Source organism: Ambystoma mexicanum, chromosome 4p, assembly GCF_040938575.1.
Source record: "Ambystoma mexicanum isolate Mex_15411 chromosome 4p, UKY_AmexF1_1, whole genome shotgun sequence".
In the NCBI taxonomy this organism is placed as follows: domain Eukaryota; kingdom Metazoa; phylum Chordata; class Amphibia; order Caudata; family Ambystomatidae; genus Ambystoma; species Ambystoma mexicanum.
In genome coordinates, this window is record NC_090927.1 from 708,559,885 (window position 1) to 708,631,973 (window position 72,089).

The following is a 72,089-nucleotide window of genomic DNA, read 5'->3' on the forward strand; positions in this document are numbered from 1 at the left end:
GCAGGACGGAGAGCCAACCTCACCAAACTCAAAAGTGAGCAGGAGAGGAGTCGGGCATCAGGAGGTTGCAGGAAGTGGGACCAATCCAACCCACTCATTAGCTAACATCTTTTTTCAACATTGCAGGCTAACGCCTCCTGGGAAGATAACAGGGGAGAGGACACTATCATACCATCATTACTACGCCAGTACAGATATAGGTCATACGACTACATGCTACGCCCCCGTGGAGAACAGGTGAGCGTGACAGAACGCAAAGCCTTCTACAAATTCTCTACATGGGCGTCATGGAAACCTCAGAGACAGACCAACTAGCCCAGCTTTTGGGGGAACTCAGGGCCGAGGTACATTCGGCCCGGCAGGAGACCAATGCTTTAAGGAGGGAATTGATCGTGGCTAAAGATCGTACCGATGAGCTTGCTAAACAATTGCTTCAATCCCAGGCAGGGCAAACACCGTTACCTGGATTGGGGTCAACCGTTCTGACTACACCCAGCAATCCAGTTCAAGTGGTCCTTCCAGGAGCCGTACCTTTGGCACCTCCAGAACGCTTTGCAGGAGACCCAAAAAGGTATGCGGTTTTCATGTACCAGTGCCGACTACATTTCCTATGCAGGCCAGGGGCCTTTCCAAACGACCAATGGCCGGGATGGGAATGACACCGCTGAAGATGCCCGCAGAACAGAAGGAGCAATGAATGATGGGCAGAAGTGCCGCAAGGTAAGGCTGTTCCTAACGGTGTTCTTGTTCTTGCAGGAGCTGAGCGCAGAAGAAAGATGCAGGCCTACTTGAGACCGATCCGAACACGGTGAGTGTCACGCCGCAGGTGCAGAAAACACAAAGCATGTTTCTCAGCCTGGGCATGGCTTAAATAGTCTCTGGGTATCCCAGGTGTCTCTGGGCTGAACCACACCCAAAAGACTAGACTGCACATGCAGTTCTGGGAAGCAAAATATGTGGGGGCATCCATCTTGTCCCCATCAATGCACTACAAGTCCAATCCCCAATGTTCTCCTATGGGAGTGAGTGAGTCTTGTGCCACAAGCGCCAAGTCTGACTCCAAGTGGGTCTTTGAAGGGATGGAGAGGCCCTTGAGGGCCATGTAGGCGATCGTGGTCTGGCTCCTGCCTGACATCTTGGAGGGCTGGGGACATGAGGGGCAGGAATCATGACACTTAGGTATATGTTGTCACACCATGTCTGTCCTGTTGCAGAGCACTCTGGGCAGGCCTCATGCATAACAGAAGAGTGTTGGTGGGGACCCAGGATTGGTTCATTAAGGTGGGTTTAACCTGCACCAATCACTGAGGCTGAACCCCTCACTTAGCAGATTACTTGAAGATGTCAAAAGGAGTAAGAAGAAGGACTCATTTGGACCCAAGCTGAAGGTACAGTCTACCTTACATCTTCCACCAGTGAAAGAACGCCAGGAGTTACAAGAGGGAAGCAAGATCCCTCCCCTAAACATCTCCTAGGGAACAGAGTCTTTATGGGCTATTCCAGCTATAACACACTGGGCATGAGCTTTTGTTAGTTTCGAATTCTGTGATTTTCTATATGGGAATTAATGTATTTACTTTAATCAAATGTGCTAAGGATCTACACAGTTTCCCCCCTCCCCACACCTTAATGGAAAGGTTTAAGAATGGCTGTTCCCAACACAATGCAATTTCAACAAAGGGTGGTTTTCTATGGGGGAATATATTTGAGTGAGATTTAATAAATTGTGCGAATGGCCTATCCAGTTTCGTCCCCTCCTTGACCCACCAATGGAAAGGGAGAAGGGCAGGTGACTCTCCACCCAATTGATGGCTTTGGGATATCTACTTACATGGGAGGCTTTGGTCAGGGAAAACAGCAAGGCTCCTCTGAAGACAGCACAGGTCTAGTCAAGGGGATTCAGTCAAGGATGTTCTCCTGCACCCAGACTGCTGTGCCTCTGGTTTGGGTCCCAGCTAGCTTCTCTATGGCCCAACCACTATCTCCAATGCAAGGATTGATGCCTCTCTGCTAGTTGTTCCTCGCAAGAGTCCAGCAGCAGCTCTCTCCCTGAATAATTAACAAAAAGCCTAGTCCTGATGCATGCCTGACCTTTTCTAGAGCTAGAGACATAGCAACCTTGTCATTCCTGTGGTCAGTATTGGCTAGCAAAAACACTAGGAGATATTTTGCCACAGCGGGTAAGAAGAAAAGGGGGATAGCCCTGCTGTTAAGCCCAGAAGTCCCTCTCACACGGATCACAGTTAAAAGAGACCCAGCGGAGAGATACCTCCTGGTTAAGGGACTCCTGGTGGAACAACCAATCCATAGCATCCATATACTGTCCAAACAACGCGCAAGACTGCTTCCATTGTAACATCATCCCAAGTATAACCAGATTCGCAGAAGGACACTTGCTAATTGGGGGTGACTTCAACCTAACCCCTGACCCATATAACGACAGTATGCTACTGCCCACCAGGGAAGACTTTGCCCGGGCAATACACATTCTACTCACACATACACAAGGGGTTCTCCAGGTTAGATCTACTCCTAATGTCTAGTATCCTCTTCCCATGCATTGAGGACATACAGATTGGCCATAGAGCATTATTGGACCACGCCCCAGTAATAGTCCGTCTACGAGTGCAGGGCCTTCCGGATCCTCTACAAAAATTGTGGAATCTACAAGACCATATCTTATTAGATACTACAATCAGCAGGGAACTATCCGAATCACTCACTTATTATTTCAGGGAAAATTCAGCCAGGGATACCTCGTAGGCTATGGTCTGGGACGCAATGAAACCAGTTGTGAGAGGGGCTCAATAAATTGCACTGCCACGTATAGAAGAAGGAAGCAATTACAACAGACCAGACTGGAGGAAAGAGTCACAATGCTGGAGGAAAGCTTTAAAATACACTAATCCACCAAACTAGGCAGAGAGCTTCAAAAAGCAAAAGCTTCCCTAGAAATGCATCTGGCAGATATATCAGCGCGAACACTAGCATACACTAGACAGAATTACTACATAAGGAGCAATAAGGCAAATCATCTACTAGTGTACAAATTAAGAAAGCTACACACCCGAAACAACATCCACCTTCTTTGCAGAGAAAGACAAACTAGAGGCCATGATAGAGCACCACAGGGAAATTATGTCTGGTACCCCACCAGATAAGGCAGCACAGACCAAGTATCTGTGAAACACTCCTAGGGTTACCCCTCAACCCCACCTAGATCCCCTGGAGATTCCAATCACCACAGACAAGATAACAGAGATAATAAAGTCTCTAAAAAACGCAGCCCCAGACCCTGACGGGCTCACAGCAGCATTATATAAGAAATTTGCTCACATTTTAGTCCCCCAACTGGCAGCACTATTCAAAACATTTCTCTCCACAAGCAGCATCACCCCCTCAATGGAGGAATCTCTAACAGTCCTCATCCAAAAGCCAGGAAAGGACCCTGAACAATGTGAGTCATACAGACCCATTACACTAATTAATAATGACGCCAAAATATTCTTAAAGGTGTTAGCATGCAGATTGGCAAAAATCCTCCCAGACTTAATCCACCCAGACCAAACAGGATTTATCCCAGTGCGAAATATGCAGGACAACATTAGACGTACCCTAAACATAATAGAAAATGCAAATAGGATCGGGGAGGAATTGGCGATACTGTCACTCGACGCAAATAAGGCGTTCGATTTACTAGACTGGGGATATATAAAGGTAACACTAGTCCACTTTGGATTTGGCCCGAATTTCAGGAATGGTCTCTGGCAAACTACCAACACCTAACACATCCCTAAGAATTAACGGCACCAGATCACCCAAAATTGTCATCACCAGAGGTGCACAGCAGTGATGCCCCCTTTCACCGCTAATATTTGCACTCTCTATGGAGCGATTTGCCAGTAGAATGTGTGAATTCGTAACAACCCATGAATACACAGGGTGGAGGTTAAGGGTAGTGTGTACAAAGCAGCCTTGTATGTGGATGACGTCTTTATCACCACAACCCAGGTCAACAAATCCATGAAAGCCCTCTGGCAAGAGATTGAAGCATTCGGCAAAGCATCAGGATTCAGGGTGAACTACGTCAAGTCTATAGTTATAGGTGTAAACACCTCACTAAAGCACAGGTAAGCACTGGCAAATAGACACCCTGTCCCATGGGCGAAATCTCAGATCAGCTACCTGGGAGTCAAGATTCCAAACAGAACAGATAAGACATACTGAATAAACTCCCCACCATTATTTAGAGAACTGAGCAAAGACCTGGATCGCTGACTCAAGCAAGAAGTCTCATGGCTGGGGAGATTAGGAACTCTGAAAATGAACTTGGTTCTGCAAGTAATCTATCACTGCCTAGCCCTCCCAAACCCTATCACCAAGAGGGATCTACAGAAGCTACACATGAAAATGCTGAAGTTTGTCTGAGGCGGGAACAAACTGCAAATAACTAAGAGAGTCATGCTTCAAGGAAAGGGTTTTGGCGGCCTAAGGGCCCCGGACATCGCTAGATATTCCCTCACAGCGCAGCTCTCGCAGGACTTCACATGGCAGTCCGCCACCAATCAACCATGCTGGAAAAAACCTGAGGAGGACTGGAGCCACGCTCCACTATCATCGCTCCCACACATCACAATGCCCCAGGGCTCCCCTGACTCTGGACCATTAGCTACCACCAGAACTACAGTTGAATGTTGGAGAAGGATGGCCCGCAGATGGGGTTGCAGGAGCACTGTGGGACCCCTAGCCCCAATCTGGAACAATCTGGACTTCTCCTTGGGGCTGCCTCTGAACGGATTCGATAAGTGGAAGGAGGGCGGACTGAACCAAGTAGCAGACTTTCTTGTCAACGGAACCCAACTAACATTCGAAGAGTGTAAAAGGAACTTCCTGGTACCAGAAACTGAAAGATTCCGTTACTCATAACTAAGGCACTGGCTGCCCCACAGCAGCATAAAACACATGGGGGCAGGGCTTTAACAGCATTAGAATGCACCTTAACAGCAAATGCCCCTCAAGGCTAGGTATCAACCCTATATAGACTATTAGACAAAACAGACCTTAAAAAAAAAAAGGAAAAATATATGCAAAAATGGGAAAAAGATGTAGAAAAGGAACTGAATCCAGGGAACAGGGGCTGAATCTGGACACGAACGCACAAGAGCTCAAAATGTATCACAAAGAGGGAGCAATTAAAGTGTGCTATAGATGGTATTTAACCTCAGAAATCCTTAACAAGAGCAATCCAGCAATCCCAGCACAGTGTTGGCGAGGCTGCCTGGATACAGGTACCCTATTTCAGCTTCTATGGTCATGTCTGAAATCTACACGATTCTGGAAAGAGATACTTGATCAGATCCGGCTAATCACAGGGCTAAACATTCCATAGGACCCGGGGATAGTACTGTTGGGGGACACAGGCGAGGGATAATTCCCGCTGTCTGGTCGATTGGCGGAACTATGTACTCAGCTAATCACAGCGGCGAAGATCTCGATAGCTAGGCGGTGGAAGCACCCTGAAGGCCCAGCAATCCCCATGTCATGGACAAAGTGCTGGGGCACAGTGATCGAGGAAAAAATCACAGCCTTCCACACCGGAAACACAAGCAGGTTCCACAGCGTTTGGGTGCCCGTCCTGCATTATGCGGAACAATTTTCGGGTGTGGCTCGGCGGCCCACCTCCCTCCGAACTGATGGCAAAGCACGACTTAAGGGAGACCCTGCAACCAATGTGCTGTGAAGCAGCCAACTAAATAAAGAATCCAGAATAGAGAAGAACCCGGACCCAGCACACTTCATTTCGGCTAGAGCCTTGAAGAGACTATTAATCTACAACTGCCCCAATATTGACTACCCATGTTTATTCACAACGATGCCGTTCCCCGACCTTCCCGATCTTACTTTAATTACGTTATTACATTTTATTAGTTTGTTTTCTTTTTGTTTTTGTTTTTTTATTTGCTCTTTCTTGTTTGTTTTTACCACATGTTGCTGAAAACCTAATAAAAAGTTATGTTGGGAAATAATAAACGCTGGCCTGGTCTTTTATTTCTGACATTCAGGTGCTATATTTTACTCCACATCAGCTCAGTAGAATCCTTTTTTGTATCTCTATTGTTTCTTGGACTGCAGGCCTCAGCAAACACCAAATGGCTGCAGATCGTGCCCTGGGTGCTGGTCCATCTTGCGAATGACCAAGAGAACGGGTTCAACGTGATCAAGGTTGAGTTGCAGGCATGAAGACTTATGACGATGCAAAACCGCTAGGTGCTGGATATGTTAACAGCAATGGAAGGCATGGTTTGCAAAATGTTTGACAATTTCTGCGGCACATTTCTGTCTTCAGAAGATGCAGAGAATGCGTCATTATCCCACAACATTGCAGCCGTCCATGACCTGGGTGTTCGCATAAAGAAGGAGGGAGGAGTACAGGAGAGTGACTGGTTCACCTTAACATTGAACTGGGCCCGTCTTGGCTCCGAGCGATCATGAAGATGTTGATGCCAATCATCGTGTTCACCCTGGCTATCTTCTGCACCTGCAAACTGGGCAAATGCTGCACCCGATAATAGCGTAAGAATGATGGCATTAATTGGGGCTTTAAAAGCACCCAGCGAGACAAAAGATAGTACAGATTGATATCCCAAAGAGTGACCCTAAGTATGAACTGTCGCCATCCCATATGGAAATAAAGTTGACCACCTATACCACACTATCATTACTCCACTCCCTGATCTAGAGAACTACAAAGGGGTGTGGTGGACCTGGCGGGAGATGCATCTATATGACTTGCTCACTTGAGGAATATGCGCATAGGGGGGAGATTTTGTGGTCAGTGTGCAGGGCTTGGATACCAATAAAGGGAGCACAGCCATATGTGGAAGCATAGAGGAGACAGCAGGAGCAAAGGGGTATCAAGGAGTTTGTAGAAGTAATGAAAGGGAGGAATGTTGGGAAGGGGGGGACCTGTCCCACCCCCCTAAGCGCTTTAGAGTAAGGCGAGCTGCATTTGAAGCACTATGATGGGCCAGGGGGGACAGTGGTAGGACCCCAGCCCAATATAATCAACCCACATAGTGTAGCGCAGGGTGCGAGCAAAGACTGCCATTTTGCGTAGATGTTAGTAACCATAGTTAAGAAACAAGGCATATACGACGAATGCAGCATTTCATGCACTAAGCATTAATTGCGAGTCAAGGAAAACTTCCAGCCATACCCGAGATCCCATGAGGACAACCCACACTCCCAACCTCCATAAAGCTCATTCATTGTTATAACAGTGTTGCGAAGCTGTTTTTCTACCTGAAAGGAATGTGCCCTACAAGGCTGCGATCATATATGGGTGCTTGATGTGCATGTTATCTCACACTGGTCAAAGCCTGACCCGGCCCACCACCAGGCGACCACGAGTTATAACCCATGTAACTGACTAAGCCCCATGATCTTTGAATTCCATGGCACCAGGTGACCTTTGAACACTAACCCTAAAGTAACTAGTCCTGAATGTTCAAAGAGAACGGACATTGCATGGCTTTGAGCTACAATCATATGATTTGTATTGCGAGGGGCTGAGAGGGATACATTATAGTTCTAAACAATGGTGGAGAACCTGGAGCCGGATGGTGTGGAAGGGAGTGAGTGAAATGTGTGTGTGTGGGGGTTACAGTGCCCCAGAACCTCCTTTGTGCCAGTCTTAAAGCCTGCCAGGTGCACAGTATAATGATGAAGTAGCATTGTGTTAGGAGAGTAGTTAATTTGTTCTTTGTCTTTCATTAGTGAGAAGAAGATGATCTCCACAGCATTCACGTGATGGAAGACAGACGGACTGGGCTGGAACTAATAACCTGGCATCCCTTATGCAGCAGGCAGATCCTTTATAGGCGCACATCAACCAGCCGCGTGGGTCTTTACTGAATGGTAGTGCATCACAATGACGATTTGTCTCCTCTTAAGCCTCTGCTTGTACCCTTTTTTGGCAGAAAGTTCTTGGCAATGGAGTTCTTTGCTGTTACTCTCATCTTTGTGTGAGATTAAAACTTGTTATCCTTATGAGATCGAGTTGGGCCTTTCTTCCCGAGCGGGTTGTATTCTCCCTGGTTTGAGTGTTCAGGACATGCCTTCAATTGGTGACCCCAATGTGATCTCATCACCCCCCGTATTTGCGGAGGCTTCATGGCCAGCACTCCAGAATGAGGCGCGCACACCTAAATCAACCAATCCCAAAAAAACAGGTTTTCCGAGTGGTTTAGAAGGAGCCATTTTGAGAGAAGTCCTCTCTGCTCTTTGAAGCAGGGCGCCGCTCTGAGGAGAGAGCAGGCCAGTGTTGGAACCCCTTGACGGAGGAGTTTGGGTGAGCACGCACATGTGACTAGACTCTTATAAGCGATAACAAATAGGGGACAGATGCACGGGGAAGTGTCAGAGATGTGAACATGTGGAAATCGAGGTTGTTCATGTGATGTGGGTGTGATTTGTGTTATTTCTTGTTGGTGTTTGTATTGTAAAGAGATTATTTTGGTGAGGCATTATAAGGTAAGGCAGGTAGCCCCTCCTTGGATGGGGAGGGAAGGTGGTACCATGATAAAATATATTATTTAAAGGAGGAATACAGAAATAAAAGTAATGGTCTTGTATAAGTAGTAGGCCTGGAATAAGTAGTGGTTGTTATTTTAGCTTATTATTTGAGTTCATTGTATTTGTGTTTTATTAGATGAAGAGCAGAACCATTGTGTGTGTCGTGGCATGGTGTGGCATTGGATGGTTGTGTGAAGTAGTGTGTGTGCATATGGGAGGGGGACAGAAGAGGGTGGGGTTGATTTTCCTTTTTTGTTACAAGCAGCAGCAGCAGCATGTGCGGTGCATTAGCAGGGCTTTGCAGGGTCAGTAAGACATAGACAGCACCATCATGGGGAGAGGAACACGAATAGAGTATACGTACTGTATGGTGACAGGGTGGAGGAATACCATAAGCAGTGGATCGAGGAGGGGGGAGGCCCTGTTGGTGGCCAGAGCAGGGCTCCCACAATAACAGTGTCCTGGAACATATGTCCACATGTTTAGTAGATAAGTATAAGGGGAAACAGCTACAGAAAATAAAATAAATTTTAGACCTCTGGTGAATGTTTGAGGACACAGAGGAGCAAGGGGATGGAGCGGGGGCACAGATACAGAAAGATAGAAAGTGCAGGAGTGGAGAAGGAAAGGGCAAGGCGCCAACACAGTGCAGGGGATGGTATCCCTTGACAGCATGTCCCGCAGACGGGTACCCAGATCCAACCTATGTGCCCACTGTGATAGGAACCCCTTTAGCATTAGTAAAACCCAGACTACCGCTCCCTCACCCCCACATGCATACCCGCCTGAAGTATCGGCATCCACGGGTGTCAGGTTGAGAGAGTTTAAAGAAAGGTTGGCAGAGTTGACAAGATACAGGCATCCTCAAGAGACGTGAGGGATGTAAGGGTGTCAGAACAAGAATCAGGAGAATGGAAATCAGGGTATTTCTTGCTCAGGATGGATAATGAAGGAATAAGAAGTGTATGTGTTGAGAAGGCGGGAAGAAAGGGTGAGGGGATACTCTTGGGACAGGAGAATACTGTGGTGCGAAACCATGAGAAGGAGAACGACAATGGCACGTTTGATGAGCGACAGGGTAAAGAAGAAGGAAGGGGGATAGAGGCAGCTGAGAGTACCCCCCAAGTAGAAGGATTGTAGGTGGGGGGCAGTTTGAGGAATACGGTCGGCCAGATGGTGTTAGTAAAGAGAAGGGGAATTATGGAGAAGGGTGTGGGAAGTGGGGTGCAGATGCCCCTCATACATAAAGGGGTAGGGAGGACAACGTATGTGCCCTGGCCCCAGATGGATAAAAACAACTTGATTAAGGCTCTCCCACAGCTCACAGCATGGGCGAGTAAGTGGATATATGAGTTTGAGAAACAAACAGCAGGGTTGCCCCTGGCAGTGGGTGATATCACGAGTTTGATGGTTGCTATAATTGGGAACCAGGCCAGGGATGTGTGGGTGAAAGCTGGTTATCTGGGAATAACCCTGTGGGACTATGTACACGATGGAGGGTCGTTCAACAGACTTGGAGCACAGGTGTAGGATGCGCTACAAAGGGCTTTCCCAGATACCCCTCATTTACAGTCCCTGATGCAGTGTACAATGGGCAATGATGAGGGCCCAGCTAAACTCATTCGGAAATTGCAAGAGATGTGGAGAGCTGAAACGTGAGGACCTTGGGACCGTTCAATACCATTTTTATATTTTATTGTAAAAAGGGGCTTGCCAAAGGAAGTGCAGAAGGTGTTAGATAAGAATGTGGGTATCGAAGCAAAGGGGTGGCCGGAGATACAGAGTATAATATTGCACCATTGTAAAAGAATCAAGGAGCGGGGCAGGGAAACAGCCCAAAGGCATCAAATGAAGGAAGAGAAATTGGTAGAAAAGAAATTGGCAAAAATTGTTGTGCAGGTACCGGTGTCGACGCTAGTACAGGCGGAGGGGACAGATAGCACCCAGTGGGCCGTGAGCGCCACTATTTCTGCGCTCTGGGCTGAAGGAGGACAAGGACAGTGGGGTGGGGACAACAGTATCCCGGCCCACAGGGGCAACAAGGAGGTCCGCAGCGAGGAAAAGGGGGTATCTGAGTAGCAAGAGGGGGGATTTCGACCCAGAGGGGGTGGGTTTGGACCATTACAATGTGGGATTTGTTTGAGGTGAGGGCATTTTGCAAGGGAATGCAAGAGCAGGTCTGCAATGGGGTAAAGTTACGAATCAATGCAGCCGGGCCAAGGGCCCCAAGGGCCAGGGTATCCACATCAGGGTCAAGGATATCAGAATCAAGGGTATATACAAGAGCAACACCAAACATATAACCAGCGGCCTCAAGCATTTTACACACAAGTGCAGCACCTGCCACAGCAGCAGCAGGACGGTGTTGCCCCAGTCAATAGGGTAACCGCGGGACCACCACCCCGTTTGGACGAGCGACAGTGATGACGGGGTAACCCCTTCTCGTTCCCCGGAATGAATACATCTCCTGATTAGGACAGCCCACAGATAGCACTCGCGTGTCTGGTTTTATCAATGACCATCCACCCTGAAGAGGAACCCTTGGTCGGGGCAGAGATAGGAAACAAGCAGTTCATATTTATGGTGGACTCAGGTGCAACAAAATCATGCATCATGGAGGAGAATTTCCCATTATCAGGCAAATATCTTGACACACAGGGATTCTCTGGGGCTATTTGCATGGTTCCATACACTGAGGGGCTTGACGTAGAGGTGGGAGGGAAGGTGGTGTGGGCTCCCTTACTATATTCTGAAAGTTCCCCTGTCAATTTGCTGGATAGGGATCTGCTCAACAAATTAAACATGACAATATAATTTACAGATCGTGGTATCATTTGCTCCACACCTGGGATTTGTGCAATAAGGGCAATGCCGATAATACACGCAGTGACAATGGAGGTGGTGGTAAGCGGGGCTCCCGTGGACCCAGACATGTTCATTTATAGTATAACTGTGCTCGTGGAGGCGGTGTCTCAGATCGCTAAACAGTGTTGGCGAGTGCCCACAGATTTCATCTTTCATCCAGTCGTGTCACCTGAGGTGGTGGCGGGAGCAATATTGTCACTGGATTTACAGGGATTGTTGGTCTCTGACAAGAGGTTGTCATGCTCGTAATAGACAAGGCCAGGTGTGAGTGGCGTACAGTGCTCTGTATAGATCCAACAGTACAGTTAAAGGAAGTGACGGATGAGGAGCTGTTCGAGAACAATGACAAAAATTGAGATAATATTAGAGATTTGTATCATCTGCAACATAATGGTACAGTACCGAAGGGTTCAGTGCCCCCTGATGGCAGTACTAACTCCACCTCTATTTCTTGACGAAGACTTACAACAAGTGCCTCTGCTTTTGTGGACTGCAAATACACACGATGTGGGACTACTGAAAGACATGACCCTCTGTGTATAAAACTGAAGCCAGATGCGGTGCTACCCAGGGTAAAACAATATCTGTTATCAAGGGAGACGGAGGAGGGTATCAGAAACACACTACAGGCCCTACTGGACCAGGAGATCATTCTGCTGTCTACGTCGCTGTGTAACACAGCGATATACCCTGTCAAAAAATCAACAGAATGGGCCTCATTACGACCATGGTGCTAATGTGTTAACGGCGCCGTAAAAGGCTGCAGCGCCATTAACCCATTAGCGCCTAATTACGAGTTCCCTATGCGGGACCCGACCTTAACGGCTGGTTTAGACCAGCCGTTAAAGTAGGGACCCGCAAAGGGACATTTGCAGTAAGTATGGTACCACAATTTGCGGTACCATACTTAGCGCCTTCGCCATTCCCATTATGCCCTATGGGGCAAAAATGGGAATGGGGAAGGGCCATTGGGAAATACCGCCCCGCCAACCTTGGAATGGGGGGTATGTCCCCATTTCACCATGGCGGACACATTACGATACCGGCACCAACCATGGTGCTAATAGCGCCATGGTTTAGCGCCGGTATCGTAATGAGGGCCAATGATTCAGGACTTCCGCCCCCTTAATGATGTGGTACAGAAAGAATTTCCGTTCGTTCCAAATCCTACGACAATTCTATGCAGTATCCCCAAAGAATGTTGAAAATAAGGGTCGACCCCTAGTTTATTTGTTATAGGAGGACTGATACTCAAATGGGGTTTTGGAAAGTATAAACAAGAAATAGAGTGTACAGCTACCCCTCCCTCTTATGTGCAGGGTTTGTGGTAACTCTCAAAAAGACACTACAGATGTTGAAATCAGTGCTGCACTGTGGAACGTTTACCCTTCTCATTTTAAATACTTACTAGTTTATTAAACAATTTCTCATCAATAGCTCAGAAAACAAGTACAAAATACATTCAAACATAGGAACACTTAAAATAGTGTGGGGTTAGTAGAGATGTGATTTTATCATCTGAGGAACACAGTTAAATCATTGATACATAGTAGATCTGGATAGACATGCTTTTGGGTAAATGTAGTGGTAGATAATCTGATGTACCAGTTTACTTAGTGTAACTAGGTGAGATTTGTTGCACACAAGGGATTCGTCCAAGGCAATAATCTGCAAGTAGTACAAAAAATGAATCTATTTCCCGCTTATGGATGTTATCATAGGGTAAATGTTGCGCAGGGCAGCACTGATTTCAACATCTGCAGTGTCTTTTTGATAGGTACCACGAAGCCTGCACAGAAGAGGGAGGGGTAGCTGTACACTCTATTTCTTGTTTATAGTATCCCCAAAGAAGCCACATACTTCACTGTAGTGGACTTGAAGAATGCATTCTTCTCGATTCCACTCCATCCTGCGTCAAGGTATCTCAAAGCATTTACACAGGGCCAAATGCGTTTCAAACATACTAGGTTACTTCAGGGGTACTGTGAGAGCCTAAGCATCTTTAACAGAATACTGCACGCTGATTTAGGGAATATTCAAGTACCCAACACAATTATCCCATCTGCTAGTGTGTAGTGACAGTGAGCAGCACTGCTGAAGGGTTTACATTATAGTCCTATAATTGCTGGCCCATAAGGGATGCAAGGTTGGCAAGGCTAAGTTGCAATACTGCCAACAGGGGGGGCTCTATCTGGGGTAGTTCATATCAGCAAATGGTAAAAGAATACTACCAAATAAGGCATGGTTGTCATGAACTACAGAACACGTCCCTTTTGGACTTCCTGGTCCTTGTCACAACGGGGCTTGCACTCCATAATACTCCCAACATGGTCGTCCAGCGTGAAACCCCTTTCTCGCTCCACGCGCTGGACCTAACGTATTCTATTAATAGACCACGCCTTCCGCGGCTCCGTGCGTCTCAATGCTATTGCAAAGTAGCGATCTGACGTGTGTCCCGTAGCTCGCGGTATTGTTTCCTTGTACCTGTCTATCTACCTGTTCCTTGCCCCTTCCTTTCCTCCTATTTCCTGGACTTGTGTGCTAGTTGCACCTTTCCTAGTTTCCCAGATTCCTGGACCTGCGTCCCGGAAACTGAACGCACTCTGGAGTCGGAAGAGACTCGGGCAGCCTTGTTCAAAACCAGGTCCGTCCGCAAGAAGGCAGCGACCAAGGACTCCAGCAAAGAACGGACCCAGGTGAGAAGGGGGGAACTCCTTGACAATGGTTAGTACACGCCACCCCAGATCCACCTCAGTTAAAAAAATGCAGATGTTTTTGGGGCTGTGCAACTACTTTAGGGCATGGATCTTAGATTACACAGCATACATGAGACCACATCTGCAGGCCATTAAGGAAGCACAAAAACGAAGGATCATACGCTACAGTGGACTGTAGATATGACCAAACAGTTCAAGGATCTAAAAGAAGTGATTAGTTCAGCACCCGTACTGCCCACCCCAGAATACACACAGGAATTGTACTTGTTCTCACATTCATATGGCCAGCTCATGACTACAGTGCTCACACAGAAGAGAACTATGTGCCGTAAGCCATTGGCCTAATACAGCAGCACTCTGGATTCAGTGATGCAAGGGCAGTTCGCGTGTGAACAAGCATTAGCAGCTGCTACATTTGCAATAGAAAAACATTCTACTATTTTAATGGGGTGCTCAGTTAAGTTGTATGTGGAACACTCTTTACTTTAATACTGCAACACGTTTATAATGCCCAAGATTAAGTGCAACATGTACACCAGTGTTAGGCCAACATTATGTGGTAACGCTACAGACTTACAAAAACGTCTTCGGTCTCGGTCCTGATATGTACTGGGCATTTATTGTACTGCGGCCCACTGCTATCTCACTTTGTCTGTATAATTGTTGTTAGGATGCCTGCACCAGTCCTGACAAATTTGAAATTACATCTAGACCCTTGTATAATGTTGAGAGCCTTACCTCACTTGTGTGCTACTATAGCATAGCTGAACGAGCCTACTGTGTGTGTTATATTCAATCTCAACTTGTCTTTTGTAATTGGAACAGCCTTTGCAAATTGGAACAAAAACGAAGAATCTCCTACCTGAAAGACAAATGGGCGGTAGAATCCTGGTCAGCTTGATATTCGAAGTGAAGATCAAAAAATGGAACGTGTGTATAAAGTTGTTTCCCAGCTGAGTTAAGGAATCCCCCTGGAAACCCCTCCGGAGCCCAGCTCAAATGCTTGGCCGCCGGAGGGATCACAGGGAAACCCTCACGGGGGAGAAAACCCTGCAAGTGCTGCTGGGGAGCGTTCACTCCGCGAGATGGGCAGGAAGGGAATGAAGATCCGTCTCTACTCTCTGGTATTATTTATACTGATCCGGTACTGGATGGGATATTAGAGAGAAAGCATAAGGTTCAGTATAAGGAGGTAGTGTTAACTTAATAAAGATCAAATAGTAAAAGGTCTTGAAATTACCATATCAAGGAGTAGGTCAGAGAAGTCTAGTTGTTAGGGGGAAGAGTCCATGCGTGCTCAAGACAGCTGAGGAAATATCAGAACTGATTAAAGAACAAGAACAATGTATGAAAGGATTAAGGAAAAAAATGCTTAGAGTGAACCAAGACCAGATGCTACATGACAGTACTCAGCTGTTTAGTATAAAGAGACGGCTTGACGCCTGGAGCTTCCTTTCCGTACGCGAGGATCTGCTCTGCAATTGAGAATACAATGCTTCCTATTATAATGATCATACGACCAGTAAAGATTGGGTATGCAATGCGCAGGTTTACAAAGGGAAGCCGACCTGGATGGTAAACACGGGACGAAGCTGAATGCAGTTGTGGACTAAAGAGGCGTGGCTTGTTACTTTTGGTTTCGGATACCTCGTTCTGTTCTAATGCCGAGCTCTGTCAGCAAGTTGAAAAATAGGAATGAGGAGTAAGGAGGTGAGTAAGAGGCAACAAATGGAAATGTTAGAAAATAGAGAGATAGAAGGGTAGCAATGGCTATACTCACGTAGCGTTTGTTTATGTTACGCTCACCTGGCTCCCACAGGGGCGTTGATCGGACCCGGACAGCTGCGACCTCCTCCAACGTGAAGTGTAGTGCATAGATGACAGACTGGATTGGACCGCCTAATCTCGTCTGCTTGACCCGTAGAAGTATTCTCCTGCAAGTGGAGAAAGGGATTTAGCCACCCGTGGATCTTTGTAATGGCACCCGACTGTTCTCCCCACTAATCACCACCGATATTCACTCTCAGTAAGCTCACCTTATGTTTGTAAATGATGAGCTCTCCATCCTGCGTGGAATGCAGGGGCACTAGATACCAGGTTTGAAGGCGTTGGAAGAGTTATGGATGAATATTGACTCCGAGGTTCCAGGCGAGAACCCGTAAGTATAAAGTTCAAAGAGTTCAATATGTCCGATGTTCACTCTTGTACCTTCTTTTCTTGTGTTGCATTTGGGTCCAAGGGAAGATTGTCTTGTGGCAGCTGATGGTGTTCAGGTAAGAGTCTATATTACCCAACACTGTCCGGAAAAAGATGCGTGTGTTTAAATTGCTGGTTTCACTCTCCTTACAGGTGCGGCGTAAGAAGTTGCGGTTTGTTACGGAATAATGCCTCCGGTTGTTAATCAGGTAAGTCTATGGTGGAGAGGTTGTATTTGTTGGCTCTCTCGGCTCACCTTATGTTTCTTTTTTCCCCTAGATGGTGTAATTCGGCAGAGAAAATGATGGAGGCTGCGCCGGATCGAAAAATACTGTGAGGACTGGTGAGTATGGCACGGTGCTGCAGCTGGCGATGCAGCGCGTGTAGAATAATGTCCTTTTCAAGTTGGAAGACGTGATGGATCCGGAATTCAGGTAAGTATTGAAATAATATCTTTTTTCTAACCTTCCTTCTTCTTTCTTCTATTGCTAGGAGTTCTGGATTCGAGACGGGCATGGCTGAAGGCTGGATGCTGACTGCAGGCACGGTGAGCATTACGCTGCTGGATGCAGAATAACGTGAAGCATGTGCTGCTGTTCGGGCGTGGTTTAAATAGCCTTCAAAGTAGTTCCAAGTAAGAAGTCCCTAGAACCACACCCGAGTAAAAAATAGTCCCTGTAGTAAAATAGTCCCATCCAGGCCTCACGTTGGCTTGGATTCATTTGCAGCATGGTCTGCATGAGGTAAGTAAAGTCTATGAGCCTGGCGCCTATGGCGCTAGGACTGATTTCTATTATGAGCCTGGTGTCTAAGGCGCCAGGACTGAACCCAGACAGCCCCCAGCCGGGGCTGCTGAGGTTTTATTAAATATCTGGATGCCTGCTCCCGGGGCTGATGGGCTTGATCCGGATGCCCGGGGGTAGGCATCATGACAGTTTACTCCTATGAGAGTAGCAACGCATCGATCTTCTGGGATTCCCGGCTGATATACAGGTAAGGAAGTGACCTCAGCGTCCTGCATTGCTCTATGGAAAAAAATGACTAGGCTGCTGCTAGTGATATGGTCACAACCGGGCGCGGCCATGATGGAGTAATTACAATGTGGGTAATTCGTCTTTATGATCATTACAGTATGCCCCCTCTTAGGTCCCGATCCTCCCGGCTTGACCGGGTGTCTGTGATGGAATTTCTGCACAAGTCAAGATGCGTATTTCAGGCTCCCAGGTTCGATCTGCAGGGGAATACCCCTTCCAGTCTACCAAATACTGTAGACGACCACGGTGGAAACGGGAGTCACATATATCCTTTACCTCGAGCTCGGGACCAGATGCAACTAAAATTGGTGGGGGACGAGTAGTTACAGTTGGATGAAATGAATTACGATTGTCCGGCTTCAGTTGGGATATGTGGAACACTGGGTGGATGCGTGACCAGGTGTTTGGAAGAATAAGTCTGAAAGCTGCACTACCAATGGGTGCAGCTACCCGGAATGGGCCGAAATACCAAGGAGAGAGTTTAGATGGTACCAAATGTCTAGGGAGAAATCGCGAAGACAACCACACCCAGTCTCCTGTTTTGATAATGGGTGCCGGGATTCGGGTGCGGTCTGCAAACTTCTTCATTCTGTCCTGGGTCTGCTGTAAGGTGACTTTGGCAGTATGATGTCCTTGGCAGATTTGTTCCATTAAATGGTCTAGATCGGGAAATCTGTTTTCTGATCTTTTCATTGTGGGAAATGATGAAGGATTGAATCCGTAGGTGCAATGAAAAGGAGAAGTGTGGATAGCTGAATGATAGGAGTTATTGTAGGCATACTCTGCCAATGGGAGTAGATCCCTCCAGATATCCTGTGCTGCAGATATATAATTTCTGAGGTATCCTTCCAAAGTCTGGTTAAGTCGTTCTGTCTGCCCGTTGTATTGGGGGTGATAGCCAGAACTAAGTGCCCAGGAAATCCCGAGGTGCCGACAGACATGTTTCCAGTATTGCAATGTACATTGTGTTCCTCGATCAGATATTATTGTCTCTGGTAAGCCATGCAATAAGAAGATGTGACTGATAAAGATACGAGCCATCTGGGCCGCAGAAGGTATTCCAGCGAGAAGGATAAAGTGAGCCATTTTTGTAAATGAATCTATGACCACCATGATGGCTGAACACCCCTTTGAAGATGGAAGGTCCACAATGAAATCTGTGGAGATTATCTGCCAAGGACGGGAAGGTACCGGCATCCTGACCAATAACCCTAACAGAGGTTTCCGAGGTGATTTGTTTTGCAAGCAAACGGGACAAGACCTTATGTATTCTTTTATGTCCTTCTGCAGTGTGGGCCACCAGAAACACTGGGAAACCATCTGCTGAGTGGAAGCGATTCCACGGTGTCCTGCCACTTTGGACTTAGGGCACATATCCAGCACTTCTTTTTGGAGGGATGTTGTAGGGATGAAAGCCCTGTGTCCATAAAAATAACAACCATCTTCTTGGAACAACGCTTGTGTCAATCGTGGGAATCCAGATTTACCTACTGTGTTAGACTGTGATCTCAGACGTGTCAGGAAATCTGGAACAGTATGTAAACCCATAGCTATCTTGGGAAAGATTGGTTCTGATCTGAAAAAGTCATTGGGAAGTTGTTCCTTTCAGGACAGAGCATCTGCTCTTAAATTATCTTTTCCGGATATGAATGAAACAGTGATCCTGAATGGTAAACAAAAATGTGCCCATCTGGCTTGGCGACTGTTACAAGTCTGGGCGTACTGTAAGATTCAGAGATTGTGGTGATCAGTTTGAACTTCATCTGGATATTTGGCTCCGAGTAATAAATGTTGCCACTCTTCAAAGGCCCGGTTGATGGCTAACAATTCTTTTTCTAACATCGTGTAATTTAATTCTGCAGGTGCCAATGTCTTAGACAAATATGCCACGGGATGTTCTTAATTGTAATTGTCAAGTTGAAGTAGAACTGCACCTAAGGCATATTGTGAAGCATCAGTCTCCACGATAAACTGATGATTTTGATCGGGTGTTAGTAAAACAGGAGCAGATGTAAACAGATCTTTAAGTCTTCTAAATGCTTGGTCAGTAGCATCAGACCAAGAAATAGGAACACCTTTCTTCAAAAGGTTTGTCAATGGTTTGGTCAGACCGGAAAATCCACGGATGAATCTCCGGTAGAAATTAGCAAAGCCAATGAACCATTGAATATCTTTACCTGAGACAGGAGTGGGCCAGTCCTGTACTGCAGAAACCTTTTCCGGGTCCATTGCTATCCCCTTTGCTGATAGAACGTATCCTAAGTAGATTACCTGAGGCTGATGAAAGGTGCACTTTTCCAACTTACAATAAAGGTGGTTTTGATGAAGACGATGAAGAACCTCCTCCACATGCTTCATATGATCCTGTAATGTGCAAGAAAAGACCAAAATATCGTCCAAGTGTACAGTAACGTTATGAAGAAGTAGATCGGAGAAGAGATGGTCCATGAAGCATTGGAATATAGCTGGAGCGTTTGAGAGGCCAAAAGGCATTACCCAGTATTGGTAGTGGCCAAACGGTGTCCTGAATGCCGTCTTCCATTCGTCCCCTGATTTTATCCTTATCAGATTATATGCACCTTTAAGATCCAATTTTGTGTAAACATTTGCCCCCTTAACTGCTTCCAAAATATCCGGTATCAAGGGCATTGGATATTGATCCGGTATTGTGATCTTATTGAGACCCCGGAAATCTATGCAGGGACGAAGTTCGGTTGTGTTTCGTTTGGATACAAAGAATAGAGAGGCGGTTGCAGGTGAAGTAGACTCAGTGATTAAACCATTCATTGGATTAACCCGAAGATATTCTCGTAACACTTCTTTTTCATTATCTGATAATATATACTTTCGACCAAAGGGTAGAGGCTGGTCGGGTATTAGCACAATTGCACAATCATCCCACCTATGGGGTGGTAACTGGGAGAACTCAGAGGTGGAAAACACTTCTTGATAGTGGTGATAAACCTTTGGAAGACCTGTGATCTGGTTCAGAGTAGTAACACTCTGAGGGCCTGGAGAGGGTGAATTTGCATCTAACAGAACCTTCTGCTGATCTTTAATGCAATGTGTTAGACAAAATTCAGATCCTAGAAAGAAGGACCCTCCTGTCCAGTTTATAAAAGGATTATGTTTTCTGAGCCATGGTAGACCTAGAATAATAGGGTGATGTGCTGCCCGGATAATGTCTAGAGTTATGGTTTCTTGGTGGGATGAAATAGACATCAACACAGTACCAGTATGGTCCGTAATGGGTCCTCACGTCAAAGGGCTTCCATCCACGCTTTCCACTGGGATGGACTCTGCCTTGCAGGAACGTGGAACACCGTAGGAGGCTGCCCAGTGATTGTCAACAAAGTTCCCGGCGGCTCCACAGTCAATCAGGACCGGGATATCTTGTAATATCCGATCCCCAAAGGATAAAGATACTTTTAATACCACCATGGTGGTATCAGAGAGACTGGAACAGGAAGATGAATGGAATATTTGTGAGGAACCCTGTTCTGACTTAGGATCCCGGACTGTGGTTCCCCTTACGGCCGGGGGTTGGTGTTTCCTGATCGCGTGTGTTGACACTGCAGTACATACACAAACCAAGGGATCTCCTTCGATTCCGTTCTTCAGGGGACAGGGGACCCTTGGCCGTAGCACCTAATTGCATAGGTTCCTCGGTTGGTGGTGCCCGTGGAGAGGTAGGGAAATTAGAAGAAAATTGAGGGATCCGTCCTCTTCTTCTTTCAGTCATTCGTTCCTTCATCCGATAATCTATCTGAAGTACCAGTGCAATGAATTCAGTCAGTGTAGTGGGACGTGGGACTCTGGATACTTCGTCTTTTAAATCCTCTGACAACCCTCTCCTAAAGATTGTTACCTGGGCATCATCCGACCAAGTGGTTTCACTGGCCATCTGTTTAAATTTGGTAATATAAACCAAAATGTCTAGATTACCCTGTTTTAAGTCCAGTAAGTGCTCTTGGGATGCCACCCGAATTTCCTGTCGGCAATGTTGCAAAAGGCCGTATGAGAATCCAAAATAGGATTATTGTTTGTGATCAGGCTAGTGCCGGCCAGGTCATCTGGGAAACCATGTAAACCACACTGTCCCGGTCTGTATGAAAAAAGGCACTCTTGAAGGCGAATTGTATGGTACAAGAGTCTAAGAATTCCTTAACCCTATGAGGATTGACATCGAATTGACCCCCAGGAAGTGGTCCTGGTGGAACCTCTGAACAATGTGGGATCCGGGAGGCAGCAGCCTGCTGTGCTACCTGTTGTGCTACCTGTTGGGCTACCTGTTGTGCTGTCTGTTATGCTGCCTGTTGTTGGTTTTGTCTCAGGGCAGCATTCTCTTGCTGGAGTTGCTGAACCTCGGTGGTCAGTGATCAGGGGTGGACTGGCCTTTAGGGAACTCTGGAGATTTCCCGGTGGGCCTCTGCACCCTGGGCCTCTTTTCTGTGGTATTTCCAAATGTTCCCATAGGAAAAGCATTGGGCTTGCTGAAAATGTGACATATAGGGCCACTTTGAACTTTATTTCCAGGGCCTGTTTTGGTCCCTAGTTATTATTTCCAGGGCCTCTTTTAGTTCCCAGTTCAGCCCTGTCAGTGATTGGACTGCAGCTATCAGCTGCTGGATCTGCTGTTGCTGTTGCGGATCCATTCTATGAGATTCTTAAGGTTTGTTCCAATAGTATAAGGCAGTCTATACTTCTTTTGGCGTTGCTAACTGTTATATTCAATCTCAACTTGTCTTTTGTAATTGGAACAGCCTTTGCAAATTGGAACAAAAACGAATAATCTCCTACCTGAAAGACAGATGGGAGGTAGAATCCTGGCCAGCTCGATATTCGAAGTGAAGATCAAAAAATGGAACGTGTGTATAAAGTTGTTTCCCAGCTGAGTTAAGGAATCCCCCTGGAAACCCCTCCTGAGCCCAGCTCAAATGCTTGGCCGCTGGAGGGATCACAGGGAAACCCTCACGGGGGAGAAAACCCTGCAAAGTGCTGCTGGGGAGCGTTGACTCCGCGAGACAGGCAGGAAGGGAATGAAGATCCATCTCTGCTCTCTGGTATTATTTATACTGATCCGGTACTGGATGGGATATTAGAGAGAAAGCATAAGGTTCAGTATAAGGAGGTAGTGTTAACTTAATAAAGATCAAATAGTAAAAGGTCTTGAAATTACCATATGAAGGAGTAGGTCAGAGAAGTCTAGTTGTTGGGGGGGGAAGAGTCCATGCGTGCTCAAGACAGCTGAGGAAATATCAGAACTGATTAAAGAACAAGAACAATGTATGAAAGGTTTAAGGAAAAAAATGCTTAGAGTGAACCAAGACCAGCTGCTTACATGACAGTACTCAGCTGTTTAGTATAAAGAGACGGCTTGACGCCTGGAGCTTCCTTTCAGTACGCAAGGAACTGCTCTGCAATTGAGAATACAATGCTTCCTATTATAATGATGTTACAACCAGTAAAGATTGGGTATGCAATACGCAGGTTTACAAAGGGAAGCCGACCTGGATGGTAAACACGGGACGAAGCCGAATGCAGTTGTGGACTAAAGAGGCTTGGCTTGTTACTTTCGGTTTCGGATACCTCTTTCTGTTCTAATGCCGAGCTCTGTGAGCAAGTTGAAAAATAGGAATGAGGAGTAAGGAGGTGAGTAAGAGGCAACAAATGGAAATGTTAGAAAATAGAGAGATAGAAGGGTAGCAATGGCTGTACTCACGTAGCGTTTGTTTACTCCTATGAGAGTAGCAACGCGTCGATCTTCTGGGATTCCCGGCTGATATACAGGTAAGGAAGTGACCTCAGCGTCCTGCATTGCTCTATGGAAAAAAATGACTAGACTGCTGCTAGTGATATGGTCACAACCAGGCAGGGCCATGATGGAGTAATTACAATGTGGGTAATTCGTCTTTATGATCATTACGGTGTGCTACTATAGCACAGCTGAACTAGCCTAGTGTGTGCTACTATAACATAGCTGAACTAGCCTACTGCGTGCTACTATAACATAGCTGAACTAGCCTACTGTGTGCTACTATAACACTGCATAGCTACTATACCATAGCCAAACTAGCCTACTGTGTGCTACTATAACATAGCCAAACTAGCCTACTGTGTGCTACTATAACACTGTATTGCTGAACTAAACTATCTCTGCACATGATGTTTGCCACCGCCCCCTGCCTTACGGTCCTCTTGTGTACATTATCGCTAATTGAGTGCTGGCCCACCCTGAATAATTCCCAGAATACCCTGAATAGACCTCACCAGTCTATTTCTCAACTTAACATGAATATAACATATGCCCCATGTGACCTCCTGCATAGGAACCTTAAACTACAATCAAGACTACCCAAGCTATACGAACCATTAGCTAGACCAGCAAAAAAGTATACCTACCCTGATAAACACACCTTCACCAAATCGAGTACTACAAACCTCAACATCACCCCTGCAGTGAATACAAAGCTAGCTAACCCCAACATAAATCATAATACAATGACCATCACTCGTAGTAAGACTACACCTACCCCTACTTTAGACTCACCCACACACCAGCTTAAGGGAGCTCTTATCAACGCAAGATCTCTAGTAGCACATGCTACAGAAATTGCTGATCTAATAGAAACAGAGAACTATGACTTCCTAGCAATCATGGAATCTTGGCTGCATCAGGCAGCTAGCCCCTCTCTGATGATCACTGTGCCAACAGGATATACTATTTTAAGAGACGATAGAACCAATACCCGAGGTGGGGGAATAGCAATTATAGCTAAATCCTCACTAGCAATGAGATTAGTAGCTCCTATGCACACTAACTCATGTGAATCCCTGACTATAAAGCTACCGATCTCAGTCTCACAAACTATCGCCATACACCTAATCTATAGACCTCTGGGCCTCATTGGCTCCCTTGAAGAGGACCTCTCTATGCTATTATCTGACAACCTAAAAAACACATCTCAGGTACTGCTATTAGGAGACTTGAACCTAGGCTACAATTACCCCAACGACAATCAAGCGACTGTCTCCGCCAATGCCTTATCTGCACTCAGTTTTGAACAAAAAGTAACTCAGCCCACCCACCTCAAGGGTAGAACACTTGACTGGGTAGCTGACCACAACTGTAACATCAATGTCACCACCATCAGCCCCCAGGCTTGGACGGACCACTCCCTCATTGCCTTTACTATAGACTCCAAAATTATCCATAACTGTAATAATCCCATAGCGCCTTCCATGCCAACTGGAAACAAAAAGAATGGCAATGTATCCCTGGGGCCATGATTCGTTATGAATTAGGGTTAACATCTTTAACTGCTATGTACAACTGACGCTTATGTAGGTTATTTAGGAAATGGCTATTATCTGCTCTTAATGATTCCACTTTAGCCACAGTGTCCTTTTATCTGCTATCATCAGCCCATGAGTTCCCCAAAACATGGTCTAAAAAACATCTTGTCCATAATGTTGAATCCTGAAATCTCAATTGAAACCCTTGCCTCTAACCCTGATAGAGCAAAGAAAAAGCTTTACATGATGGATTGGATTGATACCAGATTCTCCTGTCTGAAGTATAAGGACTTTGATTCCTCTGTGTTTGCCCCCAAGCGATACAGAGAAATGGCTTCTTATCTTTGTAAAGCTCCGTCTCCTGCCATCAGAAATGCTATATTACGCTTATGCTCCACTCGTGAAGTTCAAGCACGGAGGAAACAGATTGATCTTGAAGCTAAAGGGTGTCGTTTCTGTAACAACCCAGCAATTGCAGAAACCTTAGAGCATGTCTTAGTAGACTGTCTAGATCTTATGTACTTAAGACAAATTCATTTCATCAAACATCTGGCATACTTTAGTCAAATGAGACATGAAAATAGATGGATTGCATTATCAGCCACTAATAGCATGAGTATAAGAATAGCAACTATTAACTTTTTGCATGCATTAAACTTGGAATAATTGTCTCAAAGCTCGTGTGAAATCTCAAATGAAGTTCGTGTGAACCTTGAATGTAGTTCTTTATTCTCTTTTTGCGCCCACTTAATGAAATCGGCTTTTAAGTGGTTCTAGAACATAAAGTGCAATTGTGCTCCTCCAAATTTTTTTGGGGAAATTGTTAATGTAATTAATTAGCTCTTGCGATGCTTGTCATCTCTAAATTTTATTTTGATCAAGAAAGGAATTTTAAATTGATTATCTTAGTCAGTTGTTTTGAGGCCTTTTTCCTGCAAATTGAAATAGGAATTGAATGTTAAATGTTTTTTTTTGTTTGTTCATTCTTTTAATTGTTCTTATGTTTTGTAAGTTGTTTGATAAATTGTCTATTTTATCATTGAAAAAGTTGATTAAATTCAGCTAAATTTTATTTAAAAATATATATATATATATAACTCGAGATAGACTCATTCCACTGATACTTCCCACTCTAAACTCACTCCCAGATTCACTCGACCCCGCCACCCTAGTGAATAAATTCAACAAAGTGGTACTAGAAGCTCTTGATACCATTGCCCCTTTAAAAACAAGGAGTAGTAAGCCACAAGCACATCTAAATGCTTGGTTTACTTCACACCTTAAATCATTAAGAAAAGCAAAAACAAATCCATATGGAGGCTAACACCGTCAGATGAGAACAAAGTAAACTATATAAACATCTCTGTTAAATACAAAAATGAAATACGATGAGCTAAAAAAGAAAGTTTTGACAATGGGATATTACAGGCTAAATCAGGTACGAGGGAACTCTTCGCCATACTAAAGGAACTAGAAAACCCCATTCCGGTACCTAACAACTGTGTTAAAGACAAGCCCTGGTGCACAAGCATACAGAAAGAACTCACAGGCCCTCATTACGACCCTGGCGGTAAGTGTTTAACGGCGCCGTAAAAGGCTACGGCGCCGTTAAACACTTACCGCCTGATTACGAGGTCCCTTTGCGGGTTGGAGACTTTAACGCCTGCTTTTTGCAGGCGTTAAAAATCCAACCCGCAAAGGGACCTTGGAGCTAATTACGGCACCGTAATTTACGGTGCCGTAATTAGCGCCTTCCCCATTACCATTATGCCCTATGGGGGCAAAAATGGGAATGGGGAAGGGGCCATGGTGAATGGGGAATTACCGCCCCGCCAACCTTGGAATGGGGTGGTAATTCCGCCATCCACCATGGCGGAGACGGTGAGTTACTGGCCTGGACCATGGTGCTATTAGCACCATGGTCCAGCGCCTGGGTCGTAATGAGGGCCACAGACAAAATTGCCACTCTTAAAGTTAAAATTGACAAAAGAAAACTAAATGTACCAACAGCTACTACCCAACCCAGAAATGGACTGAACCTACCTAAACCAGACGTCCGCTTCAACTTCAACAAAATCACTATATTGGAAGTTGAAAAAATAATACTCTCTCTCCAACCTACTAACTGTAAAGGTGACCAATGCCCAGCCCAAGTTATAAATGATGCTGCTAGAGATCTCTCACCATTTATATCCAAGCTTATTAATGCATCTTTTAGAACAGGTACCATCCCAAGCAATCTTAAGGATTCATGGGTCCTCCATCTTCTGAAGAAACAAACTCTTGAACCTGCCATACCCACTAACTATAGATCTATAACAACGGTACCATTCCTCCTCAAAATACTAGATAGGGTAGCGTGGAAGTGAAACAGCACTCATCGACCTCATGGCCCGGGTGGACGAATTTAGAGATCAGGGCAAATGTGCCCTATTATTCTTACTAGATTTCTCAGCAGCTTTTTACCTGGAGGATCACACCGTCCTCTGCAGCCATCTAGAATCAGCTGCAAATTTTTCACAACATGCCCTAGCATGGACACAATCATTCTTGAGTCAAAGAACGATGAGAGGCTTCTCCACTTCGGAAGCAGTTGATCCTATCCCTATTGCATGTGGTGTTCCCCAGGGCTCCTGTGTCTCCCCTACCCTGTATAATATATTCACCAAGCCCCTCTTTGATGATCTGGATTCTCTTGGTGTCATCTACACTAACTATGCAGATGACACTCAGATTCTCTTCCCACTTACAGGGGATTACATCCAGGATTTGGCCTTGATGAATAAGATATACCTCATCATCCAGACATGGATGGCATTACATGGTCTATGCCTGAATGATGATAAAACTGAACTTATCATCCTGGGGACCACCCCTAATATCAACAAACTTGGCCATATATGTACTTCTTTCAATATTGATGGAAACTCAATCTAGGTAATGAAGGATGTTAAAACACTAGGTGTCTATCTTGACTCCAGCCTTATTCGGACAAGACAAGTGAATGCTATGGCATCTGCCACGGCTTACACTTGTAAACTGATCAGGTCAGCTAAACTGCCCCTATTCCCTATTCCCCTATTCAAATGAGCCACCATAGGCAGAAATAGTTTCCCGGTCAAAGCTGTCCAACTGTGGAACTCCTTACCACCACGACTAAGGGAAAACCAAACTTACAGACACTTCAGGTGTAACCTTACCAATTGGCTCAAATCTAATGATATCTAAAGCCATCCCGACTTGAAAGAGAAGGCCACCCAACTCCTCCTCCTCAGTATCAGCTCCCCTGACTTCCCATATACCTACTGTGAAATCACTCTTTTGACTATGTATGCCCTTTATACAATAATTTGCAACTGGTAATTGATGTAAATATAATTGATGTAAATTCCTGTGACTTATTCTGTAAGTTGTAAGTATTAATTATGCAATTTGTAAATGATGTAAATTCCTGTGAAATACTCTGTAACTTGTACGCTTAAAATATCCATGTCTCCGCACCCTGATACTCTGGGGTCTGGCACATGTTACAAATAAAGAAACAAACAAACAAACAAACTCGCTATTTGCCGTGCTAGAAAGGCCAAAATCCACTGTGACTACACAGAGATCTTCGGCGTATGAGATTATTATGTCAAAGCTGCACATTCATGTGGTTAGATGTAAAACAGTGAATCCTGCTACCTTCATAACAGATATGCCCACTGTCGAAGATCTAACATTGCACGACTGCACCACATATGAGTGGGAGGAGGATGACATGCCCAAAGTGAACGATTGCGCTTTGACAGAGGGGGAGGTACTGTTCATTGATGGGTCATCCACAATTGACCAAGAGAGTGGACAGAGACATACAGAGGCAGCAGAGGTATGACTTGAGGAAGGGGAGTATGAGACGGTGGTTATGAAAAGATTGCCCATGCATTATTCTGCACAGGCGGCAGAACTCATAATGCTCATCGAAGCATTGAGAGCGTCCCAAGGTGCCATGTCACAATATATTCAGACTCGGTGTATGTCACAACAACTGTGCATGCTGGTCTATCCCACTGGAAGACGAGAGGGTTTCCAGTGCAGTATGCAGCACTGCGAGAAACACTAATAGAACCATTATCCCAGTCATCTGTTATGGTGGTCATCAAGTGCACTGCCAACACTAACGGGAGAGACAAAATATCAATGGGAAAGGCAGCCGCCGATGCGGCAGCTGAAAAGGCAGCGTATCTGCCATAAAAAATGCCTGCTGAGTACATTGTGACAACTCAAGCAGCAAGCAAGCATCCAACACCTTACACAGCATTGCCTATCTCCCAGATAATCGAGTTACAGGGAAGAGCACCAGAAAGGGAGATGGAATTGTGGCTACAAAGCAGATGCAAGCAATCCCCAATGGCTCTTTTGTGGAGACAAGAGAGCTCCAGGAAGATAGTAATGCCCCAGGAGCTGCTAACAGTAGCATTTGAACAGTTACACTACCCATCCCACAGTTCGAAGCAGCACATTGTAGGAGATATACAGGAGGACTGGTTCATATTCACACATACAGGAGAGCCTCACAGAGATGGTCGTACATTGCACCACATGTCAAAGTTTAAGTACAGGAATTACACTACAGACATTACGGGGCACATTGCCCCATCCTAATGGACTGTTCTGTGAATTACACATAGATTATGCCAACATGGGTGAGCGTTGCAATGGCTCCGGGTATCTCATAGTAGTGCTTTGCCCTTTCTCAAGGTGGGTGGAAGCAGGGCCTTGCGCACATCTGGATGGCAAATGTGCTGCTAGATTTGTGGTACACAAGGTTTTCCATCGATGGGATGTGTGTGAGATTTTAAGGTCAGACAATGGCACACATTTTTTCAATTCACTGTTTCAGTACGTCACAGCACTACTTGGCATTAAGCATCATATGTGTTCACTTTACCAGGCACAGGCCAACAGCGTTGTGGAGAGGATCAATGGGCTCCTCAAAAGCAAATTGTCCAAACTGTGTACCACATTGAAGAAGAAGTGGGTACTGTAAGGAACTCATGCTGCAACAGTAAAGCAGACACAAGTGATCACAGTTCAAGGGTGTTTATTAAATTGTATGCAGGCTGGATAAACGCCTAATCAACGCATACATCTAAGATGGGAGCAAGCGTTGACCATCAAATGAAAATAAGGCAGTCCTAGTTGTGTGTCAAAATAAAAAAGGGCCTATACTAAGAAACCTATTCACAAAAATTACAACTAATACAAAAAGGGTGTGGGATAGTTTTCAAGAAAAGAAATAAGTGTTCACAAATAATTTGTCAGGATATGGTAGCCTGGGTCTTCCTTCCGCATGTTTTGAGCACAGGATAAGGCGGGACCTTGGAGCACAGTACAGTCTCGAGCTTCCCCAGCACGAAACGACAGTTCCACTTGCATCTATCAGGGCCGTCAATGGCCAAATCTTGTTTCTCCTGAAAGTCTCTTGCCTTCGAAGGCCTGACATATTCAAGCAACAAAACAAAAGTTCCTTCAACCAAAATGAAAGTTTATTTCCTAGTTTTCCTTAGGGTGAGGATTCTTAACCCCTGGGCCCCCCTCTTTCGGGCTCTGACCCCTCTTTACTCGTGGTGTTTGGTGATGGCTTTTCACCCTCTGGATCTCTCTCTTCTGGGCTTGGATCCTAAAACAGTTCCGATCGATATCAAGGCCTTCAGTGGTTGTGGTTTCCTGGTCCTGAGGGCCTGATATTTTTACCAATAAAGAACCAACAAACAAACACAAGGTTCTGTTCTACGTATTTCTTGGGTGATGGATTCACCCCTGGGTCCCACTATTCCGGGCACAGATCCCTCTTTGGTTTCAGCCTCCCGCCACTGGGTTCACTATGGCTTTTCCAGCCTTCACTAATCTTAATGTGTTTTCAAACAGTTCCAGTGGACCTCCCTCGGCCAGTTTCACTCTTGTCAACACACTGTTTCTTTGGCACTTTAGACTTGCCCCCTTCTCATCAGCATCTGTCTTTCGGGTTCAATCTTGATAACTTCACATTCACATTTACTTTCAATGTTCACAGGACTCACTTCCCTTGCTTTCTTTATAGTTCTTAGGTCAAAGGCTTTCAGCTGTATGGGGATTTAGCTTGACCTCCTTTAAGACCACTTTGACCTATCTTGGCGGCTCTCCTATGGCCTTTTCACTCAGACAGGCAGGGATTGACCAGAGATTTTCAGACTCCTTCTGCTCCTCTGGTTTTAGTCCCAGCTAGCTTATATATGTCCCAGCCACTGTCTCCAATGCAAGGATTGAGGCCTCTCTGCTAGTTGTTCCTTGCAAGAGTCCAGCAACAGCTCTCTCCCCGAATAATTAATAAAACGCCTGGTTCTGATGCAAACTTGCCCTTTTCTAGGGCTAGTGACACAGCAACCTTGTCAAAATTTCCATGGTCAGGATTGGCTAGCATGTTCACTTCAGCTCCCACCAAAAAGCCCACTGGCTTCTGATAGGGCCAGAAATTGGGGGATAATTATGATGTAGGCTTAATGAGGAGAATAGATACATAATTTAAAATTGACAAGGATTCCTGCATCTTTTGTTCTGAAAATTCTCATACTGTAATAAGTCCCTTGGTCTTTCAAATAACCCCATGATGATATATATATCAGTGAAAAAACTTTGTTAAAGGGACGTTATGGTTCAAAGTAAAACTGAAAAACCCCTGAAATTCAGCAGTTATGGTAAGATAAGCAACCATAACTCACGCCACCGTGCACTGCTAACACTAACACCCAGGACATCAAAGATGACATCACAAATGTCATTGATGACATCGCTGATGACATCACATGTGCATATATTTTTCATAAAAACTCTGTAAGAGGGATTCTTATAATGTTGACCAAAAAGTGTGAAGAATCATTTGAATACATATCATGAGCTAATTGGTGCATTAAGCAATGCATTGATATTAATAGCATTCTATTATGAAGTTCTATCTAGTATACTAAGCAACTCATGCAGAAACATAGGCAGTGTGTGCAGTATACATGGTGAAGGTGCAATATTCATAATCTAACATGTAATAAGTAGCTAATAAGACCCACTTAATACATAATTACACTTAATACAGACAAAACACAAAGAGACAACAAGACATACAAATATGAGTATATACAGGGACAGAGAAGTAAGCAAAGAAGCAGAAGTAGTAGCAGAAAGACTTCATAACCTAACTGATTATCTTTATGCAGATAAATGATTGCTCTGTTTCAAAGGTGCTACTTTCTGTATGTATGTGTATCAAATGATGTCAGTGAACCATAAGGAAAGGAGTGTGAGTACAATGTATACAAATATGAGCATATACAGGGAAGGTATAGTAATAAAAATAAAACTATGAGAAAGTGCTGATAACTCTAATGATTATCTTCATGCACAGAAAGGATTGCTCTCTTTCAAGCCTGTGTCTTCCGCTATATATATGTTTCATATGATATGACTTGACCCTTAGTCTACAAATATAGTACCTTTTCAATTTTTACTTCCTGACTGTTACTGAAGAAAACTATGTGGCTTAGATATGTCAGTAAAGGAAAAAAAGGGAGAGCCAGCCATGTGATGTCATCAGTGATGTCATCAATGACATTTGTGATGTCATCTTTGATGTCCTGGGTGTTAGTGCTAGCAGTGCACAGTGGTGTGAGTTATGGTTGCTTATCTTACCATAACTGCCGAATTACAGGGGTTTTTCGGTTTTACTTTGAACCATAACGTCCCTTTAACAAAGTTTTTTTACTGAATTTGATAGGTTTTTAGTAGCGCAACTTAACCATAACGTCCCTTTTAACAAAGTTTGTTCACTGAATTTCATAGGTTTTTAGTAGCACAACTTAACCATAATGTCCCTTTTAACAAAGTTTTTTCACTGAATTTCATAGGTTTTTATAACGCAACTTAACCATAACGTCCCTTTAACAATGTTTTTTTACTGAATTTCATAGGTTTTTAGTAGCGCAACTTAACCATAACGCCCCTTTAACAAAGTTTTTTTACTGCATTTCATAGTTTTTTAGTAGCACAACTTAACAATAATAACTTTGACTTTATGTACATGTAATATGGAACATACTGAACCCTTTCTACTGAATTTGACTGTCCGCGGACATGTTCGAACAACAGTACCAGCACCTAAAAACTCTGGGGGGGTATGTGTAATTGTTATATCATAACATAGGAACATTTAACAAATTCACAAAGCAGCACACATACAAAGTATATGTAGTAATACTTAAGAAATGTAACCCATATATGTAACACACTAACCATTCATTTAAATACAATATGTTCTAAAATGGAATATACCAAAAGAAGATAAAGTAGCTTCCAACATAATTACCTCACAGACACTCCACAACTAACAGCAAGACCAGACGTATAGACTACTGATTACATATCTTACCAGAAATAGTAAGTGCACTTCATTTTACTCACATATTTATAAACATTCTATATTAGAAAAAAAAAACATATTACTTCTTTGTTTTCTCACAGAAATGTGCAGTACTCTGGACTGGCTAGAGGAGCATTTCCCACGAGGCGAAATGTTAGAAGATAGTCCACCTAATGGTACACACTTTACTATATAAACCAATTAATAAATATTATTTTGTATACATTCAACATATACATGTTTTTTTACAGACCCTACAAAAATTGCAATTTCGAAAGAAAAAGAAGCGGTGGATAACACTCTTGAACACATTACCCACAAAATGGACCAATTTTTGGCAAATTTTACGGATTTAAAGAACTTTGTGGAAGATCACCTAAAACCACCAACAACATACCATTGTTCCACTTGCACTTGTCCCCCCTCACCATATCCCATTCATTTAACCCCAAACTCTCTCCATGGACCACAACGTTTTGATGAGATTTCCATCCCTTCTTCACCTGATCCCACTTATATTGAAAACCCTAATTCTCCTGTTTTTGTTTCCGTTTCTGCCCCACCTTCTCAGTCATAAATTGTTTATATATGTTAAATAAAGTTACTTTTTTATATTGTGTTGTAATTACTTTCAGTTCTTTGTGGTAAAACCAATGTAGGTGTCCACGGACAGCGCGGTTGTTCGGAAATGTTCGTAAATAAACGAAAATGTAAGTGTCCTGAGGATACTATATCTGTCCGTAATGTTCTCATGCAAGTTGAAAATGTTCTAAGAACACTCGTAGTGTCCTGAAATGTTCGTAAATAAACGAAAATGGAGGTGTCCTTGAGAACACTATGCCTGTTCGTAGTGTTCGCTAGCAAGTTGAAACTGTTGTAAGAACACTCGTGGTGTCCTGAATTGTTGGTAAATAAACAAAAATGGAGGTGTGCTTGAGACGCTATGTCTGTCCGTATTGTGCACAAGTAAATTAAACTGTGCCAAGAACAAACGGCTGTCCGTAACTGTTCGTTTTACGTATGACGCACTTTTAATTAGTTAGGGACCCGAACACTGTCCGTAGAACATCAACACGCATGCGCAAAACAATGTCCGTACATTGGGTGTCCTGTGGACGGCTGCTACCTTAGCGAACATGCTCATGAAACAATCATGTGACCGCACCCACGCTGATCGCATGTTCTGAATGCGGACACTGTTCTAGTCCTCAAACACTTTAAAAGTACATTTCCAAGTAATCCACAATATTTCTCATTAAAAACTCAACATACCACAAATCCCACATACTAATCCTAAGTCTCCACATAGTTTTTGTGACTTTTTGAACCTTTTTTGGTGTTCGATCTGTCTTGCGGACGGCGCGCATGTCCGTGAACCGCGCACAAGCACCCCTATAAAAGATCAGGCCCTAGAGCTCATTCTCATTGTGTTTCTGGCTATTCTACAGAGCACAGAGATTTTTGCTGCAACCTGCAGATTTCCATCTTCAACCTGATGGCTTCTGTGGCCACCTGGTGCTGTATCTGCCTCAGCACCACCCCCAACCCCTCCACCACCACCACCTTCCCAAGGGCCTGAAGAGGGGATCAGGAGTGAGGATACAGAGGAGGAAGAAGAGGATGACGAGAATGAGGTAGAGGAAAACCCTACTACCCGCCCTCGGCGTGATTCTTGGGTGTGGCGGTTGTTTACCGTTCATGGGAATGGTCCTAAGGCTCGTGCGAACCGTGTCACCTGCAATGAGTGCAAAATGGTACTCAGTCGCGGGAGGCATGGTTTGTGTAGCTTTGGGACTACGACCATGAAGCGACACCTGAACTCATTCCACACAGAGGCCATTCGCAAGGCTGTACCTTTCGAAGAGCGTAGTAGGTTGATTGCCTCTACTTCATCCTCCGTTTCTGATCCTGTCACCACAAGGAACACCTTTCTGGGACAGCGTCTTCGTCAAGCTGCCTCACAAGCCATACAGAATTCTGATGACCCTTACCTTTCTAAGGTCACATTTTCATGTATGTACTGTGACACAGTACTCTGCAGGGGGAGCGACTTTGTAGTGCTTTTGAGACTATCGGACTATCGTCTCAGAGCACGAGAAGACTTGCTCACTACCCAAATAAAACCCACTCTACATCTTCCTCTCTCAGCTCACCCTTTCTTATCCCTGTGGTTGGTGCCCCCCCCTTAACCCTCCTTTCCCCTCCTCTCCTAGTGTGTCGTGTGTAAAAAACCAAAAAAAATACAAAATAACAAAAATAAAAAAAAAATAAGGCTCTTTTCAGAGCCGCCTTTCCCAGTTAAAAAACAGAAGTAAAGATAAATAACGCAGGGCCCTTTCTATTTCTTGAAAGTCAGCAGACAGTTCGCGAACATAAAAAAAATTGGCATGCTACCCTATTGTAACCATTGCATTTTACTCTGGGAGGAAGTGGTGGCTCTGAAAAGAGCCTTTGGGAGGTGTTTGTATGTCAAAAATCTGATTGCCAGCATAGGTAAGATGGACACCATCTCTGCGAAAAATGTATGTACTACGAAACATAATATTTTCATTGTGAAAAGAGGACATGCCAAAATCTTTTAGGAAGGCACAAACAGCCTTATTGACATTATGCCTTGCTTTCTCCATTTGTGGACCACATGAGAAAGAACGAAGCCACATTTGTCTCTGCGCAATCCGTGAAAAAATTACTTTGGAGTTGGAAACATGTCCATGATCTTCTGAAGTCCTTCTTTCATTGCAAATTGCAAAGAAATTCCAGACACATGTCCTAAACTGTTCCCTACACAATGAATTACAATTATGTCTGGATGTTCCTCTATCTTCAAAGTTGCACGGAGAGGTATCAAGTCCAGCCACTTCATTCCACGGACTCCATGCCAGTGCACTTCCACATGTGGGAATCCAAGATCTATAGATACTCCACAGCTTTCTGCATGCACCTTCAACCAATGTATCCACGAGTCTCCCAAAATCCACACAATCTGTTTTTTAAAACACTCAGCCATAGCTATCTGTTCTTCTCTCAGCAAAAAGAATATCTGAGAAAACCTCTCCTAGCACAACACACTCACTAAACTTTACTGACCAATCCCTTGCTACATTCAATCTCATTTGCATGCCTCCCCACCCCAAATTCCCTGGATGTAATACGCGGTGTCCTAGAACTACCGCCATGTCCGCGAACATATCGTAACATGGACAGCCCTTCTACCATTTCCACTTCACTCTCTGTGCCATTCCCTCATTGGATGTAGCTAAGAAATCACATGACCATCCACCAATCAAATCCAAGACCTCTACATGTAACTGCATCATCATAGATCAGCACTGCAAATGTACGGTGAATCTCTCGGACTACAAGTCTCATACCATTGGCAAGCATGATCTACGAGAAATACTAGACAAGTCTCCAAGATTTCTACTTGCAGCTTCGTCCATATCCATATGCATGAACACAAACTACAGGTATGCATATTTTCTATACAGTACATGAACACATTTTCTAACCGACTTTTATCTTGTATAATCTGTAAAATGAATCTACGATCATTTTTTCATTCTCCTAAAATGAACTGTGACTTACAAACCTTTATACCGTTTAATTTCTTCGTACACACACACACACGCAAATAATGTTAAACTAACATTTTTGAAATAAAATATATAGACTACATATGATCAAACAAAATTACATGCACACTCTATCATCAAATCTCAAAGAATAATATTTGTACAAACACATACTTGGTTTTCTTTTTTTAGTTTATATAATTACTTACATTTATATAGGACAAGCAGGCTATGACATTGACTCCCTCTTACGTGGAAAAGCAGGCTATCACATGGACTCACTATTACGTGGAAAAGCTTAGTTACAGGAATAGTGGTATGCAGTGGTACATTATGATTTTGACAAGCCATAGTAAAGATATTTTCTTTCCTACAGTTAGTCATAAGATAGTTTTAATGGTTTTGAGGAAGGCGCTGAGCATTTCAATTTAAAAAATCTATGTCTAAATTAAAAACAGTGCTATATACAAACCGAATTACTAATTTCTTTCTTTTACAATTGCAGTGAAGACCATTCTCCTGAAAATAAGCAGCCGAATTTGAATTACAAAGAACAACTAAGAAGCAAACTGATCATTTTAGAAAAAAAAGTAAGTAGATTGTTACCATAATATTTGAATTATTACTCAAACACACTCTAATGTTAATTTATGCTACTTCTGTGCCTAAAAATAGAGATTCTGCACCATTCTGACCAAAAATCCTCCCGTCTTAAACAGTGATTTACTGGCAGAATGGCCCACAAATTCCTATTTTTGGCCACACAAATTACCCAACTCAGCCACTAGAATTTAGATGTTGTAGAAGAAACACTGTTTTAATTGTATAGCTTTCGATATACTATTTATACTTCTCCATACCACTGGCTTACTTTTTTCTGTCATCTGAACCCCAGTTTATTAACACATTAATTCAAGAATACCCATCCCTAGTAGTTGTACTTCCCAATGCACAATCACACACATTACATACATCTTTATCATCTCACTCAAACACTCATGCACACAACACACATGCATTGCAGAACACCCCAACCCATACCTTCTGTATTTTTTTCAACAGACCCTAAAGCATGCCTACCAAAAAGCAACTCTGTAGAAAGGAACACAGAAGTAGAGCAAATGAAAAGAAAAGTCTCCAACATAAAAATCCATCTACAGCAGAATTTGTAAAAAAAAGTTGAAACACAACAGCTAATACAGTCATGTAGTGAAACAGAAGAAGTTTCTAGTGCAAAAACTTTGCCTCCTCTATCAAAAAGTAAAACAACCCAAAAAACAATTAACAGAAAATCAACTATCACTACAAATAAAACTTCTTCTATACATCTTGATATAATACAAAGTAAGCATACCAAGAAAAGTATTTTAGCCAAAATGTTCTGTCACAAAGTCCTTCAAAATCTTATAAAAACAGGAGAGAAACCCGGTTCAACACTTCAAACCTATCGTAGGAAAGTAATCTTAGAAGCGTTGATAGACAGTGCACTTCTTCTCAAAAGAAAGTTATTTATTTTAGTGTCAAACAGAATGAAACCACTAACAAAACTAATAACTAAATTACTAAAAAGACTTCTCAATAAACGAAATGTCAACAGAAATAACTTCTTAAATATCTGTGGAGGTGAATGGAGTCACACTACAAGCACAGAACCATACTTTAATGAAGAAGCCTACAAACAAAAGCAAACAAATACAATTGCTATACATAGCAGTGGTCGAGGTTATGAAAACGTTAATAATACCATAATGGAACAAGAAGTACTCCTTACAAAAATATGCCCTGAAAACGTAGATTTACCCCTCCATTCAACTGAATCAGAACATCTAGTGTACAAATGCCCATGCACGTCAATGTGTAACATTCCCAAAAAAATGTTCAAGTCTTTACGCCAATTCCTCAATCAATATGTGAAAAGCAAAGACAAAATTAAAATTAAACTACTGCAAAATATGGATGCTTGTCCAGTACGCAAGTACACAGGACTACAAGGACATTCATTGGCCTGCATTACAGGACCTACTTGCAAAACACCCTTCCATGATATCAAAAGGATATCAACACATCATGCAAGTATAAGAAATCTAGTTTATAAACTGTACTATGCTAAAAGTACTGCTTTAGCACTAGCCAATTTAAATAACATTTAAATTTAAATAACATTATTCTACATGGTACAGCAAAAGACCTACTAGAAGAAATCGACTATATGCAGACAAAATATATTGGAAGTGAAACCCACTTACAAGATGAATTAGCTGTAAACCAACTTTGAAACAAATCTGCACATGTCAACCTTTCACTACTTTTTAATTAGCTCTCTACCTTATAGCAGAAAACAAATACGAAATAACTGACCCCATAATACTTTGCAGTTACTGCACTACAAAACTTGACAACAACCAAACTCCTTCACGTGCTATCACAAATAACTTGGAATTATATCCACTACCAAAACCCCTTCAACAACTTAATTTATATGAGAGCATCATAATTCAAACAGTGCACCCATTTCAAGCAATAATACGCCTTCAACCAAAAACTGCAAAATTACCTCCCTCTGAATTAGTAAAAGGTATTCGTGGAAAAGTAGTGTATTTACCATTATATCTAAAAGAAAATGTGCACACTCTAGGAGTGCAACGTCCAATGCAGCAATCTTTAATTATCTTGGTAAATGGAGTACCTACAAAAGACAAAAGAATTTGGCAACAACTGGTAGATTTACATAAAGTTAGAGAAGCCCTGCAATATCTTAAAGAAAATAATGAATATTACAAAGAAATTAATATTGAAGAAAACTTGAAAGTTACAACTGAAATAATTCAAGTGACACAAGAAGCTGGTCAATTTGAGCTCCTAGATCCTGCAACAATATCAAACACTTTAGACCATTATACAATTCATCCATTGCACTCTAATGACACCATAGAAGATGCACTGGAAACGTACCAAATGCGTCAAACAAAAAGATCACCAATCAGCATATGGGAAAAAAAGTATAGAAGCACGTGCTTTTCCTCTACTCTTTCCTACTGGCAAAGGAGGAAGATACGATGATAGACCTATTCAAATATCAGCATCAGAATATCGCTCATTACGAATGTATTCTGAAGACCCAGATTTCGACAAAATGTGGAATACATATTCCACCTACTCTTTGAAAGTGAACTAGCAACTTTATGTTACGGAGTTGCACACATATTAAAATCAGGATCACACTTTCAAAATATGACAGCTACACAATTATTACAAAAAGTTCAACAAAAAGATGAGGTTTTACAAGCAAATCTTACAAATCTATTAGCAAATATGCGTGGTACTAAAGAGTACTGGTTTCGACGTCATGGAGATGTACATTGTATGATCAGAAACCTTGGCCCACCCACTTGGTTTGTTACATTACATTAATTTGTGCAGAATATGCATGGGAAGATTTACATGCTTTCCTACGCATATCAAACGAAAACAAAACAAACATAGATATACTAACACCTGGAGAACTTTGTTCACAGGATCCTGTTAATGTTTCAAGATATTTTCACCATCGCTTCATTGCTATGCTACATTTTATTTGTAACAAAACTGTTCCTCCCCTTGGAGAAGTGCACTTCTTTTGGAGAAAAGAATACCAAGCCAGAGGAGCACCACATGTCCACATGCTTTTATGGATTAAAGATGCTCCTAAATTTGGTCAAGACAGTGATGCCACTGTTTTACAGTTTATTGAAAAATATGTCACTTGTGAAATTCCATCAGAATCCGCAAATAGTGATCTTCATGCACAAATTTTACAATTCCAAAGACACAAATGTGGCAATTATTGTCATCGCAAATACAAAAACAAAGGGAAATACTACACCAAATGCCGATTTGGTTTCCCTAGGCCAGTTACAAATACAGGTCAAGTGACATAGTGTTAAAGGTAAGTCACCTAACAATACATATTGCATAAAAAGAAAAGAAGAAGAAAAATATATCAATGATTACAATGCAATCATTGCCCACTTATGGAATGCAAACATAGACGTGCAGCACATTGCAGACAATTCTACTGCAGCTGCACGATATGTCACAGCATACTTAACCAAATCAGAAAAGACAGAGCTCCAAGACCTATGGAATGACCTGTCATCAGATAAAACAGTGTCTCAGAAATTATACAGCTTGGGCATAAAAATGCTGTCCCATAGAGAATGTGGATCCTATGAAGCAGTTGATCGATTAACTGGTACTGCATTGTATGGTAAATCTGCAAATATAGTATGGCTAAGTCTTGGTCCAGCTAAATCTAGAAAAAGAGTTCTAAAATCATACAAAGATATAGAAACAATAGCCAAACAAGATCCCAACAGCCAAGACATTTTAAAAAACAATGTATTGGACACATACTACCCAAACAGGAGTACCACTTTGGAAACCATGAGCCTATACCACATAGCCCAAAACTACACATACAAAAATAATATAAAACCTGATGAACAAAACCGTAAATACAAAGTGACAAACTGTGAAGGCAGCTTAGTAAAACTCACCAAACCAAATTTAATTAATCATATCAAATTGTCATTAAAGACTCCTCAACATAAAGAAGTATATTACATGTCCCTGCTACAACTCTTTAAACCATGGAGAAAAGAAGAAGAAATACTAGATAACTATGACTCATATGAAGATGCTTTCAAAGCAAATGAAAGCAGTATAACTGATGTAAACTTTGCACAGTACAAAACAATGTTGCACAATGAACAGCAACATGAAGAAGAACTCCAGGCCCAACTAGATAAGTACACTCCTGGCAGTAGTCAACCTTCTATCACAGGAAGACAAGAACCACTGGGAGACCCACTAATAACAAATGAGGCAGAAATAGCTATGATAGAAGTAGAAAACACCATGTGTCAGTATGATGAAAAAGAAGACTTAACTATACTACAATCAAAGCTAAACAATGAGCAACGTAGCATTTTTCAAGAAGTAACAAACGAAATTGCACATTGTGTACAACATGAAAACAAAGAATGCACCTGTCAAAATTACAAACCTATACTATTGTATGTCAGTGGTGAAGCTGGTTCTGGCAAAACATTCCTAATCAAAATCATCAGTAAGTTCCTTCAACAATTGACAAACAACAAACTGTCAGTTGTTGTTACTGCCCCCACAGGTTTAGCTGCCTACAACATAGGTGGTGTCACTTTACACCGATTACTACTCCTGCCAGTAGAACACCAAAACAAATTAGATTATTACAAACTTTCTGCAGAAGCTGCAATGGAACTATGCAGAGTATTGAAACAAATGAAAATGCTACTAATAAATGAAGTGAGCATGGTGTCCAACCTAATGTTGGCTTTGATTCACCTCATATTACAGGAAGTACTCAAAACAAATTATGAAGAGCTCTTTGCAGGAAAACACATTATTGTTTTCTGAGATCTTCTTCAATTGACACCAGTAAAAGGTGAGCCTATTTTTAAAACATTAGGACACAAACTCTGCCGTAAAACTGTTGGCAGCATTGGAAATGTCAACCTTTGGCAACATTTCCAATACAGTGAATTAACAGAAAACATGCGCCAATCTGCAGATCTCACTTATGCCAACATCTTAAAAAGTATCAGAGTTGGTATACTTTCTAAAGAAGCAGAAGCAATATTGAAAACCCGGCACATTCATGCACTTTATGGTGATAATGCATGTGCTACAGATGTTATGGAACAATTAGCCCACAAAAATGTCAATTGTATGGCCTTAATGCCAACTCTTGCAAGCTGTTTCAAATTCAATGAAATAATGTTAAGTAAAGAAATGCAACCAATAATGGAAATTAGCGCCACAGACAAACTAGATGTACATGGAATGACACTACCCATGTGTGACCAAGCCACAAAAAGACTAAATAGTTTAGAAAAATCAATCTCAAACACAGCAGGCTTGGAAAAGATATTAAAATTATCCTTAAATTGCAGAGTAATGCTGAAACGTAACCTTGACGTGGACCAAGGGCTAGTTAATGGAGCACTGGGTAAATTTGTTGGCTTTCAAACATACCCACGTGACAACAAAATTCAGTTTGTCAATATTCTCTTTGACAAACTTTCAGAAGTAAAAAGAATAGGATGCTCAACAGCTCTATTCCTTCTCTTCAAAGACATGTATGTACACAGAGAACAATTTTCTCTAACTCTTGCATATGCAGTCACCATTCATAAATCACAAGGCCTTACCCTAGACAAAGCAATGATAAACATTGGTAACACAGTCTTTAAAGAAGGCATGAGCTACGTAGCACTATCACGCTTACGTACACTTGAGGGTCTATTTCTAATCAACTTTGATGCAAGTAAAATAAACGCTGATATTCCTTGCATTTTAGAATACAATAGACTTCGTTCACTATACACTCCCCATCTAAACACATATTCTGTTCCACCAAAAGTAAAACATTATAAAAGAAAAATAAATCAAACAGAAAAGCAACAGGATATCACTGCAAATCCTCCAAAGAGAGTAAAAGAAAGTAATACTTCATCAAGTGCCACAAGCAAAAAAGAATCAATTAGAGAAAGTAAACCAGGTACTTCTTCAAAGAAGGAAGACACACTCCAAAAAAAGCCGTCAGATACAGAACTACCTGGTCTATTTAAACTCTCAAATATAGTTGGTGTAAGTTGCTACGCAAATGTAGCAATGAATATTCTATTTCAATTACCACCAATTGTTGAGAACATTTACTTACACAGAACAGACCCATTGTGTTTGCAAATGTTAGTACTTCACAGAAATGCAGCAAACAATCCTGACAACATGTATGGTGTTTATGGAATAAGACAACAATTGGACTACTGTGCTGGAATGGTGAAATTCACTATAAACTCACAGGAAGATCCACAAGAATTTCTAATGTACTTACTATTAGTACTGGAAAACAAAAACATACCTATAAATGAAATCTTCCAGATTTCATACATGTGGAAACATACATGCACTCTCTGCAACAATGTGACACAAGAAGAAATCCCTAATGAGCGCTTTGTGTATATATCAATACCTAATTGTGAATCTGTTCCATTTCAGCAACTTGTACAAAATGCAAACCACGGTAGATTATGTTCGACCTGCAATTCAGATAATCGCTCCACGTTAGTAATACAAACACAAAGCTTACTCGCTTACCTGAAAGTGCGCTCTGTGATTTGAGCGTTGGACTTTGTTTAAGGCTGACTTTGGCCCCAGCAGCACTGTGAGCGGAGCTCTTGCTGCCTGCCTGCCTGCCTACTGTATTTCCTGAAAGAGGCGGGGCCCACCACGCTCACGTGACGGATCACGTGACCGCAGCCCAGCACAAGTTCCCGGCCCAACCGCCGAGCGATGCTTACTCGCTTACCTGAAAGTGCGCTCTGTAATTTGAGCGTTGGACTTTGTTTAAGGCTGACTTTGGCCCCAGCAGCACTGCGAGCGGAGCTCTTGCTGCCGGCCTGCCTGCCTACTGTATTTCCTGAAAGAGGCGGGGCCCACCACGCTCACGTGATGGATCACGTGACCGCAGCCCAGCACAAGTGCCCGGCCCAACCACACTTGCGGCATTAAGCCCTGGAGGCACTAAGTGCTGGAGCAGCTGTTTTGCTGTTTGGTTGTGACTTGTCCTCGTCCTCGTCCTGCGGCCGTGTGTGTACATCTGACTAAGGTCATACGCTCCGCCATCAACTCAACTCCAAATTGTAACTAGGGTAAGGGGGGAGAGTCGGACTCTGGCCGCTCCTTGAGCTGTCGGGCGTTCCTTACCCTATTACTGGATTTCGGGATCATCGCTGCTTGTCTGTCCTTTTTAAACAGATTTTTCAGTACATATACTTGCTCCCATATCCAGCCCTGACTTTTAACTCTATTATTTTCTTTGAAAGAGACCCATATCTACTGCATTCGAGAATAATGTTTCAAACTGTTCTTGTTGTGTTATTGTATGTATTTTTACTAATCTTTAGGTTCAGTGCATTTTATACATTGCATGGCATCTGACTATAGGAGTGTACTTTGCCCTAGTTCCAAAGACGTCTAAACTTATTAAGTGCTTTTTATTGCATGGTAATTCTTGTAACGCTTTTTTAACCAGCGCTCCAAAGTGCATTTCTCTTCTCATTACTTTCACTTGTGCAGTCTATATTGGTACTAGCTGTCTGTTATACACTCCAAGAAGTAGCCATACTAGAAGGCTTCTTATGTCTCGCATGCTGTATACGCTAAAAACAGACATGCCAGAGGTAGCCGCAGCAACCCACACGGGTAACATTTCGGGTAATGTGTTGATTAGTAAAGCTACCTCTGAGACTGTGGCACCAAAGGTAACGCTCAAAACTCCAGTAAATGGTGATAACTTAAAATTGAGTGAGGAAAAAAAGAGTTACTCGCGAATTTCCAAGAAATCTATCACTCTTACTCCTGTTGCTTAAGCACCCTCCCTAAATCATGATATTAGGCATTTCTATGACAAAATAAATGATCCTGCAGTAGAGATTCATGCTCAAGGCCCGTTGGAAAGTGCGCTGCCGGCAACGAACAAGCAGCCACGCGATTTTAAAAACATCCCATCTCCAGGCCTAACTGAATCAATCCCTACTGTGATCATTTCTGATCAAACTCTACTCACCTTACCTAAAACTCCAATTAAAATGTTTCAGGTTAATCAATTGGTAACTGTAGTTGAGGAAGACAATCTGGAGGACTCGGTCGCACTTGTTAATGCAACATTTCAAACACAGTCTATTATCGAGCCTGGAACAATTTTGCAGCCCCAAACCTTCCACCCATCAGTAGGTGATACAGCTTGTGTGGATGTGTGTGAGATTATTGACGTGAATGCTAAAGAATCTGTAACAATCAATACACCCTCACGCCAGTGTAACATTGACCTAGAAAGTTCGAGACTGTCTGTCATCACGGACTATAATCTTCCTGGCTCTATGGACTCTACAAGGCATGCAATTGAAGAGTCCTTCATACAACCAACCCCGAGACGCTGCTTGTCAGCAAAAACCCCTAGTGACTCATCTGTAAATCCGGCCCTCCTGCAGATTACCTTAGGTTCCGTGAACACAACAATATTAAGTCTCTTCAAACTCTTTGAAGAGTTTGATCGAAAAATAGCGCTCCAAACAACTAAAATTGATCAAATTGGGGAGTGGATGCAACGATGCTCGCAAAATTCATCCTCCCCCTCGACCTTAAACCTTATTATGCACAGACTTACTACCTTAGAAAATTTGAGCACTGCGAGCCGGTTAGCCACAGCCCCCCTCAAGTCCACCATTTTGCAGAGTTCGTCAGGTCCGGAATCGAACAATAATTCGAATTCACGGGGCGCTAGAACCGTGTTAACAGTGGTTCCAACATTTGAAAAATAATTCGCCCTGTGGAGTCCATAGATGCCATAACTAACCAAAAAAATGATTCTTGGATTAGCGTTGATTCCCCTCAGTCTTCTCCACGCACTAATGTCACTAAAACTAATGAAGGTCAGCCTCTTTCTCAGAAAAACAAGAGAAAAACCACAATCTCAAAATGGTCTCAATTGACAACCAAAGTAACAACAATGCGTAAGTCTGCTAAACAGCCTAATCAAAATCCGCAGGTCACATTTCCACCAACCAGTTTGGTGATTGGCGCCTCAGCGCCTATAGCGCCTCCCCCTCAAGGCTTGGGAGGTGTTATAGATTTACCTAAGTGGTAACGGTTGCCTCTAAGGCCGCATCTAGTTCTGCCTCGCAAGTCCCCCAGGGTGACTATGCGCCTTTGAATGAACTGGTGGACCTTTTTGAACGCGAGGCTTCTTCAACCTTGCCCCTTAAGCCTTTTATTCAAGGCAGCACGACTCACTCCATCCCGACCGGTACTGATAGGGGCTCCTCTGGTCCTCAGATACTTCCTATACCATCTGTTGCCTTTGAAGATCGTCTATCCGCCCTGAAAACGGCAGTAGATGCCTATCTTGGCAAAAGACTGTCTGAGGCACTCCCAGAGCTAAATCGAGCGGCTGAAATTCTAACCGTTCCGAGTTTATCCAATTCTGTCAAAGCTCAAGAAGAGTGTCTCCGCCATGATCCGTCTCTGGCCCGCCCAAGTAACGCACAAGGATCAAGGGCCCAATTTATAAACCCTCCTCCTCTTGCTCAAACATCAGAGATCCGAATGAGAATCCTGGTATGAAGTCCACAATTCAAGCTCATAACCAAAAAGACATCAAAACTCAGCATTTTAATTCATTCCACACCTTAATCTTAAAATGTTGTGAGGGCCCTTTTCCGAAATATGATTTGTGTTGCTCTAGTGTTTTGAATATCTTTGGAGATATCTAGTCCCTGGAGGACTTGTCCTCGAGTGATTTTGACCAGATTGAATTTATTTGCGAAAATAATCTATCAATTGTAAGATTATGGATTAAATCGGGCCGGGTCCGGTACGCTCTATGGAAAGCAAAAATTGACTTATTCAATCTGGGCTTTTTTCTTGCGTTAGACCCCGCCCGTCCACCTACACATGAAAATACAGTTCAAAATGAAATACCAGTACAGATTCCGACCACAGAATGCTCTTGCACCTTTTGCACGGAGGTTATCTGCCCACAGACCAGATTGACATAATAAAATATGTTATAACCATCAATAGTTGAGAAGAGAGAAATGATCTCTCTGGCTAGCTGAAATACTAGAGGGCACTCACATCTACAGTGGTCTGCGAATGTTCAATTAAACTGTTACGATATTATAGCCTTGCAAGAGACGTGGCTGGTATGTGCCCCTACTTGGGATGATCATATTATTTGTTCTCTCCCGGCAGTGTCTTCCAATAAAGGTAGACCAACTGCGGGCTTATTGGTGGCCGTTAAATCTAGCAAAAATTTCCAAATTGAGGAATGGCTGTCGCCGAATAGATTCACCCAGGTGGTCAAAATCACTCATGGACCGCAAGTATTTGCTCTCATAAACCTTTATCGTAATCCTGCGGGCATTACTGATGATGCTTTTTATCATGCCTTATCATCAGTTTTTGAAACTATTGCCCTACAATCGATTTCTGGCATAATGGTGGTGGGAGACCTAAATTTTGTATGTCTGCCTGCCCCTAATAAGGGGTTATGCAATGCAAGTATGAGATGGAGCACCTTTATCAAAGATCTTAATTTGAAAGTGATGAATGGTTCAATTATGGGCGATATCCTGCCGCAAAACACGTGGGAAAGGGGAAACTCTAGTTCCATCATAGACTACATCTATGCAAGTGAAAGCTTATATGCTAACGCCATTAAGTTCGAAATCATAAAACAAACACATAGTGATCATCACATATTGTCTCTTCAATGGTTGACTCCCTGTCAGACAGTCTCCACTACTAAACATTGGTTTAAACAATCGCTGTTACTTAACAATGGTAAGAATCGTTTTCATTGGTCACCAGTTTTGCTGCAATCATTAAACACAGCTATTTTACGACACCAAAGCACAAATTCACTATCATCTTATGTTGAGGTACTTGACACGTTTAGAAATGGTCAATTTTTACATATTAGATCTTCTCGCTCTCATACTCACGGCTTTGATTTAGCTTTACACCAACGCAAAGCTCAATTAAGAAAAGAGATACGTTATTCCCGCATCCTGCCGCTAAAAGAACAGCTTCAAGCAATCAAAACAGCGAAATGTTCATATCGCGATTGGACGTGTGCTAGAAAAGCGCATTTATTTCAAGTTGACAGTGAAAACTTCCTGTCTGCTTGCTTCTCGAAAAACTCAGCACAAGTGTGGCAATTATTGAACAAGTACACTACCTCTTTCCAACTGGAATCCCAAATAAATGGTGTTGCAGAAACGCAATGGGTAGAACATTTTACCCACCTATATGCTGATCATAACATGTCTAAATATGAATATATACAGAGATCTTCTGGTATTTGGTCCCTGGAATGCTCGTTGGAATCTGTGAGGGATTTCATTAATAAGTCATCCTCCTCACGAGCGGCTTGGTTTTACGAATCATACGCTTAAACAGAACCCAGAAGAATGGGCTACTATCTTGTTTAATTCCTTTCATCATATCTTATCCACCAAGATAATTCCAAAATCTTGGAGCACTTCTCTTATAGTTCCCATCTACAAGAAAGGTGACCGCAAAGACCCAAAATGCTATCGCCCCTTGCCCTCCTAGACGCGCCGGGAAAAATCTTTTCACGGCTGGTGTTGAAGGAATTTAACCAATGGACCGCCCAAACAAAACAGCGTGATCCGGCGCAGACAGGCTTTGTGGCAGGTGTAGGTACCTCGGTAAATTTAACAACACTTCATGCCATTAAACATCAGGCACAGTCCGTTAAACAGACCATGTATTTTGCGTTTGTTGACCTACACTCTGCCTTTGATTCAGTTTCTAGACCCTGACTGATGGATAAATTGTTAGAGGCTGGGTGTCCGTCAACTTTAAGTGACATCATTTACACATTACACTCGAATACCTCCATTCGGGTACGATTGAACTTTGAGGGGCTTCTATCACCGGATGTCCTTACCTATCGGGGGCTGAAGCAGGGGTGCATTCTCGCCTCGGCGTTGTACAATTTTTTTATTAATGATGTTAGAAGTGCACTGGAAGAAGTACGTGCAGATGCACCAAAATTGAATAACATCGAGGTGAAAGCATTATGGTACGCAGATGATTTAGTACTAATATCTAAAACTCCCATTGGCCTGCAAAATCTTTTAACAGCGTTATGTCAATATTTTCGAGTTAATGAGCTGGTAGTGAATGATAAGAAAACCCAAATCGTAGTCTACACTCCGAAAGGCAAGCGCAGTCATCGCATGACTTGGAAAATAGAGCACACAAGTCTAGAGGTGGTTCCCAATTATACATACTTGGGTATCCTATTTGACGGATCGTCGAACGCTCATTCTCAGTTAATGATAATTGAAGTTAAAATTCTTGCAGCAATTCGCCAGACTCGTCTCATTATGCATAAATTAGGGAAATTCTCCATTAAACCTGCTCTGATCTTCTGGATTCAGAATGTCATCCCTACCATCTTATATGGGCTAGAGACATACCGTGCAATTGATCCAGTATTCCTACATGCCTTGGAAGCAAAATTTTGGCGTGCCATTTTAAATCTGCCACAATGTATTCCAGGCCCGATCATTTGATATGAAGTAGGTTTGACCTCCCTTTTGACAATGTATAACTGGCGCTTATGCAGCTTATTTAGAAAATGTCTATTATCTGTTCTTGATAAATCAACTTTAGCTACAGTTGCCAGTTACTTGATGTCTTCCTCTCATCTGTTTCCGAAAACATGGTCTAAAAACATCCTCACCATACTACTAAATGCAGACATTTCTATTGAAACCCTTGTCACCGATCCTGATAGCGCTAAGAAAAAACTCTACATGATGGATTGGATTGACACTAGAGATCTGTGTTTGAAGCATAAAGATTTTGATCCAGCTGTTTTTTCAGCAAAGCGTTATATAGACATGGCCTTCTATTTATGCAAATCTCCTTCTCCTGTTGTTAGGAATGCTTTGTTGCGCATGCCCTTCAATTTATGTCCTACCCGTGAAATTCAAGCCCGTAGGAAAGAAATCCCGCTGGAATCTTCAGGATGCCGTTTTTGCAATAATGCAACAACTATTGAAACTTTGGAGCATGTTATTGTGGACTGTCCTGAATTTATGAACTTAAGACAAAGTCACTTTAGTAAACATTTGCCTTACCTTAGCCAGATGAGACATGAGCATAGATGGCTTGCTATTTCCACTACCAACTGTATGAGCGTAAGACTGGCCACAATTAACTTTCTGCGAGCGTTAAATCTACTAAAATAGTTTGATTCCTAGTGATATCTGCTATATGGAACAGTGATTGTCATACTTGTTCATTGACTTATCATTCGTTTAATAATGCAAAACCCAAATGTAACTATTAGCATTAGAAGTGATGGTGTGACATTTGGGGTGATCTGTAAGGTTTGATGATTGCATGTTTTATAATTCACTGTGTTTTATATGTAAACCTTTTGATAAATGGTTGTCTTAAATTGAAAAAAGTTGTTTAAATTCAACTAAATTCATTAAATAAAAAAAATAAAAAAATACAAACACATAGTAAATACGTAATACTAATGCTTCTACGTTACAATGCAGATGGTACCAAAAAGAACTGCAAGCTGACTGGATTCACACATGGTCAAATATCACTTGGTAGGAAAACCTTCACAACAATAGGTATAATCTACCACGCAGGAGCCACAACCAACTCAGGGCACTACCCTGCATATATAAAAAAGAAATGTGGATGGTTTGAATGTAATGATAGTACCGTTAATCTAAAGCAGAGGTTACCAGCAAATCTTACAAACGCTTATTTAATGTTCTTAAAACCAAAATTTGATAACTAAACTGTACTTAAACCTTAAGTACACTTGTAGTAAAAAAATATAAACTGTCACAATATTCCAAAAGCCATCTAACTGCCCAAAGATGCTACAACAACTAATCAGATAAATTAATACCACTCAAATAGAGCAAAAAATAGACAGTTAAAATACGCCAATTGGTATCTAACTGTCCCAAAATTTAGAAATATCCAAATAGATAATGCAATACCACGCAATTATATCAAAAAATAAACAGTTAGAATATGCCTACTGGTATCTAACTGCTCCAAAATTTTACAATATCCAAACAAATACCTAATATCTTACTGCTCCCAAAAACTGGAACAATCCAATGTATAAAGCATTAGCCAGAAACACTGAAAACAAACAAACAAATAAACTGTAGCATAACAGAAAAAGTTTCTTTTTTAATCCAACATGGATTTTTTTTTTTCCCACAGACCGAATGATTTTAGCAACAAACACAGAAACTGAGCAAATTGCACAGTACTCTGGTTTGTCATCTACTAAATATGAGGGTAAAAAAAAGAATAAATTGTGATTGTACAATGTAATAAGTCTTTATAAAATACTAATACTAACATGCTATTTTCTTTTATCACAGAAATGAACAAGAAAAACATGGACTCCCGTTACTAAACCAAATAGTAAGTATAACATGATAAATACAACCATTGCAGCATATCACACCCATACTGGCTTATAACATTGTTCCTTATAAATTTGTTTTTGACCCAAAGTTATAAGCCACTATGAGTGTGATATGCTGCGGTGCTTGGGGCCAGGGCATAGACTCTTGGATGCATGGCATATGAGTGTGATATGCTGCGGTGGATGTGGCCAGGGCATAGAGTCTTGGGTGCATGGCCAAATGGCCATGCACCCAACATTCTATACCCTGGCCAAAACCACCGCAGCATATCACACCCATAGATTCAAGCATTTGAACCATTTTAATGTCCGCGGACACAAGGAAGTTCCTAGAACACATTCAACTTGCCAGTGGACGATACGAACAGCGTCATCAGGACACCCCATTTTCTTTATGTACGAACATTTCAGGACACTGCGAGTGTTCTTAGAACACTTTCAGCTTCACAACGAACAATACAGATGTCTTCAGGACACCCCCTGCGAACATTCCAGGACCCCACGCGTCTTCTTAGAACACTTTCAACTTGACACCAATTCCATTCTGTTTATTTATGAACATTTCAGAACAGCCGTGTTGTCCGCAGACAAATCGAACACAACAAAAGCGTCTAGCACATAAAAAAATACAACATTGCACCTATCTCATACTCCCCCACCCTCCCCAAACACTCTTACACACCAACACACTGCACTAAATACAATTCTTAAACCAATTTTCACCTCGCTGTCCGCGGTCGTCCGCGAAGGCAAGATGGCGGGCGCCACCAAAAATCTGACGCGCTCCACGCCCCACGCCGTCCAATCAGCGAACATGTCGGATGTCTGCGGACATCGCGCAAGCCGCTCGGCCAATCAGGGCACTGTCCACGGAGCAAACCGGGAAGTCCGTCCGCGGAGCGAACAGAGATATCACTAATTTTTTTGCCTTACATTTTGGTCATTTTAAAAAAAACTACTGGACAGATTTACATCTAATTTGCAAAAGCACGCTTTCGGGACCAAGCCCCCACTCCTGCCACAAATTTGGTGTAAATCCGTCCAGCGGTTTGGGCTGTAGGCGTGTGCAAAGTTTTTTCCCATTATGCCTATAGGAAAAAACAAATGTTTTGGGACCCCCCTATAACTTTGCCCCCCCTGGACCAAACCTCTCCAAACTTTGGGAAAAGATTCAGAGGGGGCCATATACTGTTTTTGCAAAGTTTGGTGAGGATTTGTACAGGGGAAGCGAAGTTATAAGCCACCCTAAAAATGCTCTTCCTATGGAAACACCAACTTAACCATAACTACATGGATGCTACCGCGTCCATGTAATATATATATATATATATATATATATATATATATATATATATATATATATATATATATATATATATATATTCAGTGAAAAAACTTTGTTAAAGGGACGTTATGGTTAAGTTGCGCTACTAAAAACCTATGAAATTCAGTGAAAAAACTTTGTTAAAGTGACGTTATTGTTCAAAGTAAAACCGAAAAACCCCTGAAATTCGGCAGTTATGGTAAGATAAGCAACCATAACTCGCGCCGCCACCGTGCACTAACACTAACACCCAGGACATCAAAGATGACATCACAAATGTCATTGATGACATCACTGATGACATCACGTGGCTGGCTCTCCCTTTTTTTCCTTTCCTGACATATCTAGTACACATGATTTTCTTCAGTAACAGTCAGGAACTAAAAATTGTAAATTACTATATTCGTAGACTTATCCTTCAAGTATGCTCTTAGAATAATTCCCTTATGGTCCAGTCATATCATATGAAACATATACATAGGAGAAGTCACAACCTTGAAAGACAGCAATCCTTTTTGTGCATTAAAATTATCAGTAGATTTATCAGCACTTTCTGATACTTTTGATGTTTTTTTATTACTGTACTTTCCCTGTATATGCTCATATTTTTATATGTTGGACTCACACTATTTTCCTTAGGGTCCAGACACATCATGTGATATATATAGATAGGGTAAGTAACGTCCCTTTAACAAAGTTTTTTTTACTGAATTTCATAGCTTTTTAGTAGCGCAACTTAACCATAACGTCCCTTTAACAAAGTTTTTTCACTGAATTCCATAGGTTTTTAGTAGCACAACTTACATACTAACCCCCTCGTAGTGATTTTCATGTCCGCGGACTACTGCCATGTCCGCGGAAACATCGAAGAATCTGAGCGTGGTGAATGTAAATTTAAATATTGTGCCCCATTTCCCCTTTGAAGTTGGGTCTAAAAAGAGCCGTTTTTTTTTTTTTTACAGATGCTTGACAGGCACCTGTTATTTTGTATTTTTTTTCTTGTTTCTTTTCTAACTTTACTCCTAAAATCTTTACATAACCTTCTCCAAAGCAACCCTTACATTCCAAAATAGAAAGGCATTTCCTGTAAAAGATAAAGAAATGCCATCTTCTTTAAAATTAACAGCATTACTGACATCAATATTCTCATTGTTACAGAAGAACATACCAGCTCTAAGCATGAAGGCACACATGCCTCGGTTGATGACACACCTAGCAATGTTTTGCTGAGGCCAAAAAACTGAACTATTGTCCCATATTGCCCTAGGTAGTAATCCAGAAAAAAGTACTTTCACATTTGGAAGAATCTTCATTACGGCTTGAACCAAGCATTCCAAATCAGCCAACAAAGTAGGGGCACTGACGTTGCCCAAATGGAAAGCACCATAGTGCAAAACTACCACATGCGGACTGTTCATCGTGGCCATATCCTCACAAACTTGTACAATTCCCTGTACATTGCAATCAGGCACAGTGCTCCACACCACCTCCACTCCTTTCACATCAAAGTTCTTTGCAACATGCCTGTATTCAGCGTACTGCTGTAAACCATGCACAAACATATCTCCGAGCACCAACACCCTGACTTTCTCCACTTCTGCCATCTTCACCACACACAGTCTCTTTCAACACAAATCCACAACCTCGACATCTGATTGGCTGATCCGTACAGTCTTCTTTCCATGTTGGATTTCCTGGAAAATCCCGGATGTAGCACGCCCTGTCCACGAACAGCCGCAGTGTCCGCAGACGGCGTCCACTTTACTCTCTGTGCCATTCCCTCATTGCATACAGCTAAGCAATCACACAATACGAATAACGTCCTCAGAACACCCCCATTTTGTGAATTTTTGAACATTTCAGGACAATTATCATTTAATTATTCAACATATTAACATTACAAATATTATACTTTCATCTTGTACTCTGCACACAATGCTATGTTTCTCCATTAGCAGCTCAGTATACTAGATATAATCCCATAATACAATGCTATTTATATCAATGCATCGTTCAAAGCACTAATAACGGTATGATATTTATTGCAATATCCTTGACACTTTTTTTGCAACATTATAATAAAAATCCCTAGTACACAAATTCCATGAAAAGTACATACACATGTGATGTCATCAGTGATTTCATCAATGACATTTGCGATGTCATCTTTGATGTCCTGGGTGTTAGTCTTAGCAGTGCACGGTGGTGGCGCGAGTTATTTTTCATAGCTTACCATGACTTGCGATTTTCAGGGGTCTTTCGGCTGTACTTAAAACCATAACGTCCTTTAAACAAACTTTTTTTAATATGACTCAAAAAATATACAAACATGGCGTGCAAAAACCAACTTCTACAGATGGCTTTATACAGAATGTTGCAAAGTAAGAATTTATGCTTTTTCACAGTGAAGGTCAGCTGCTTCCATTTTTTTCTCGGGCCCCGGAGAAGCTCACGAAGCGGACTATAAGGTTGTATTGTGTTTTGACCTTGACAGACAGAGATTGTGATGAAAGACTTCTCTTGAAGGAGTGTTGCTAAAACGTAAGAGAAGATAAGGATGACATTTATGAAACAAAACCACTTTTATATATTATATCACTATGCGAAAGATCGTTGGCACACGCAGAGTCGTATTTTGGGACTGCACCACTCGTAGACAATGGAAATTGCAATTGTACTGTAAGTAACCCTTTAGATTATTTTATACCAAATATAATTACAATAGCGTAGCATTAAAGACCGCTCAAGTTGAACTTGTTCGTTGAAAGTGGCATAATGTTTTCTACCGTGCACTATCACCGCCGAATTGATCCACTGTTGTTTAGAGGGCTCTGAAAAAGGCAGACGACACAGGGTGGGTTAATACAAATAATTTAACCGGTCTATAGGTGGTCAAGCGCTCTACTCGCTGTGCCACTTCACTGTAGCCTGTCAAATGGCACAGCGAGTACAACGCTCGCTTTGACATCCGTGCACAGCTTGCTAACGCAAGTTTGAATCCCCGCAAGGCCAAACTCAGCCTTTCATCCTTCCGTGGTCGATAAATGAGCACCACACACCATGGTTAATAATAAGCACCGCTTAGATACCTCATGGTTCTTAGCGCTATATGAATGGGAAAATATTATTATTTTATTATTAACATACTCCGTTGCACTATCTTCGATAGCAAATAGTTTCACGCCCTAATAAATAAAAATGATGATTTTTAATGAAGATCGGCTGGTGAGACTAATTTATGTTTTTTAAAACAGGTATGTGGCCCCATTTTGCCTATGTCACGATTTACAGACTCCAGCGGATGGGGTCTTCAACGCCAGGTGCAGGTCCAAATATGCAACTTCATGACCCTCACCATTTTATGGGACAATCGCCAAGGACCAATATGCCCTTATGCAGTACTAGCGGGTACAAACAACATACCAACCAATAGGGTGGTCTAATGGCTCGTTTTTGGAGCAACCTTCCGACCATTTACTGCTTTTATCATAAACAAACAGCCTATCTACCGCAAAGGAACAACGCGTGGCTCCAAATAAACTTTTGCTGATTGACAGCAGAGACAATAGCAAATAGCTGAATATTCACTAAACATTTCATGTGAAATAAATGTACTTTACCAAATGTACAATCCTGCTGTTTACTTTTAAACCACAGTTTCATATTCCGAATTGTGGCGCACTGAGTTGTAAGCTGATCTAACACCCTCTGTACCGCAAAGGAACATCGCGTGCCTCAACATGAACTTTTGCGGATCGACAACAAAGACAAATGCAAATTGCTGAATATTCTCTAAACATTTGATGTCAAAAGTATTTGGGTCACTCTGAATTTTTTTGCAAAGTTTGGTGAGGATTCGTCCAGGGGGGGGGCAAAGTTATAGGGGGGGTCCCAAAACTTTTTTTTTCCCATAGACTGAATGGGAAACAAATTTTGCTTGCGCCTACAGCCCAAACCGCTGGACGGATTTCCACCAAATTTGGACCAGGAGCAGCGGCTTGGTCCCGAAAGCATGCTTTTGTAAATTTGGTGAAAATCCATCCAGTAGTTTTTTTTAAAATGACCAAAAAGTAGGTAAAAAAAAATTAGTGATATCTGTGTTCGGTTCGCGGACACACTTCCCTGTTCGCTCCGCGGACAGTGTCCTGATTGGCCAATCGTCTTGCGTGATGTTCGCGGACATGCAACGTGTTCGCTGATTGGACGGCATGGAGCGTGAAACGCGTCAGATTTTTCGGTAGCGCCCGGCATCTTGGATTCGCGGACGTCCCCGGACAGCGCGGTGAAACTTTGTTCAAAATGTGTATTTTGTTGAGTGTGTTGGTGTGTAGGAGTGTTTGAGGAGGGTGGGAGTGTATGAGATAGGATGAAAGTTGTGTTTATTATGTGTTAGACGTTCTTTTTGTGTTCGATTTGTTTGCGGACATCACGGGTGTTCTGAAATGTTCTAAATAAACTGACTGGGGGGTCTTCTAAGGACTCAATATGTGTCTGTTTTGTTCGCAAGCAAAGTGAAACTGTTCTAAGAACACTCGCGGTGTCCGGGGAGTGTTCGTAGGGGGTGTCCTGAGGACACTGTCTGTATTGTTCTCTGTCAAGTTGAATGTGTTCTAAGAACACCTGCGGTGTCCTGAAATGTTCGCAAATAAACAAAATGCGGGTGTTCTGAAGATGTTTTTGAGAACACTCCCGGTGTCCTGAAATGTTCGTAGGGGGTGTCCTGAGGACGCTGTCCGTATTGTTCTCTGTCAAGTTGAATGTGTCCTAAGAACACTCGCGGTGTCCTGAAATGTTTGCAAATAAACAAAATGGGGGTGTTCTGAAGACGCTTCTAAGAACACTTGCGGTGTCCGGGGAGTGTTCGTAGGGGGTGTCCTGATACGCTGTCCGTATTGTTCTCTGTCAAGTTGAATGTGTCCTAAGAACACTCGCGGTGTCCTGAAATGTTCGCAAATAAACAAGATGGTGGTGTTCTGAAGACGCTTCTAAGAACACTCCCGGTGTCCTGGAATGTTCGTAGGGGGTGTCCTGAGGACGCTGTCCGTATTGTTCTCTGTCAAGTTGAATGTGTTCTAAGAACACCCGCGGTGTCCTTAAATGTTCGCAAATAAACAAAATGGGGGTGTTCTGAAGACGCTTCTAAGAACACTCGCAGTGTCCGGGGAGTGTTCGTAGGTGGTGTCCTGAGGACGCAGTCCATATTGTTCTCTGTCAAGTTGAATGTGTCCTAAGAACACTCGCGGTGTCCTGAAATGTTCGCAAATAAACAAGATGGTGGTGTTCTGAAGACGCTTCTAAGAATACTCGCGGTGTCCGGGGAGTGTTCGTAGGGGGTGTCCTGAGGACGATGTCCGTATTGTTCTCTGTCAAGTTGAATGTGTCCTAAGAACACTCGCGGTGTCCTGAAATGTTCGCAAATAAACAAGATGGTGGTGTTCTGAAGAAGCTTCTAAGAACACTCCCGGTGTCCTGGAATGTTCGTAGGGGTGCCCTGAGGACGCTGTCCGTATTGTTCTCTGTCAAGTTGAATGTGTCCTAAGAACACTCGCGGTGTCCTGAAATGTTCGCAAAAACAAGATGGTGGTGTTCTGAAGACGCTTCTAAGAACACTCCCGGTGTCCTGGAATGTTCGTAGGGGGTGTCCTGAGGACGCTGTCCGTATTGTTCTCTGTCAAGTTGAATGTGTTCTAAGAACACCCGCGGTGTCCTGAAATGTTCGCAAATAAACAAAATGGGGGTGTTCTGAAGAAGCTTCTAAGAACACTCCCGGTGTCCTGGAATGTTCGTAGGGGGTGTCCTGAGGACGCTGTCCGTATTGTTCTCTGTCAAGTTGAATGTGTCCTAAGAACACTAGCGGTGTCCTGAAATGTTCGCAAATAAACAAGATGGTGGTGTTCTGAAGACGCTTCTAAGAACACTTGCGGTGTCCGGGGAGTGTTCGTAGGGGGTGTCCTGAGGACGCTGTCCGTATTGTTCTCTGTCAAGTTGAATGTGTTCTAAGAACACCCGCGGTGTCCTGAAATGTTCGCAAATAAACAAAATGGGGGTGTTCTGAAGACGTTTTTGAGAACACTCCCGGTGTCCTGGAATGTTCGTAGGGGGTGTCCTTAGGACGCTGTCCGTATTGTTCGTTGTTAAGTTGAAAGTGTTCTAAGAACTATCACGTTGTTCTGAAATGTTCGTAGGGGGTGTCCTGAAAACGGTGTCCGTATTGTTCGCTGGCAAGTTCAAAGTGTTCAAAGAACACTCACATTGTTCGCGGCCATTTGGCCATGCACCCAAGACTCTATGCCCTGGCAACAACCACCGCAGCATATCACATTCATATTTGATTATAACTTTGGGTGAAAAACAAATGTATAAGGAACAAAGGTATTAGATACTATGGTTGTCCTTATTATTGTATACTTACTGTTTGGTCTAGTAATGGGAGTCCATGTTTTTCTTCTTCATTTCTGTGATAAAAGAAAATAGCATGTTAGTATTAGTATTTTGTAATGACTTATTACATTGTATAAGCAATATACTTTTATTTTTTTCGACCCTCATATTTAGTAGAGTACAAATCAGAGTACTGTGCAATTTGCTCAGTTTCTGTATTTGTTGCTAAAATCATTGGGTCTGTGGGAGAAAAAAAAATCCATGTTGGATTAAAAAAAAAACCTTTTTCTGTTATGCTACAGTGTATGTGTTTGTTTGTTTTCAGTGTTCACTTGTTGTTTCTGGGTAATGCTTTATACTTTGCTTTGTTGTATTTTTTTGGGAGCAGTAACAGATTCTTCATTTGTTTTGATATTATAAAATTTTGGAGCAGTTAGATACCAATTGGCGTATTCTAACTGTCTATTTTTTTAATATATTTTAGTGGTTTTATTTATCTATTTGGATATTGTTAAATTTTGGGACAGTTAGATACCAATTGGCGTATTCTAACTGTGTATTTTTTGGCCTAATTTAGTGGTATTAATTTATCTGATTAGTTGTTGTAGAATCTTTGAGCTGTTAGATAGCTTTTGGAGTATTCTAACAGTTTATATTATTTTAACACAAATTTATAATTTTGGGACAGTTAGATACCAATTGGCGTATTCTAACTGTGTATTTATTGGTCTAATTTAGTGGTATTCATTTATCTGATTAGTTGTTGTAGAATCTTTGAGCAGTTAGATAGCTTTTGGAGTATTCTAACAGTTTATATTTCTTTTAACACACATTTACTTAAAGGTTTAAATACAGTTTATTTATCAAATTTTGGTTTTAAGAACATCAAATAAGCATTTGTAAGATTTGCTGGTAATCTCTGCTTTAGAGTAATGGTACTATCATTACATTCAAACCATCCACATTTCTTTTTTATATATGCCGTGTAGTGCCCTGAATTGGTTGTGCCTCCTGCGTGGTAGATTATACCTATTGTTGTGAAGGTTTTCTTACCAAGTGATATTTCACTATGTGTGAATCCAGTCAGCTTGCAGTTGTTTTTGGTACCATCTGCATTGTAACGTAGAAGCATTAGTATTACGTATTTACTATGTGTTTGTATTACTAACGTGGAGCGATTATCTGAATTGCAGGTAGAGCATAATCTACATTGGTTTGCATTTTGTACAAGTTGTTGAAATGGAATGGATTCACAATTTGGTATTGATATATATATGAAGCGTTCATTGGGAATTTCTTCTTGTGTCACATTGTTGCACAGAGTGCATGTATGTTTCCACATGTATGAAATCTGGACGATTTCATTTATAGGTATGTTTTTGTTTTCCAGTACTAATAGTAAGTACATTAGAAATTCTTGTGGATCTTCCTGTGAGTTTATAGTGAATTTCACCATTCCAGCACAGTAGTCCAATTGTCGTCTTATTCCAAAAACACTATATGTCGTCAGGATTGGTTGCTGCATTTCTGTGAAGTACTAACATTTGCAAACACAAAGGGTCTGTACTGTGTAAGTAAATGTTGTCAACAATTGGTGGTAATTGATTCATTGCTACATTTGCATAGCAATTTACACCAACTATATTTGAGAATTTAAATGGTCCAGGTAGTTCTTATCTAACTGCTTTTTTTGGAGTTTGTCTTCCTTCTTTAAAGAAGTACTTGGTTTACTTTGTCTAATTGATTCTTTTTTGTTTGTGGTACTTGATGAAGTATTAGTTTCTTTTACTCTCTTTGGAGGATTTGCAGTGACGTCCTGTTGCATTTCTGTTTGATTTAGTTTTCTTTTACAACGTTTTAGTTTTTGTGGAACAGAATATGTGTTTAGATGGGGAGTGTATAGTGAGCGAAGTCTATTATATTCTAAAATGCAAGGAATATCAGCGTTTACTTTACTTGCATCAAAGTTGATTAGAAATAGACCGTCAAGTGTACGTAAGCGTGATAGTGCTACGTAGCTCATGCCTTCTTTAAAGACTGTGTTACCAATATCTATCATTGCTTTGTCTAGGGTAAGACCTTGTGATTTATGAATCGTGACTGCGTATGCAAGAGTTAGAGAAAATTGTTCTCTGCGCACATACATATCTTTGAAGAGAAGGAATCTAGCTGTTGAGCGTCCTATCCGTTTTACTTCTGAAAGTTTGTCAAAGAGTATATTGACAAACTGAATTTTGTTGTCACGTGGGTATGTTTGAAAGCCAACAACTGTACCCAGTGCTCCATTAACTAGTCCTTGGTCCACGTCAAGGTTACGTTTAAGCATTACTCTGCAATTTAAGGATAGTTTTAACATCTTTTCTAAGCCTGCTGTGTTTGAGATTGAGTTTTCTAAATTATTTAGTCTTGTTGTGGCTTGGTCACACATGGGTAGTGTCATACCATGTACATCTAGTTTGTCTGTGGTGCTAATTTCCGTTATTGGTTGCATTTCTTTACTTAACATTATTTCATTGAATTTGAGACAGCTTGCAAGAGTTGGCATTAAGGCCATACAATTGACATTTTTGTGGGCTAAATGTTCCATAACATCTGTAGCACATGCATTATCGCCATAAAGTGCATTAATGTGCCGGGTTTTCAATGTTGCTTCTGCTTCTTTAGAAAGTATACCAACTCTCAAACTTTTTAAAATGTTGGCATACGTTAGATCTGCAGATTGGCGCATGTTTTCTGTTAATTCTCTGTATTGGAAATGTTGCCAAAGGTTGACATTTCCAATGCTGCCAACAGTTTTACGGCAGAGTTTGTGCCCTAATGTTTTAAAAATAGGTTCACCTTTTACTGGTGTTAATTGAAGCAGATCTCCAAAAACAATAATGTGTTTTCCTGCAAAGAGCTCTTCATAGTCTGTTTTGAGTACTTCTTGTAATCTGAGGTGAATCAAAGCTAACATCAGGTTGGAGACCATGCTGACTTCATCTATTAGTAGCATTTTCATTTGTTTCAATACTCTGCGTAATTCCATTGCAGCTTCTGCAGAAAGTTTGTAATAGTCTAATTTGTTCTGGTGTTCTACTGGTAATAGTAGTAATCAGTGTAATGTAACACCACCTATGTTGTAGGCAGCTAAACCTGTGGGGGCAGTGACAATAGCTGACAGTTTGTTGTTTGTCAATTGTTGAAGGAACTTACTAATGATTTTGATTAGGAATGTTTTGCCAGAACCAGCTTCACCACTGAGGTACAGTAGTATCAGTTTATAATTATGGCAGGAACATTCTTTATTTTCATGTTTTACACCATGTGCAATTTGTTTTGTTACTTCTTGAAAAATGCTACTTTGCTCATTGTTTAGTTTTGATTGAAGTATAGTTAAGTCTTCCTTCTTATCTTCATACTGACACATGGTGTTTTCTACTTCTATCATAGCTAATTCTGCCTCATTTGTTATTAGTGGTTCTCCCAGTTGTTCTTGGCTTCCTGTTACAGAAGGTTGACTACTGTCATGAGTATCCTTATCTAGTTGGGCTTGGAGTTCTTCTTCATGTTGCTGTTCATTGTGCAACATTGTTTTGTACTGTGTAAAGTTTACATCAGTTATTGTGCTTTCATTTGCTTTGAAAGCATCCTCATATGAGTCATAGTTATCTAGTAATTGTTCTTCTTTTCTCCATGGTTTGAAGAGTTGTAGCAGGGACATGTAATATACTTATTTATGTTGAGGAGTCTTCAATGACAATTTGATATGATTAATTAAATTTGGTTTAGTGAGTTTAACTAAGCTGCCTTCACAGTCTGTCACTCTATATTTACCTTTTTTTTCATCAGGTTTCATATTATTTTTGTATGTGTAGTTTTGGGCTATTTGGTATAGACACATGTTTTCCAAAGTATTACTTCTGTTTGGGTAGTATGTGTCCAATAAATTGTTTTTTAAAATGTCTTGGCTGTTGGGATCATGTTTGGCTATTGTTTCTATATCTTCATATGATTTTAGAACTCTTTTTCTAGATTTAGCTGGACCAAGACTTAGCCATACTATATTTTCAGATTTACCATACAATGCAGTACCAGTTAAACGATCAGCTGCTTCATAAGATCCACATTCTCTATGGGTGAGCATTTTTATGCCCAAGCTGTATAATTTCTGGGATACTGTTTATCTGATGACAGGTCATTCCAGAGGTCTTGGAGCTCTGTCTTTTCTGCTTTAGTTAAGTATGATCTGACATATCGTGCAACTGCAGTAGAATTGTCTGCAATGTACTGCACATCTATGTTTGCATTCCATAAGTGGGCAATGATTGCATTATAATCATTGATATATTTTTCTTCTTCTTTTCCTTTTATGTAATATGTATTTTTAGGTGACTTACTTTTAACACTATGTCTAACTAAAGACATGAGGTTGTTTACTTGACCTGTATTTGTAACTGGTCTAGGGAAACCAAATCGGCATTTGGTGTAGCATTTGCCTTTGTTTTTGTATTTGCAACGACAATATTTTCCACATTTGTGTCTTTGAAATTGTAAAATTTGTGCATGAAGATCACTATTTGTGGCTTCTGATGGAATTTCACAAGTGACATATTTTTCAATAAACTGTAAAACAGTGGCATCACTGTCTTGACCAAATTTAGGAGCATCTTTAATCCATAAAAGCATGTGGATATGGTGCTCCTCTGGCTTGGTATTCTTTTCTCCAAAAGAAGTGTTGCACTTCTCCAAGGGGAGGAACAGTTTTATTACAAATAAAATGTAGCATAGCAATGAAGCGATGGTGAAAATATCTTGAAACATTAACAGGATCCAAAGAACAAAGCTCTCCAGGTGTCAGAATATCTATGTTTGTTTTGTTTTTATTTGATATGCGTAGGAAATCATGTAAATCTTCCCATGCATATTCTGCACAACTTAATGTAACAAACCAAGTGGGTGGGCCAAGGTTTCTGATCATACAACGTACATCTCCATGACGTGAAAACCAGTACTCTTTAGTACCATGCATATTTGCTAATAGATTTGTAATATTTGATTGTAAAACCTCATCCTTTTGTTGCACTTTCTCTAATAATTGTGTAGCTGTCATATTTTGAAAGTGTGATCCTGATTTTAATATGTGTGCAACTCCGTAACATAAAGTTGCTAGTTCACTTTCAAAGAGTAGGTGGAATATGTATTCCAAATTTTGTCTAAATCTGGGATCTTCAGAATACATCCGTAATGAGCGGTATTCTGAAGCTGATATTTGAATAGGTCTATCATCATACCTTCCTCCTTTGCCAGTAGGAAAGAGTAGAGGAAAAGCACGTGCTTCTATACTTTTTTCCCATATACTGATTGGCGATCCTTTTGTTTGACGCATTTGGTAAGTTTCCAGTACATCTTGTACGGTGTCATTACAATGCAAAGGATGAATTGTATAATGGTCTAAAGTATTTGATATTGTAGCAGGATCTAGTAGCTCAAATTGACCAGCTTCTTGTGTTTCTTGAATTATTTCAGTTGTATCTTTCAAGTTTTCTTCAATATTAATTTCTTTGTAATATTCATTATTCTCTTTAAGATATTGGAAGGCTTGTCTAACTTTATATAAATCTACCAGCTGTTGCCATATTTTTTTGTCTTTTGTAAGTACTCCATTTACTAATATAATTAAAGATTGCTGCATTGGACGTTGCACTCCTAGAGTATGCACATTTCCTTTTAGATTTAATGGTAAATAAACTACTTTTCCACGAATGCCTTTTACCAATTCAGAGGGAGGTAATTTTGCTGTTTTTGGTTGAAGGCGTATTATTGCTTGAAATGGGTGTACTGTTTGAATTATGATGCTCTCATATAAATTAAGTTGTTGTAGAGGTTTTTTGGTACTGGGTATAATTCCAAATTATTTGTGATAGAACGTGAAGGAGTTTGGTTGTTGTCAAGTTTTGTAGTGCAATAACTGCAAAGTATTAAGGGCTCAGTTATTTCATATTTGTTTTCTGCTACAAGGTAGACAGCTAATTCAAACCATTTAGAATCTTCATTGTCTTCTATTTTGTATGATAGGTCCACAGTTTTTGTGTTACTTTTATAAAAAATTCTACGGCAACATACACATACATGGTTTGGTACTTCTGCTGATGTACTTTTAAATTTTAGTATTTCTTTTTTGTATGTGTTTAGCAAAAGGTTGCCATGTGTAGAATTGTTGCTTAATTGGTTTAAAGCTATTTCATTCTGTAAATGGCTTTCACTTCCAAAATATTTTTTCTGGATATAGTGAATTTCTTCAAGTAGGTCTTTTGCTGTACCATGTAGAAGGATGTTATTTAACTTTTCTAGTACTAAAGCAGGACTTTTAGCATAGTACATTTTATATACTAGATTTCTTATAGTTGAATGATGTGTTGATATCCTTTTGATATCATGGAAAGTGGTTTTACAAGTAGGTCCTGTAATGCAGGCCAATGAATGTCCTTGTAGTCCTGTGTACTTGCGCACTGGACAGCTATCTATATTTTGCAGTAATTTAATTTTGATTTTGTCTTTGCTTTTTACATATTTATTGAGGAATTGGCGTAAAGATTTGACACATTGTTTGGGAATGTTACACATTGACGTGCATGGCCATTTGTACACTAGACATTCTAATTCAGTTGAATGGAGGGGTAGTTCTAAGTTTTCAGGGCATATTTTTGTAAGAAGTACTTCTTGTTCCATTATGGTATTATTCACTTTTTCATAACCTCGACCACTGCTATGTATGGCAATTGTATTCATTTGCTTTTGTTTGTACGCTTCTTCATTAAAATATGGTTCTGTGCTTGTAGTGTGATTCCATTCACCTCCGCTGATACTTAAGAAGTTCTTTCTGTTGATATTTCGCTTATTTAGAAGTCTTTTTTGTAATTTAGTTATTAGTTTGGTTAGTGGTTTAATTTTGTTTAACAGTAAAATAAATACATTTCTTTTGAGAAGAATTGCACTCTCCATCAATGCTTCTAAGATTCATTTCCTACGATAGGTTTTAAGCTTTTAACCTGATTTCTCTCCTGTTTTTATAAGATTTTGAAGGACTTTGTGACGGTATATTTTGGCTAAAATACTTTTCTTGGTATGCTTACTTTGCACTATATTAAAATTTGAAGAAGTCGTTTTATCTGTACTGATAGCTGATTTTCTGTTAATTGTTTTTTGGTTTGTTTTACATTTTGATAGAGGAAGCGAAGTTGTTGTACTTGAAAACTTGTACTTGTGTTTCACTAAATGATTGTATTAGCTGTTTTGTTTCAACTTTTTTTACAAATTCTGCTAGAGATGGATGCTTATGTTGGACACCTTTATTTTCATTTGCTCTACTTTTGCGTTGCTTTCTACGGACTTGACTTTTGGTAGGCATTCTTTAGGGTCTGTTGAAAAAATAAAGAAGATATGGGTTGGGGTGTTCTGGAATGTATGTGTGCTGTGTGCATGAGTGTTTGAGTAAGATGATAAAGATGTATGTAATGGTGTGTGATTGTGCATTGGGAACTAAAACTAGTAGGGATAGGTATTCTTGAATTTATGTGTTACTAAACTGGGGTTCAGATGACAAAAAAAGTAAGCTAGTGGTGTGGAAAGGTACAAATAGTAAACATAATGTATACAATTAAAACAGTTGTTTGTTCTATAATATGAAAATTGTAGTGGTTCAGTTGGGTAATTTGTGTGTCCAAAAATAGAAATTTGTGGGCCATTCTGGCTGTAAATCGCTGTTTAAGACATGGAAATTTTTGGACAAAATGGTACAAAATCTCTATTTTTAGAAACCGAAATAGCTCTTATTAACATTATAGTATATTTGATTAATAATCCAAATATTATGGTGATATTTTACTTACTTTTTTTTTAAATTAACAGGTAACTTCTTAGTTTTTCTTTCTTCTTCGAATTCGGCTGCTTCTTTTCAGGAATCTGGTCTTCACTGCAATTGTAAAAGCTTCAAATTAGAAACTTTGTTTGTATATAGCACTGTTTTCAATTTAGATATTGATTTTTTTAATTGAAATCCTCAGTGCCTTCTGTAAAACCATTAAACTAATTTATTTACATAAGATACATTGCATCAGTTCAGTACATATGATATGTTCTTAATGAACAAATTGTATTGAATGACTAACTGTAGCAAAAAAAATATCTTTACTATGTCTTGTGAAATTTATAATATATTAGTGAATACCACTATTTCTGTAAGTAAACTGTTCTAGGTAATAGCGCCTCAATGTCATGTATAATTTAAAGTAATTAAGTAAATAAATAAATAAAAACAAAAAATATGAAATTGTATAAGTATTTTTATAAAGGTTTAAACATAGATTGTGTTTGCATGCAATTTTGTTTGAATATATGTAGTCTATATATTTCATTTAAAAAATGTTAGTTTAACATGATTTGAGTGTGTGTGTATAAAGAAAGTAAATAGTATAAAGGTTTATAAGTGATAGTTGATTTTAGGAAATTGAAAAAAGTACAGTAAATTCATTTTACAGGTTTTACAAGGTAAAAGTCTGTTTGAAAATGTGTTCATCTACTATACAGAAAATATGCATACCTGAAGTTTGTGTTCATGCATATGGATATGCATGGAGCTGCAAGTAGAAATCTTGAAGACTTGTACAGTATTTCTGGTAGATGCTGCTTGCCAATGATATGACACTTGTACTCAGAGAGATTCAGAGTACATTTGCAGTGCTGATCTATGATGATGCAGTTAGATGTAGAGGTCTTGAATGTGATTGGTGCATGGTCATGTGGTTTTTGAGGTACATCCAATGAGGGAATGGCAGAGAGAGTGTAGTGGAAATGGTAGAAGGGCTGGTCATGTTACGATATGTCCGCGGACATGGCGGTAGTTCGCGGACATCGGGAGTTACATCTGGGGATTTTTGGGTTCAGAAGTCATAAAAATGAGAATAAGCACTGAAAGGGATTGGTCAGGAAAGTTTGGTGGGTGTTTTGTGCCAGGAGAGATTTTCTCAGATACCCTTTTTGCTGAGAGAACAAAAGATAGCTATGGCTGTGTGTTTCAGAAAACAGATTGTTTGGATTTTAGGAGATTCGTGGATACATTGGTTGAAGGTGCATGCAGAAAGCTGTGGAGTAGCTGTAGATCTTGGATTCCCACATGTGGAAGTACACTGGCATGGAGTACGTGGAATGAAGTGGTTGGACTTGCTACCTCTCTGTGCTACTTTGGAGACAGAGCAACATCCAGACATAATTGTAATTCATTGTGGAGGGAACAGTTAAGACATGTGACTGGATTTTTTTTTGCAATTTGCTATGAAAGAAGGACTTAGGAAGGTTATGGACATGTTTCCTAATTCTCAAGTGATATTTTCACAGATTGCGCAGAGACAAATGTGGCTTCGTTCTTCTTCATTTGGTCCACAAATGGAAAAAGCAAGGCGCAATGTTAATAAGGCTGTTTGTGCCTTTCTAAGAGATTTTGGCATGTCTTCTTTTCACAATGAAAATATTATGTTTTGTAGTACATACATTTTTCGCAGAGATGGAGTCCATTTTACTCATGCTGGCAATCAGATTTTTCTGAGAAATGTACAAAATGCATTGCGACCTTTTTTGGAATTACAACAACGATTTTGAAGTAGATTTTTGACTTACAAACACCACCCAAAGGCTCTTTTCAGAGTCACCACTTCTTTCCAGAGAAAATTACAATGTTTGTGATGGAGTAGCAACCCAATTTTTTTAATGTTCGCGAACTGTCCGCGGACTTCTAAAAAATACAAAGAGCCCTGCTTCATTTATTTTCACTTCTAGTGTTATCTTTATGCACAAAAACGATTGCTGTCTTTCAAGCTTGTGTTTTCCCATATGTATATGTTTCATATGATGTGACTGTACTCTAAGGGAATTACTGTAAGAACCTACTAGAAGGATATGTCTACAAATAAAATAAAATTCTTAGTTTCTGACTGTTACTGAAGAAAACCATGTGGCCTAGATATGTCAGCAAAAGAAAAAATAGTGAGCCAGACATGTGATGTCATCAGTGATGTCATCAATGACATTTGTGATGTCATCTTTGATGTCCTGGGTGTTAGTCTTAGCAGTGCACTGTGGTGGCGCGAGTTATGGTTGCTTAGCTTACCATAACTGGCGAATTTCAAGGGTTTTTCGGTTTTACTTGGAACCATAAGGTCCCTTTAACAAAGTTTTTTTCACTGAATTTCATAGGTTTTTAGTAGCGCAACTTAACCATAACGTCCCTTTAACAAAGTTTTTTTCACTGAATATATATATATATATATATATATATATATATATATGGGTTCTATAATTTACGGCGAATCCGGCCATACTAATTTTACTTTGGCAAGCCCTTCCTGAGCAGAGTTACAGTTTTTTGTGGTTTTCTGCTGCGCTGAAATAGCTACTATTGGGACATTTCCCCATTTAGACCTTAATTTTATGATCTACCCCCGTGCCAACTCTCCCATTGCTCAGGTGTATGTGAATGGCAAAAATTACACTTAAGTTAACTTAAGCTATGTATATTACATACAATTCCCTCCCTCATGGAAGACCGTAATAATCATACCATTCTTCAAGGGGGGCGACCGACTAGATCCAGCAAGTTACCGCCCCATTGCCCTCCTTGATATAGACAGTAAAATGTTTATGAACTGTTACTGAGGAAACTCACTGACTGGGTAGACACTGCACAGAGCCTATCCTGTCATCAGACAGGCTTCAGACGTGGTATTTCTACTACACTGAATGGTCTTATTCTAATTCTGGTGAGTGAATGAACAATGGTTTAGGGCGAACTCCCACTTTACGGCGCCTGGGTAGACTTGTTGAAAGCTTTCTACCAGGTCGACAGAGCACATCTGTGGAGAAAACTGAAGAGATGAGGGATTCTGGAGTCACTATTGGCAATGCTGATTGAGTTCCACAGGGACACCTCATTGAGATTGCGCCTGGACGAAAAGTGGAGAGAGGAGACCGGCAGGGGTGTCTGGGTGCACCCCTTTTTTCAATTTGTTTCTAGCAGACATGGGTGATTCCCTGGAATCATCTGCGTTGGCCAGCCCTGTGATCAGTGGAAGGAAGATCGACTGGCTGGTATACACAGACGATATAGTCCTGTTAGACAGGACTGCAATAGGCTTGCAGCAGCTGTTGATGGGGCTGGGAGAATATGCCAGAGAAAATGGATTCTATGACAAGACGGAGGCGAGCATTATGCTTTAACTTCTTTAATTACTGCTCTCACAGCAATTCAACAAAATAACATTTTTTTTTTTTTTACTTGATAACACTGTTGTACACTTCCAGACTCTCTGGAAGCTTCCCATAAACATAGGGGTATCACAGTTAGAAAAAACAAACCACAGTCTTTCTTAACTACTAAATACCCACAATCCTGTGTGTCTAAGTAGTCCTGTAAGCCTTTCCTTTGTCCAATCAGGACTAACCCAGGGCTATAAGAGGGGGGACCCAAATCCTCTTTCTTTGTTGCTGCTCCCATGAGATAAGTACACTTTATGACGCAGCGTTCTTTGTTATTTCTATAAGTTTATAATACTTTATACCTTAAGCGCGTTTAGCCTACTTATATGTTTAGTTACATGCGCTAACTTAATGGTGCCGAGGGCCGGAGAAAGGCTGCCCGCCGTGTAAGCTTCGCGTGAGAACGTTCGGTTCTCACAACATCACCGCCGGGCCCGAGAATTTCCTTTCTTCTCGTTCTTAGATTGGAGGAGCCGGGGCCGGAGCCGCAAACGAACGCGCTCGCACAAGGTCCCCGGTCCCGCCTCCTCATAGGCAGCTTATACGGGCGCTCGTCGAGCGTCCCGTCCCGCGGTCTCTAGGACCCAGCAGGAGCTTTCAAGCGGGCAGACAAGCCCCAACAGCCTCTGCGCGTTGCGCGAAGCTTCGTATTACGGGTAGAAGCTCACAAGGAGTACGCACATTCAAAGTGGACAGAGTTTCTTGAGAGTTGCTTAAGAAGACTGCAATTTAGAACGGAAAGTTCCAGGAGAGTCGTTTGGGCATATTGGAGCGTCCTTTTTGCTGGACATTGAAAAAAAAAAAAAAAAGAATTTTGTTAAACGGGCTCATTCAAAAATCTATACAGGGAGTATAGAGGCCTTGAGGTCCCATTGGCATTATTATGGCACACTTTAAGGAGCCCAGATCCAGGTCTACATCACCAGAGTGGTCCTCAGAGGAATGGGTGGAGGAGAACATTCAAGAGGATCAGGACCTTAGTCTGAGTTTTAAAAGGGTCCTAGGGGATTTGTTATCCCAGGCGGTCTCGGAGGGAGTTCTCCCTCTCTCTCAGAGACTGGACCAATTGGAGACTATGCTGAACAAGCAAAGAGCCGAGCAAGACCAGTCCAGGAAGAGAAGGGCTCTGAGCCCTGGCGAGGGGACCTCAAGGAGACACCCCAGTCCCGGGGTTGATCAGAAGGGCTGTAAGAAGGCTCGGCAGGGCAGAGACTCTGTGACGCCCCCGAGCAGACCAGACGAGGTAGGCTTGATACCTCAAGAGCCAGTTGACCCAGTCAGTAGACTGAAGGCGGCTTTTCTTAAAAGGTCAACAGTGC